Raw genomic sequence first — 72,089 nt, 5'->3', positions numbered from 1 at the left:
TTGATATTGGTTTATCAGTTTCTTGTGTGCAGCTCCTGTTCCTTCTAACAGACACTGCTGAAGGGTAGGATCCTTAGTTAACATGAAAATACACACTAACAATAAAAATTGACCACACTTTGGCAGCTCACTCAGCAAAGGTTCCCAGCATACCATTTTGCTGCGATGCACTAGTGGGTAAACACAGCTAAATGTGTTCTAGTAAAGCCGTCCAACTGGACACTATGTGATCATGAAAATGATGGAAACAATTTGAACAATGTGGAGAATGTAAATTCCATGTATAGTATTTATAGTAAAGATAGGTTTGAAAGAAACTGTGAAACACTTTAATAGTGATTTTTTTTCATGTGGTAGGAAGATTAGTCTTGGCTGTAGCAGACACGGTCGGTGGCCCCCACCTCCATAGGCCCCCAGCTCTTCGGTGTGCTCTGCCGAATTTCAGTTGCCAGTGACTGCATCTTTGTGTTTGAAGTCTCTTCCCTCAGAATCAGGGAAAACAACTCTGCCGTCCCTACTGTCCATATGCCAAGGAATTGATACGTCCTGGGGGCAACTCTCAAAAGACACACTTGGGACTTGGTGTTTAACATCAACAGGAAAAAACAATACACATACAGATAGCTTTATAATAAATGAATCTTGGACTCTGTTTATATCTAAGGCTCATTAAAGTGTGCTAATCACTTCTTAGTAGCTCTGTGAAAAAAATTAAAGTGAAAAGATCCACCTTCTTACTTAAGAAGATGAAAAATTGAAAGTAAAAGTGATAGAAAAGACTAAATTGTGGATTATTTTTCCCCCAAGAGCCAACTTATTTTGTTAGAGCACTGCTATGACATAAATCTTGGACTAACCAAGAGGTTAGGACAAGGTGAATTTAAGATTTCCTTAATTTTTATATTGTTATTTCATTTATTAAAAACCTTAGTGTTCTAAACGTTTTTTGTTCATACCTGCCATTCAAGATAGGCAAGCCAGCCCCTTTCTCCATGGAAACATCATGCTTAAAAGGTTAATGGATCTTAAGCAGTACTTGATGTTCTTTCAGGAGACCTTCATCTAAACAAATTAGACAATAGCACCACTCTGTCCCATCCAATGGTTCCACATGCCTTATAAAGGAGTCTCTGAATCTCCCATATGCTTGCTTCTTGATATCAGTTTTGTCGGCCATCACATCAAATCTACCAACCATTGTAATACCCAAACACAGCAAAACAACTTAAAGTCAAAGATTCCTCTTTGGAAACTAACTGCTCAGTAGTTTTTTTTTGTTTTGCTTTTTTAAGATTTTATTTACTTATTTGACAGAGAGAGAGAGTATGAGAGAGCACAAACGGGGAGTGGCAGGGAGAGGGAGAGGGAGAGGGAGAAGCAGGCTCCCTGCTGAGCAGGGAGCCCCATGTGGGGTTCAGTCCCAGGACCTGAGCCAAAGGCAGACACTTAACTGACGGAGCCACCCACTTGTCCTCCGTAGTCTTGATAATAAGTCTTGGCAAACCAAGCCACGCTAAAAAAAATAAAAAAATAAAAAAAAAGTCCCCACATACTCGCATACTCACACATGCCCATACAGATAAAAGAAGTGTGCATTTAATCTAAGACAAAACCCTTTTAATCCATTCAACGTAAAATATTCACTACATTGTGAATACCAAAAGAAAAAAAATTCCTCCACAGTTTAATATTTCAATTAAAAGAAATTCTAATCAAAATATTTCTCTGACATTTAGAAAATGATTCTCAAATTTAGCTGTAAGAGAGAACATAGTAGAATAACGGCTATCTTTTGATTAACATAACAATAAAAATTAAAAAAAAAAGAATAACGGCTATCTTTCTTTTTAAAGGGACATGGGATTCACTGTGCCTTGTGGAAGAGACCCCAGTACTTTAGAACGTGGGTGGCTTCTTACCTTCCATACTCAAACCATTTGAGGACTTCTTTCAGTTCTTGCAATGAGGCATGTCCAGCCCACCCCTGCACCTTTGAATAAGGTCTTGTTTCTTCTGTAAAATTATTTTTCTCCCCACATCTCCCTGAAATGTTTCTACTTAATCTTTACCCAGTCCCCAAACTGAGGCTGCTCTCCAGGGTTTTCTATAAATGTTTTAGTGAGAATTTGTTTAATACTTGTTTCTCTTACTGAAATGTAAGCTCTGTGAGAAAACTAATTTTGTCCATTTTTTTTTCTCTTTATTCTGCTCTCGGTGCCTGGCTTTGGGGATGTCCAATAAAGAATCTAAATTTAGAACAAAAATGATGAAAATCAATAATTTATAATTGGATAATGAATTGTCTAAAAAAATTACATAGGGCACTCTACCTTACACAACTCCAAAGTTAATGCCAAATGTCCTAAATATTTAAACATAAATGATGAAATTACAAAATATTTTAACAATCTATCTATAATTTGGGTGGTTGGAGAGAAATTTTCAAAACATAAAACCAAATTGAAGCCATGAGGAAAATATTAATAGATTTTTGCATAAAACTTAAAAGTTTGAATAACAAAAAAAGTTTAAAAGTATTAAAAAATCAATGCTGAGAAATATGTGTAAATCTGCTCCTGTCAATAAATAAGAAAAATAAAACATCCCATTATTTTATTGTTTTATTTTATCATTTATTTTATTTTATTATTTATTTATTTATTTATTTTAAGTAGGCTCCACTCCAATGTGGGGCTCAAACTCATGACCCTTAAATCAAGAGTAGCATGTTCCACTGACTGAGCTAGCCAGGCACCCCATAGAGAGCTGATTTTAAAAAAGAAAAGAGTTCATATGATTTGTGGTTTATAAATGGATAAAAACACTGAATATTATTTGAAAATAAAGAAAAGTAAATTGTACAACATTGAGATACCACCTTTTTCTTGTCAGATAAAATAATGTCATAGAAATAATGTTTTCAAGAGTGTGCAGAAGTAGGCACTCATCTATACTTCAGTACACAAGTGAAAACAAATTTATAATACAATGATTTGAAATATGCCTACTTATTGGTGTGTGTGTGTTATCATATTATTTGTAATAATACACTGGAAAGAAATTAAGTGTCCAATAATGAGGCTTTTAAAAATGTATTATAGTGCATCCAACAAAGGAAAAAGACACCAAGGGTGATGTCACCAAATGTTTTAATTAGTGGGGAAAGACATTTCTGTGCATGTGTGAATTTTGCCACAAATAAGAATGTTTAAAATTATTCATTGTTCAGTATGCATGGTATCTGTATAAATGCATATACATGCATATCTATTTACACTTATATACATTGAAAAGGCTGTAATTTTAGTATAAATATAGTAATGGGAGTTTTAGTTTCTTTATAAATGATTTATTTTTTTATTTTAATTTTTCTAATATTTCTTGGGTAAATGTCTTACCTTAAATAAAAATGACCTTTCATTGAGAGATATTTGGAATAACTCCCAAAATGTATTCTTGTGGGTCCAGCCCAAACCTGAGAGTCAATAAGGCTTACAACAGGAGGGAGATTGAACAAAAAACATTTTTCTAAATTTTTTCTTTCTCATTTCTCTGATTCAACCTGCTTCGGCTTTCATTTATTTTCTTGAAAATAAGAAGCAATTTATTTCAGATGCCTTAACTTTTTTCTTTTCTTTTTTTTTTATTATGAGGAAAACACAGGCTGATTTGTCCATTCTTATTGAAAGTCTAATGCTCAGAGGACTTTATATGCACTGCATTTATGCCTCTTTCTGCATGGCAATATCATTATTTATGAACATGCTTTCCTTCTACTGGGTTGTAAAATTTATGAGAACTGTGTTCTGACTAATTTATCTAATGTACCTCCCGCAGTGTTGAAACTAAACATGTGTTTGTACATAATAGATTCTTAATATATTTGAGGCAGTAAATAAACTTTTCCTTTTCTACATTTTTTTAAAATATGGGGTCCGAAATAGATGTACCTGTTCTTTACACTCAAGTCCCCTCCTTTCTCTATTTGAATCATTTTCAGATGTTTTACTATGTCTTAGGGAACACATCTTCAGTGGCTAAGATATAGAGGGGTGTATACCAAACATGGTTACATGTCTAGTTTCCATGGTATGAAGCTCATATGTTTGTAAGCTAGCCCATCTCATTACTGGACTGTCAAAACTGTTAACATTTTCTTCCTTTTCTTTTTGAAGGTTTTATTTATTTTTTCATTTATTTGAAAGAGTGAGAGAGGGTGCATGCGCATGCATGAGCTCCAGGTAGGGAGGGGCAGAGGGAGAGCATCACAAGCAGACTCCCCTGCTGAGGGCAGAGCCTGATGCAGGGCTCCATCCCAGGACCCTGAGATCATGACCTGAGTTGAAATCAAGAGTCAGATGCTTAACTGACTCAGCCATCCAGGGCACCCCTAAAATTTTCTAATAGGTGGGCTGAACATTTTGTCTATGAATCCAGCCATCGATTCTGGCTCTATGCCTTGGAGAAACAGGGAAGCGTGGCCTTTTGTCTCCATGGCAGCTTCACATTTGAAGAGAGACACTTCTCTACCAGGCTAAATGGCTCTAGGTCCTCACGTGGCAGCCTCCTGGCACTTACTCCAGGCACTTGTAATGGCTCTTCCTGAATGTTCTGTTAGTTAACCATGGCCTTCCCAGGAGAGACCATGGTGTTCTAGATTCAATCAGCCCCTTACAGAACATAGTGAGACAATGGTCACCTTTGTGTATTCCCATTATAGTCACTTGATTGCTTTGCCTTCAGTTTTTAGCAAGTATGAGCCACTGCCACATTACACAGATCTTGTGGTTCTTTGCTCCACTTTCTTGATGCCCGTTTATATCTCCTGTGTTCTCCGGACCTGCAAATAAGTGCCACTGACTACAGAGTTAACAATTCCAAGGTTTTTATTTTTTGCAGTTATTTGATTTATTTTTTTACCCAAGCTATTATTATAAACGAGATTTGGTAAAACACCTTGAAAGTTAATTTTCTTTTCTATACTAATTTCTCCCACCCTGGCCCTTTTCAATTATAGTCAACATCAGGACAAAGCCAGCATGATTTCTAGGGCACAGAGAACATTGCTATAAGAAGTTCATACACAAGGGATGCCTGGGTGGCTCAGGAGGTTAAGCCTCTGCCTTCCACTCAGGTCATGATCCTGGGAATCGAGTCCTGCATCGGGCTCCTTGCTCTCTTGCTCTCTTCCTCTCTGACAAATAAATGAATAAAATCTTAAAAAAAAAAAAAGAAGTTCATACACAAGTCTTAGGGATGGACACTGGCAGAAATCAGAGAACCAAATGCCAAATTTACAAATAGCACTCACAAAATATTACTTGTCAGAAAGAAGGGTCAATGCTGGTCAGAGGCACCAACGTGAGGTAGAACTGTATGTGGCTACAAAATTAACATTTGTTGAGTTCATATTGCAGTTGTTTGGAAAATTATTTAGTTTCCTCAATCACTTTGTAAGGAAATTTCTTTGGTTTCTTAATTTTACATTTCAGGAAAATAAGTTTTGGAAAACTTGACTGAAAGATGCTCTCAAGTTCTGGCAAAGGGACATCTTTTCTCTTTTCTATGCATTTCTTGCTGAATCCTTGGGGAAAGAAACACAAAGAAACTTTGCTGCCCTGTTATTTGCTCTCTTAACCATCTCACCCAAAGAAAGGAAGAACTAATCCAAATGGGCAAATTCTGAGATACTGGGCCACATGCTAGTCTGTAGATGAATCTTGTAAGAGAACCACACGGTAAAGGCTGACCTTCACGTTCATTTTTTGCCTTCTGTGTTTCCCCCCTTGTGTTCCTTGGCTCCAGGAGAAAAGCAAATCCATGGAGTTTGTCTGTGGAAAGCCCAGCTAAATGTGCAATTCTGCTCTATCCCCTTGATGTGCTACAAACAAGGTGTCCGAGTAGCCTGTCCTGGTGCCATTTATCTGGACGATGGTTCCATACATCTAGCTCTTGTAGATTTGAGGGGAAGAAAAGAAGGAAGCCTCACATATATTCCTGAGGCTCAGCTTGGAGAGCTGCTGGGAAAAGATCTCCTGGAGTCGTCCTGGTTTCACAATCATGCTTTGACCGAGCTACTAAGAGAAAATGGTTTTGTGTGTTTATTGGTTTGGTTTTTCAATGTCCATGCGACTACTGTGCTTGTGTCTATGCAAATACAATTTCCTCCCTCTGAAACTGGAAAGAAGGAGTGAGTAGTAGAATTCCTGCAGCAAAAATCCTGCTTTATAATCTTAATATTAACGTTATATTAATATTAATTCTTAATATTAATCCCGACTCCTACCTGTCCTGGACTTGGAGGCACAAGGGCAACCAGCTGATTCATGTGGGAAGAAACATCAGGTACCCTCTTAGAAACTTTCTTAGCTGGAAATAACCAGAAGTACAATCTTCTCAGGTGGTAAAGACCTTCTTCGTCTTTTTTAGGACACAGATACACAGCTTAAGTGCCGTCCAGGTGCCCCCCCGCCACACCCCAAACTTGTTTTGCTTCCCACTGTCATGTACCATGCCTTTCTTCCTCTTCCTGTGATTCTTCAGAAGAGATGCACTCTATCTGGCTGAAACATGAAGAGACCCAGACTGGAGCAGATCACTTTAAATCGAGTCCTGAAAGATGAGCAGTTACTAAGAGAAAAAACAAGGCTGGGGGTGAGGGACAAGAACCCCTCACGCACTGCAGATGAAGCAGTGGCAATGCAGTCTTCCTAGTGAGAGCACAGGTAAACTCAGGAGACTGGGAATGTTGAGAGCAGGTGGAGAGGAGGGTGGCGTCTACTCCATGACTCCACAAAGTATAGCCTTTACTGTCTATCTATCATCTATCTATCTATCTATCTATCTATCTATCTATCTATCTATCATCATCATCATCTATCTATCATCTATCTATCCATCCATCCACCCACCTGTCCATCCATCAATCCATCTATCTCTGTGCTCTCATTTTCTTTAGGATTTTTTTTTTTTTTGAGAGAGAGAGAGAGAGAGAGCACAGAGGGAGAGGGAGAAGCAGACTTCCCATGGAGCTGAGAGCCCAACCCGGGACATGATCCCAGGACCCCGAGATCATGACCTGAGCTGAAAGCAAACGCTCAACTGACTGAGCCACACAGGCGCCCTAAAGATTTTTTTAAAAAGATTTTATTTATTTATTTGACAGAGAAAGAGCACAAGCAGGGGGAGTGGCAGGCACAGGGAGAGGGAGAAGCAGGCTCCCTGTGGAGCAGGGAGTCCAATGCGGGACTCAATCCCAGGACCCTGGGATCATGACCTGAGCTGAAGGCAGACACTCATCCATCTGAGTCACCCAGGCACCCCTGTGCTCTCATCTAATGAACAAATGAATGAAGAACAAAGTAGACATTTCAAGGCTATCTCCCTAATGTTACATAAATATGTATGAATAATAGCTGTTGAAATCACTAGGAAAAAAAAAAAGAACATTACTGTTTAAGTGTCATTATTCCTTAAGTGCCTGTGTGTATGTTTGCTTAATTACTTTAAGTAAAAGCATATTTTAAAATTGCTGTGACTTCTACAGAATAAATGAACTGCAGGAGAGACTCAAACCATGGACCACAAATTGCCTTTCATCACATGAAGTTATCAATATCAGTCCTTGTTTATTGACTATTTGAGGAATTTATTTCCATTTGGGACATTTTACCACAGGTATTTTAGTCCATGCTAAAAGCTATGGGAAGGCACACTTGTACAGCCTCTGTGATGTGACATCCTGTTCTTGAATGAAACTGCTTGTTCTGTGGACTCACAGTCATCCAGAAGATTCTAGAAAAGTAAAAAACTATTGGAAGGAGCAAAATGAGGCTGGAAACAGGGCAGAGAAGAAGTGCAATAGAGCAACAACAGCTGAGGAGTGCTTGAGTGTGTTTGCCACTGAGTGGATCAAAGTGTTATCTGCATTGAATCAAATATTCAAAATTCAACAACAACAACAAAAATATGGGGGCACCTGCTCTGTTCTTAGTCCTGGACTAAACAAAGATGCATTTAGATATGAATAAATCTATATATGTATATTTCCTGGGATTGTAGATCTGTACTATGTACTTTCTTAAATTGCTATTAATCATCTTTTCAGAACACCATAATGACTCCCAGGAAGAAAAACATATATTTCGGCAGAAATAAAATGAACATTGGGCGAATGGGGGAGGAAACAGAATCCTGTGAAGAGCTGGAATAAATGTTAATGGCCAACTCAGTGAAAAGACTATGAGTTCTGTAGTTAACTTTTGTTGTTTAATTCTAGGCCAGTAACTTAACCCCTTACAAACTAGAAAGAATGATGTAAGGAAATAATATACAATGGGGAAAAGATAGGTTTTTCAATAAGTGGTGTTGGGAAACTGGATAGTTACATGCAAAAGAATGAAACGGGACCACTTTCTTACACTATTACAAAAATAATTGTGAAATGGACTAACGAACTAAATATAAGACTAAGAGAAAGCATAGGCAGTAAACTTTTGTACATCAGTCTTAACACTAGGTTTTTGGACTATTGTCTCAGACAAGGGCAACAAAATAAAAAATAAACAATTGGGGCTATACCAAACTAAAAAGCTTTCACCCAGCAAAGTAAAAAAAAAAAAAATGAACAAAATGAAAAGGCAACCTAGAGAATGGTAAAAGATATTTGCAAATGACATATCTGATAGGGAATTGATATTCAAATTATATAAAGAACTCACACTACTCAATACAAATACACACACACACACAAGCCAGTTAAAAATTGAGCAGAGGACCCAAATAGACATTTTTCCAAAGAAGATGTACAGATAGTCAACAGGTACGTGAAACAATGTTCAACATCACTAATCATTAGGGAAATGCAAATCAAGACCATATTGCAATATCATTTCATACCTGTCAGAATGGCTAGTATCAAAAAGAGTAGAAATAATAAGTGTTGGTGAGGATATGGAGAAAAGAGAACCCTTGTGCTCTGTTGATGGGAATGCAAATTGGTACAGCCACTTTGGAAAATAATATGGAATTTTCTCAAACTATTGAAAGTAGAAATACCATATGATACAGCAACTTCACCTCTGGGTATTGATCTGAAAAAAACAATGAAACACTAATTCAAAAAGATATATGCACTTCTATGTTCACTGCAGAATTATTTACAATAGCCAAAATACAGAAGCAACCTAACTGTTCATTGATAGATGAATGGATAAGAAAGAAGTGACTGTATATATCTGTATCTATGTCATTATATATATACCTGTATATACATATGTATGTATATATATATATGTATATATACACAATGGAATATTACTCAGCCATAAAAAAGAATGAAATCTTGCCATTTGCAACAACATAGATGGACCTAGAAGGTATTATGCTAAGTGAAATAAGTGAACCAGAGAAAGACAAATATTGTGTGATTTCACTTATTAAAAAAAACAACAAGCAAGCAAAACAAAACAGAAATGGACTCATAAATACAGAAAACAAACTGGTAGTCACCAGAGGGGAGGAGGATGGGATGGTGGGCAAAATAGGTGGACATTACAAGGTACAAACTTCCAGTTATAAAATAAGTAAGTCATGGGAATATAAGGTACAGCATAGAAAATATGGTCAATAATATTATAATAATTTGGTATGGTGACAGATGGTAACTAGACTAATCATGGTAATCGTTTTATAATGTATATAAATGTTGAATCACTATGTTGTGCACCAGAAACCAATATAATATTGTATGTCAGCTATACTTCAATAAAAAAAGAATAAGGAGAATGATACATAATTTTCATGACTACTGTTAAGATTCGGTTATGCAGGCAAACTGATAGGTGATTTGTAATTATTGCTATTTCAACTAATGTAGCTGTTATTACTATTGTTATTATATATATATATTTTTAATTGTATCCTTTGCTGTCAATGAACGGAGAGAAAACAGAGTTCTTATAAAAGATCACGTAGTAGTTAATGGGAGACGTAGAGTCAGTTCTTCTGACCCATAATCAAATTCTCTTTCTATGACATCACATGACATGCTTAGTTCTTTTGAAAACTTTGTTGCCCTACTATGTGCTCAGTATGTCCTCTTAGGCTCCCTCCACTTGCTGCTCTCCACTTACATGCCTGGGTGCAAGAAGAAAGCTCCCCACCCCTTAGTGGGATGATTTGAGGGGTCCAGAAGAGGCAGTGCCTCAGTAAAACATGTCCCCCATTTCCCCAGTGATGACTGAAACCTCACCACTGGGAGTTTAGTACTCTGAATTCAGAATTGCCTTTTTCCTCTGTTTGTTTTCAGTTATATCCAGCCATGCAATAGGAGCAGCAGTGACTTCATTGAAGATTCTTGAATTCATTCAAGTGACTACACCATCGGGAATTCTTCTGCTTTTGGGGGAATGCTTTGATATTTTCATAGGCTCACATTAAAGGAAGTAAATAAACCAGACACCATCCTTTCTAGGTCTTAGTGTGAAAAAAAGCCTCAATAAAAGAGACAACATGGAAATAACCTGTCCCAAATTTTGCACATGTGGCTCTAGCTCAGACAATTGGGAGACTGATTTTATTCATCAAACCCCTCCCTTCCAGGACAGGTGTGACAGGGATAGCTAATGCTCTCTCTGGAATTAGAGTAAAAGGGGAGGTGTTGGTCCATGGTAGTGTTTATTGAGAAAATATCAGTAACAGATGTTGCTTCAATAACTCAGAGTTAGTGAGTCAGATCTGGGGTTAAGGGCATAAACTTTTGTTCAAGTGCTAGTACAGCATGTTGCAAAAGTGACTTACTTCTCAGGGTTTCTCAGTTTCTTTATCTGTGAAATGGAAATAATAAGATCTGCCTCTTGGGTTGCTGGGAGAATTAAATTATATAAGAAGTCCTCCATTTTGTCTTTTATAGAGTAGCCTTTTAGAAGATGCTAGCAATTTTTAAAAGAACTTTATACAAAACAGTTTTATTTCTACATCTTATGAAACACATTTTATTGCCCAGGTAGAGTGGCTCATAGATCTCCTCTCCTATGTAGGATGTCTCAACACTTTCACTGACCTATGATTCTTGAAGAAGCCCAGTGTTTCAGCTACACTAGGGGATGCAGGCCAAGAGCCATGTTTTATTTGCATTGAATTTCATTAAACTAAAATCACTCCAAAACATTTTAAAATAATGAGATTTCCTATTAAAAACCAAACTTATATACATCTATTGAAAAAGTGAAAACTCAAGTAAGCGAGACTTCATTCCAGTGAGGTGATGATGAGCCACTCAACTGGGTCATGGCTGCCCCTTCAGAAAGAGCTGTCTCAGCTCCCACTCTGCTCCCCATGCACATATCTGGCCTGTCTGGTTGACCCCTCAGCTTAACCTCAGAAGTTTAATAGTCCTGCAAAGTGGTCTGTCTTCATTTGCTGACATTTCAAGTAACTTTTTTTTTCTTGAAGATTGAATAGTTGTTATTTGATGCAGATTTTCACTCAGTCTCAGAGCTACCATATATCTTTTATCCTGTATCCTGAGAATTCTGTTTCATCATCAAGAGTGATGACTAGATGGGAATATCCAGTGGTTTAACGTTCACTGTTAGCAAAGGGAGGAAGGGAGGTGGTGATGTCGGGTTTGAGAAGGATCATAAGGTCACAGAGGTGAACTCCCACTGAAGCCCAGATAATGAAGACAGATGAACCAATGTGTCCTCTAAATCTCCCTCCAGAAGGTGGTTTCATGCCTGTCCAAGTAGAGGCCTGGCTGAAGTTTTATACTTTGTTGTCCTGACTGGACAGAAAAACCCAGACTCAGGATGCAGCCTGTGTAGCATAGTTGGAAGAATGCAGGGCCAGACTGGTCCAGAAATTCTCTAAAACTGTAGTCCCAGGCCTAGGGCTGGTGCAAGGTGGGAGTATGCAGAGTGATGAGGTCAGGATCCTGGGAACAGGTCTGTATTACAGCTAGAGAACTATCTCAGAACCAAGGCAGACAAGAGGCAGCTATATGAACACAGGATCCCAAGCCAGGGGAAATAGTGAGTCAATCTATAAGTAGCAATTTACTTTAAACTATTTCATCTCAGACCATGCGTTATAAATGTGTATATCAGTGAGTTTCCATAGCATGCCTGGGTTGGTCAGTTGCCACAATCATGCCAGGGAGATCTGCTAGCTTTAAATCAGGCCCACACCTCAGGAGTGTCTACTTAAAAGCATTCTATTTGTTTTCTCACCAAATCTAGTGTCCACTTAACCACATACCCTTTAGAGATAACATGGATGGTTTGATTCATAAATGAGCTTGTGTCTAGACGAGAATTGGTCATAGCATTCCAAGAGAGGATTCGTTGAAATACACACTTTGAATATTATATCATTTCTTTTCTTTTTAAAAAAGATTTTATTTATTTATTTGACAGAGAGATACACAGCAAAAGAGGGAACACAAGCAGGGGGAGTGGGAGAGGGAGAAGCATGTTTCCCTCTGAGCAAGGAGCCAGATGCAGGGCTCGATCCCAGGACCATGGGATTATGACTGGAGCTGAAGGCAGACGCTTAATGACTGAGCAACCCATGCACCCCTGTATCATTTCTTTTCAAAGAATCTTCCATGCAAGTCATATTCAGAGTCTCAAAATAGAACAGTGGGATTTCATCGGGGATGCACTCTTACTTGTTAATGTTTGTACGTGTGGCAGAATTGGCCTGGGACTTGATTTTGTAATTTCCTGGTACCTACATTATGAGGGAGTGCTAAATTTCACTTATATCCAATTACTGGGCTGTGCTAGTGTGATCCTCAAAAAGCACCTAGGAATTGTGCATAACCACCATGCCTAGGAACTGTGTAGATAGACACACAAGCACAAGGATGACCCAAGGATTAAAAAGACGGAGCACAGATACCAGGGGACTTCCATGGCTCAGCAAAAGTATCTGTGCTCTGGTGGGGCCAGCACAGGGCTTGGATGTAGCTGTACCTGCTGGGGGGACAGGTATCTTGGTGAGTGGAAAAACTGAGACAAGATTTGGGAGGCTTGGTTTAGTGTCAGTCCTACCTGGCCTTGTGAACTTGTGTAAGACCGCTTTCCATCTGGGCTTTGGCTTCCTGATACATCAAATGAAGTGTTGGAGGAGATATGATCTTAGCTGGACTAGCACAGTGCAGTGAAGGAAGCAAGACTTCAGAGCTTGTGGTCATGGCTAGAATCCCAGGCTTCACCACTGATTAGCTCAGACTCCTGGTTCAAGTTATTTAACACACTTAAGCTTTCATGTTCTTATCCATGAAACACAGGCAATGCAATTTCATAGAGACTGGCTTTGAACTAAGTGAAATGAGAAATGTGAAGTGCTGAAATATGGCATGCCACATGAATGGTGCTCAACAGTGGTGAACCAACCCCTCTTCTCTTTCCTTTAGGCTCAAACACTCTATACGTCTATGCTTAAGAGTTAATGAAGGCCAGAGGGGCGGAGCAAGATGGCAGAGGAGTAGGAGACCTGGATTTTGTCTGGTCCCAGGAATTCAGCTGGATAGGGATCAAACCATTTTGAACACCTATGAACTTAACAGGAGATCGAAGAAAAGAATAGCATCAACTCTCTGAACACAAAAGCGACCACTTTCTGGAAGGTAGGACGTGCGGAGAAGTGAACCTGAGGTGATATTTAGGAGGATAGACGGCGGGGGAGGGGGCCTCTGTTAGCTGCTTCTGGCAAGTGATAGAGCAGCAGAGCACAAAATCGGAACTTATAGAAGTTGGCTCTACTGAGGGACGTCGCTCCAGTGGCTAAGTGGGAGATGGAACCCTCACGGGAGAGTTTGGTGTCACGACCCTCGGGGTCACAGAAAGACCAGGGGTGCCTGAAAGGGGCAGAGCTTCCAGGTATTGGAGCGGGGAAGCTGGCTGCAGAGATGGAGCTGAGTTGCGGGCTCTCAGCTCGGGGTTGCCATAAACCGTGATCCGCGGCACAGTCGGGCCACTGCTGCTCCAGAAGGGACACAACAAGCGGCAGATCCGGGGAGACTCCCCTTCCTCCCCCAGGAGGAGCGGTGCGGGAGCGCACCACAGGGATCTGCTGGGTTTGGAGACTCCACACTGAGTCGGGTGCCAGAGATAGAAACGCTCAGTCACAGGCCGGGTAAGCATGGAGTGTGGCCGGAGACTGGGGAGATGGGAGTAACCTGACTGCTTTTCTCTGGGGCACACTGAGGAGTGGGGCATGGAAGTTATTAGAGAAACCCTCTCTGGAGAAATAAAAGAACTAAAACCTAATCAAGTCAAATTCAAAAAGGCTATTAAAGAGGTGCAATAAAAAAAGGGGGCACTAACTGCTAGGATAAATGAGGCAGAAGAGAAAATCAGTGATATAGAAGGCCAAATGATGGCAAAATAAAGAAGCTGAGAAAAAGAGAGATAAACTACTGGATCATGAGGACAGAATTCGAGAGATAAGTGATACCATAAGACGAAACAACATTAGAAGAATTGGGATCCCAGAAGAAGAAAGAGAGAGGGGGGCAGAAGGTACATTGGAGCAAATTATAGCTGAGAACTTCCCTAATTTGGGGGAGGAAACAGGCATGAAAATCCAGGAGGCACGGACAACCCCTCTCAAAATCAAAAATAGGTCAACACCGCAACATCTAATAGTAAAACTTACGAGTCTCAGAGACAAAGAGAAAATCCTGGAAGCAGCTCAGGAGAAGAGATATATAACCTAAAATGGTAGAAAGATTAGATTGGCAACAGACCTATCCACAGAGACCTGGCAGGCCAGAAAGGACTGGCATGATATCTTCAGAGCACTAACGAGAAAAATATGCAGCCAAGATTACTATATCCAGCTAGGCTGTCATTGAAAATAGAAGGAGAGATAAAAAGCTTCCAGGACAAACAAAAACTAAAGGAATTTGCAAACACCAAACCAGCCCTACAAGAAATACTGAATGGGGCCGTCCCTCTAAGCAAAGAGAGAGACTAAAAGCAACATAGACCAGAAAGGAACACAGACAATATACAGTAACAGTCACTTTACAGGCAATACAATGGCACTAAACTCATGTCTTTCAATAGTTACCCTGGATGGACATGGAATAAATGGCCCAATTAAAAGACACAGGCTATCCGCTTGGATTAAAACACAAGACCCATCAATAAGCTGTCTGCAAGAGACTCATTTTATACCCAAAGACACCCCCAGATTGAAAGGGAGGGGGTAGAAAACCATTTACCACGCTAATGGACACCAAAAGAAAGCTGGGGTGGCAATTCTTATATCAGACAAATTAGATTTTAAACCAAAAACTGTAATAAGAGATGAGGAAGGAAAGTATATGCTTCTAAAAGGGTCTATCCAACAAGAAGATCTAACAAGTGTAAATATCTATGCCCCTAACATGGGAGCAGCCAATTACATAAGGCAATTAATAACAAAAGCAAAGAAACACATTGACAACAATACAATAGTGAGGGACTTTAACACCCCCCTCACTGAAATGGACAGATCATCTAAGCAAAAGATCCACAAGGAAATAAAGACTTTAAATGACACACTGGACCAAATGGACTTCACAGACATATTCAGAACATTCCATTCCAAAGCAACAGAATACACATTCTTCTCGAGTGCCCATGGAACATTCTCCAGAATAGATCACATCCTAGGTCACAAATCAGGTCTCAACTGGTACCAAAAGATTGGGATCATTCCCTGTATATTTTCAGACCACAATGCTTTGAAACTAGAACTCAATCACAAGAGGAATGTTGGAAAGAACTCAAATACATGGAGGCTAAAGAACATCTACTAAAGAATGAATGGGTCAACCAGGAAATTAAAGAATTAAAAAAATTCATGGAAACCAATGAAAATGAAAACACAACTGTTCAAAATCTTTGGGATGCAGCAAAGGCAGTCTTAAGAGGAAAGTGTATAGCAATACAAGCCTTTCTCAAGAAACAAGAATCGTCTCAATACACAACCTAACCCTACACCTGAAGGAGCTGGAGAGAGAACAGCAAATAAAGCCTAAACCCAGCAAGAGAAGAGAAATAATAAAGATTAGAGCAGAAATCAATGAACTAGAAACCAAAAGAACAGTAGAAGAGATCGATGAAACTAGGAGCTGGTTCTTTGAAAGAATTAACAAGATTGATAAACCCCTGGTCAGATTTATCAAAAACAAAAGAGAAATGACCCAAACCAATAAAATCATGAATGAAAGAGGAGAGATCACAACCAACACCAACGAAATACAAACAATTATAAGAACATATTATGAGCAACTGTATGCCAGCAAATTAGATAATCTGGAAGAAATGGATGCATTCCTAGGGATGTATCAACTCTGAAACTGAACCAGGAAGAAATAGAAAACCTGAACAGACCTATAACCACTAAGGAAATTGAAGCAGTCATCAAAAATCTCCCAGCAAACAAAAGACCAGGGCCACATGGCTTGCCAGGGGAATTCTACCAAACATTTAAAGAAGAATTAATACCTATTCTCCTGAAACTGTTCCAAAAAAATAGAAATGGAAGGAAACTTCCAAACTTCATTTTATGAGGCCACCATTATCTTGATCCCCAAACCAGACAAAGACCCCATCAAAAAAGAGAATTACAGACTAATATCCTTGATGAACATGGATGCAAAAATTCTCACCAAAATACTAGCCAATAGGATCCAACAGTACATTAAAAGGATTATTCACCACGACCAAGTGGGATTTATCCTTGGGCTGCAAGCTTGGTTCAACATCCGCAAATCAATCAACGTGATACAATACATTAATAAAAGAAAGAACAAGAATCCTATGATCCTCTCAATAGACGCAGAAAAAGCGTTTGACAAAGTACAGCATCCTTTCTTGATCAAAACTCTTCAGAGTATAGGCAGAGAGGGTACATACCTCAATATCACAAAAGCCATCTATGAATATCATTCTCAATGGGGAAAGTTTGAGAGCTTTCCCCCTAAGGTCAGGAATGCGGCAGGAATGTCCTCTCTCTCCACTGCTATTCAACATAGTATTAGAAGTCCTAGTCAAAGCAATCAGACAACAAAAAGAAATCAAAGGCATCCAAATCGGCAAAGAGGAAGTCAAACTCTCACTCTTTGCAGATGATATGATACTTTATGTGGAAAACCCAAAAGACTGCACCCCAAAACTGCTAAAACTCATATAGGAATTCAGTCAAGTGGCAGGAGATAAAATCAATGCACAGAAATCAGTGGCATTCCCATACACCAAGACAGAAGAAAGAGAAATGAAGGAGTCGATCCCATTTACAATTGCACCCAAAACCATAAGATACTTAGGAATAAATCTAACCAAAGAGGGAAAATATCTGTACTCAGAAAACTATAAAATACTCATGAAAGGAATTGAGGAAGACACAAAGAGATGGAAAAACGTTCCATGCTCATGGATCGGAAGAACAAATATTCTGAAGATGTCAATGCTACCTAGAGCCTTCTACACATTCAATGCAATCCCCATCAAAATAACATCCACTTTTTTCAAAGAAATGGAACAAATAATCCTAAAATTTTTATGGAACCAAAAGAGATCCCGGATAGCCAGAGGAATGTTGAAAAAGAAAAGCAAAGCTGGTGACATCACAATTCCGGACTTCCAGCTCTATTACAAAGCTGTCATCCTCAAGACAGTATGGTACTGGCATAAAAACAGACACATAGATCAATGGAACAGAATCGAGAGCCCAGAAATGGACCCTCAACTCTATGGTCAACTCATCTTTGACAAAGCAGGAAAGAATGTCCAATGGAAAAAAGACAGTCTCTTCAACAAGTGGTGTTGGGAAAATTGGACAGCCACATGCAGAAGAATGAAACTGGACCATTTCCTTACACCACACACAAAAATAGACTCAGAATGGTTGAAAGACCTAAATGTGAGACAGGAGTCCATCAAAATCCTAACAGAGAACACAGGCAGCAACCTCTTCGACCTCAGCTGCAGCAAATTCTTCCTAGAAACATCACCAAAGGCAAGGGAAGCCAGGGCAAAATGAACTATTGGGACCTCATCAAGATAAAAAGCTTTGCACAGCAAAGGAACAGTCAACAAAACCAAAAGATAACTGACAGAATTGCAGAAGATATTTGCAATGACATATCAGATAAAGGGCTAGTATCCAAAATCTATAAAGAACTTCTTAAACTCAACACCCAAGGAACAAATAATCCAATCAAGAAATGGGCAGAAGACATGAACAGACATCTTTCCAAAGAAGACATCCAAATGGACAACAGACACATGAAAAAGTGCTCAACATCGCTCGGCATCAGGGAATTGCAAATCCAAACCTCAATGAGATACCGCCTCACACCAGTCAAAATGGCTAAAATTAACAAGTCAGGAAACGATAAATGTTGGCAGGGATGCGGAGAAAGGGGAACCCTCGTACACTGTTGGTGGGAATGCAAGCTGGTGCAGCCACTCTGGAAAACAGTGTGGAGGTTCCTCAAAAAGTTGAAAATAGAGCTACCATACGATCCAGCAATTGCACTACTGGGTATTTACCCCAAAGATACAAACGTAGGGATCGAAAAGGGTACTTGCACCCCGATATTTATAGCAGAAATGTCCACAATAGCCAAACTGTGGAAGGAGCCAAGATGTCCATCTACAGATGAATGGATAAAGAAGATGTGGTGTGTATATATATACATGGAATATTATGCAGCCATCGCAAGGAATGAAATCTTGCCATTTGCAACGACATGGATGGAACTGGTGGGTGTTATGCTGAGCGAAATAAGTCAATCAGAGAAAGACATGTATCATATGACCTCACTGATATGAGGAATTCTTAATCTCAGGAAACAAACTGAGGGTTGCTGGAGAGGGGGGTGGTTGGAGGGATGGGGTGCCTGAGTGATAGACATTGGGGAGGGTAAGTGCTTTGGTGAGTGCTGTGAATTGTGCAAAACTGTTGAATCACAGATCTCTACCTCTGAAATAAAAAATGCAATATATGCTAAGAAAAAAAAATAAGAAGAAGATAGCAGGAGGGGAAGAATCAAGGGTGGAAATCGGAGGGGGAGGCGAACCATGAGAGATGATGGACTCTGAGAAACAAACTGAGGGTTCTAGAGGGGAGGGGGGTGGGGGGATGGTTTAGCCTGGTGATGGGTATTAAAGAGGGCACGTTCTGCATGGAGCACTGGGTGTTATAAGCAAATAATGAATCATGGAACACTACATCAAAAACTAATGATGTAATGTCCGGTGATTAAAAAAAAAAGAGTTAATGAAGGCCAATAATGACCCAGGCAAAGCGATCTTTGGAATAGTGATGTTATGTCCTCAGTATTGGGTTTGAGATGATGGTAAGTGACGACAGTAATATCTCTTACTTTCAATGTTAACTGGTTAATGTGCTAATGAAGGAATACATGCTTAAACTAATAAATGAGAGGCCCATTTTTAGGTTGGATTCTTCCTCACAGAAAGAACAACAGACAGCATGCCACAAACTAGGAAAGCTCTGAAGAGAATCTAGAGCACAGAAACTATTCCTTTAGCACCACTGACCAAGAATACCACTAGGGAGGAAGAATCTCTCCTCCTCCTCCATACATACACACATAGACACACATACACATTGTATACATACATATATGTATACATATATGTATTCAAGTAGAATTAAAAATTATAGAATTATGATTTTAGTCATCATCAATTCCTTCTGTCTTCTTTAAGCCATTAATTAATGACTTTTATAAAAATTCAGATTGCTTGGTTCCTTATATGACATTTCATTTAAACAATATTTTACTTGTATTTAAAAATTAAGCAAAACATCGGGGCACCTGGGTGACTCAGTCAGTTAACGTCTGACTCTTGATCTCAGCTCAGGTCTTAATCTCAGAGTCGTGAGTTCAAGCCCCACGTTGGCTCCACACTAGGCATGATGCCTACTTAAAAAAAAAAATTAAGCAAAACAGAAAGTAGAAGCAAAAACTTAAAAAGCAAAAAGGAAGCCTGATTCAATAAAAAAGAATTAATCACTGTTATTATTTGATGAACAGGACACAGCTGTGGAGGCAGAGAATCAGAAGGTAGTTAGATAGCTAGAGACAGATATGTCTGCAGATTGGAATTGGGAGAGCTGCTATCCCCAGTTCTGGGAACATGACTCTTTAGGTGTAATTCCAGAATGAATTGGTGTGGCTCACAGGAACCTTCTTTAGGTGTTCTCTGTGTTGAGATCTCAAGATTTCTGTTTCTTCTTCCTTTTTTCCTCTTCCCAACAGTTTCTCAGCCAGAGCTAGGCTGAAGACAAAAAATCGCACTTGGGAGTGTTTCCTTCTTCATCTCCACCTATTTTAAAATGGAGTGTGCATACAAATGACCAACATACACATGAAAAAATGCTCAACATCACTCAGCATCAGGGAAATACAAATCAAAACCTCAGTGAGATACCACCTCACACCAGTCAGAATGGCTAAAATTAACAAGTCAGGAAATGACAGATGTTGGTGAGGATGCGGAGAAAGGGGAACACTCCTACACTGTTGGTGGGAATGCAAGATTGTGCAGCCACTCTGGAAAACAGTATGGAGGTTCCTCAAAAAGTTGAAAATAGAACTACCCTAAAACCCAGCAATTGCACTATTGGGAATTTACCCCAAAGATACAAATGTAGTGATCTGAACGGGTACATGCACCCCAATGTTTATAGGAGCGATGTCCACAATAGCCAGAGTATGGAAAAAGCCCAGATGTCTATTGACAGATGAATGGATAAAGAAGATGTGGGATATATATACAATGGAATACTACTCAGCCATCAAAAAGATGAAATCTTACATTTGCAACAACGTGGCTGGAATTAGAGGCTATTATGCTAAGCAAAATAAGTCAATCAGAGAAACATAATTATCATATGATACCACTAATATGTGGAATTCAAGAAACAAGGCAGAGGATCATAGGGAAATACAGGAAAAAATAAAACAAGATGAAACAAGAGAAAGAGACAAACCATAAGGGACTCTTAATCATAGGAGACAAACTAAGGGTTGCTGGAGGGGAGGGGGGTGAGGGGATGGGGTAATGGACGTTAAGGAGGGCACGTGATATAATGAGCACTGGGCATTATATAAGACTGAAGAATCGCTGACCTCTACCTCTGAAACCAATAATACATTATATGTTAATTAATTGAATTTAAACTAAACAAAATAAAATGGGGTCTGCATGTGGACATTCCCTACTTTTTCTTTGCACCCCTCATTCCTTCCTGCATTGTTGCATGGCCATTTGAACCCCAGTAGTCTCCATTTTAGGGAGATCTGAATCTTGAAGGTCTGAGTTGGCACTTTGAACCTTCTACCTCATTTTGTTCCCAGTATCATTATATTTGGAAAATGATCTTCAAAGAATAACATTTGGAGTTGGATATATGTCCATGTTGTGGTGAAGATGGAACTTTCATTGATTTTTTCGGTTGTTTTTGTACATTTTAGCATGTTTCCAATAGTATAAGAAGTGAAATAGAAATGGCTTTATTAAACCTCTTTAGCCAGAAGTCCCATACTTGTGAGGATTCTGGAGACAAGATTTAATACAATCAAGTAAGTGTCTCTTAAAAGTTGATGTCTTAGTGAGCTTTTTAGTTTCATTTTTGGGTGTGTTGTATTTTATTTCAGTACTACCTATTGAAAAAACAACTACACAGATAACAATGAGGAAAAAATATCCCGAGGGCCAAGGTGAACATCTTTTTTAATATTTAATATTTAATGTATTCAAGACCTACAAGTTTTTAAGGGGGAGTTCCAAATGAAAGAAACATGAAACAAAGTTAGAGATGAGAAGGAAAAATGTCCCTACATTGCTAAGTGTGTGATGTCTTATTTCTGCACTATTTGAGGTAATGTGCAGGTCGCATTTAGGCTCCATGAGGTCTCCCTTACCATGAATCCCTCTCCACCATCGCTGGTACAGGATGCTATTTATTATTCTCTTTGGCTTTTCTTCAGGAGTTCTTTATCCCTGCATTTTGGATATATATTTGGCCCTGCATGGTAGACCCAAAGCACTAGAACTGAGACATTAAAACCTTTTGAATCAAATAGCGTTAGGAGATTATTTTCACAGGAACCCTTAAAAATAGATGTATCAAATTACTGTAATTCTAATTTTTCAAATGTTAGTACTTTTGACAAGTTGCAGCTCTGTTTACCCATTCCTATAGGAGCCTCATGATTTCCCCCAAAAGAGCAGCATGAGGCTAGAATTTTCAGTTTATCAAAGAAAATTGCATGCATTTTCTAAAGGCAAATTGCAGACCAAAGGCATTTGTAGATGAATAGAAACCTTTGTGAAAGGAAACACTCCGCTGTGTTTGCCCACTTGTAACTTCAACCACTTCAACCCAAATTACCTTTCGAAGCACTATTTGGAAATCTAATTTCAAAAGTCACCACTAATAGGTGTGTTGAAAATAGAACCCAACTTCCTCCAAACCCAGGGCTTCAGTATTCAACACCTTAACCTCAGCTGAATCTTTCTCTTAAGTTTCTTTAAGTATGTTTAAGTTCATGAAATTCACAGGTCCAAAATACACGAGAGTTTACACTGTACTTTCTCAGCACTTTGAGATTCATGATTAGAAAGTCCTGGATTTAAACCATGTCCTGCCCTGAAGAAGCATGACTTATTGCAAACTTTATCACATAGATCCAAACAAACCTTTTATTAAAAAAATAGTAAGTAAAAATATTATTATGAATTGAAGCTCAGGGGATTTAAGGCACCAGGGGAGGCTTGGTCCTTGAACTCTGATCTCACCTTGTCTTTCAGCAGAAAAACATTGCTCTAAATGGAAGTTATGTTTTCTCTCTAATATTTAATTAGATGAAGGCTTCACTCCCTGTGGTATGGGCTGCTCAACACTTACCGTCCATTCGCATTCTCTAGCTTACGCTCTCCTGTTCTGTGTCTCCTGGAGGTTGCTGGCCAAGGAGGGTATCAAGTGGGATCCTTTACTCTTTAGCTTCAGCTCTGCTAGGCTGATGGAAAGCATGGAAAAAGAAAGAGGGTGGGAAACGGAAGACCAGAACGCTTATTCCTCCTACTAGGTCTCAGCTTCAGCTCAGGTCTGGCAACATGGGAGCATTGGGACTCTAGCCATGAAGGCAGCTCCTGCTTCATACCCAGCTCTTGACCAAGCTCCACCTCCTCCCTTCACTCCATTAGGTCTAAGGGTGAAACAGCTTCCCACTATTGCTGGTCTAGGTGTCTACTTATCCCCGTGAGTTCCCTCACTCTGCCCACATCTTGGTAAATTGTCCCTTCATTAAGAAGTTTCTTTAGGAGATCCCAAATGAAGATGTGTTTAACGCTGCAGTCTTGACATGTTAAGAACACTTCATGTGTTTAGTAAAAAACATAAGTATGTGTCAGGCACCTGGGTGGTTCAGGTGGTTACTTGTCTGCTTTCAGCTCAGGTCCAGTCCTGCATTGGGCTTCCTGCTCAGTGGAGAGCCTACTTGCCCCCCTCTCTCTCTGCCCTGCTCATTCTCTCTTTCTCTCTCAAATAAATAAAATCTTTAAATTAAAAAAAAAGTGTATATCACTTCCTGCTCCTGCCCACAACTGTGGTGTCTAACTTGTAGTTACAGAACAGATAAGCAGCCTTTCCGTCACTAAAAGGCAGATAAGCACTGAAATGCTCGGATTCAAAAGCTGCTACCGAAACAATTTCTAGAGTGGGCTAGAGAGATGAGTCTGCATATGCACCCATGTTACTATCTTAGCAGGAGCTTCTCATCATGTGGGTGGCTCGCTGTACCTCCCTGCTGTAGTTTCTGTGGCTCGTTCAGGGGTCTTGATCTCATCAGTCTTCCTATCCCCTACAGAGCCTTTCCAGGCATGGCAGTGTGTTAGGGAAGGACGGCTTGCTAAGCAGAGAGCATACAGTTCTGTTTCATGTGAGAAGGCGGGGCGGGGGGATGGCAAGGGACTGGGAGATGGCAGAGTTCTGATATCCAGAAGAGGAAATCATTATTTATTTTTGCTTTTGTAATATGCTTGGCATTTATTAATTAACATGCCTGTGACATACCCTGAGAACTCTGAAAATGACCTTTCTTAAGAAGTGTAAGTTTAGAGTGCCTGGGTGGCTCAGTTGGTTAAGCCACTGCCTTCGGTCAGGTCATGATCCTGGAGTCCCAGGATCGAGTCCCATATCAGGCTCCCTGCTCAGCGGGGAGTCTGCTTCTCCCTCTGACCCTCTTCCCTCTCGTGCTCTCTATCTCTCATTCTCTCTCTCTCAAATAAATAAATAAAAATCTTAAAAAAAAAAGAAGTGTAAGTTTAATTTCCTCACCGTATGCAACTTTCTTTGCTTCCCAACCTAACTTTATTGAATTATTCTACTCTATTTTGAAAATGGCCAGCTTCAAGCTGAATGCAAAGCTCACATCAAAATTTACTTCTTTCTCTCTCTGTCTCTCTCAACTTTATTTCTACCACTAGTCATTTTATATTATTTCATTTTGTTAATCTTCCTGGTCCATTATGTCAAAGTATTAATTTACTGTTTTACTTTAAAAGGCTTTCCATTGCCACTCAAGCTGTGTTCCATAGAATGTGTGAGAGAGAAGAAATTTTTAAAGAAAAATAAACAATCATAGTCTGATTGAATTTGAGTTTATTAATAGTAAACGATCAATTAAACTATTTGTTGGGGAGTTTTCAATATGTAAATTCCTCTACAATGCTCGAAATAAGAACAACAACAACAAAAACTTGGAATGAGAACATGTAAAAAAAAGGTCAATAAACATCCTAACTATAAATATTCAGTTGGGGTAATTGATAATTGCCTGTACTCATATGCTTTGCCATCTATCAATTATTCACTTATTCAACAAATATTTTCTACAGCTCTTTTAATATATGAAGCATTTTGGAGTGGCATTAAACAGAATATATTCCCTACCACAAAAAGAGCTTAAAATTTATTTTAGAAGAAAACACAGGCATTCTTAAATGGAATACAAAGCTAGTAGCAAATAAATATTCCAAGCAGAATGAGGCGGTGGCAGTGAAGCCGCTACCTTGGGGGCGGAAACTGGGGATTCTAGTCTCAGCCACCAATCAATAAGAAATATCACTGACAGGAACCATGAGGTCTATACAACTGGATAATTACAAACAGTTCTAATTATTGATGTGAACCTCCAAAAAGGTGTGTTAAATATGTGTTAATTGAATAATGGATTGTGTGTGCATAAATGTGTGTGTGTAGGATAGAATATACTAGTAATTTGCTCTATGAAGATAGGTTAAAAATACCTCCATCCCTTCCTTCGGTGTAAAAAAAACCATAGAGACAGTAGAGAAATGGGTAAATTGACCTGTTAACCAACTTTCAGGATTCATTTCCTGGGTTTGATGAATTAGGGTGAGGCTTAAAATCTAAGGGAAATAGTGTACAACCAACAAAAGAAAATTCTACTTTATCTATCAGTTGCTAAACTGCTTCTAACAGGTAGTTAGTATTTCAGCAGGTAGTGCATTCAGGTAGGCTGAAATGCAAGTAGGTTGAAGAATCACCTAGAGGGGCGCCTGGGTGGCTCATTCGTTAAGCGTCTGCCTTCGGCTCAGGTCATGGTCCCAGGGTCCTCGGATAGAGCCCTGCATCGGGCTCTCTCCTCGATAGAAACCTACCTCTCCCTCTCCCACTCCACCTGCTTGTGTTCCCTCTCTCGCTGTGTCTCTCTCTGTCAAATAAATAAAATCTTAAAAAAAAAAAAAAAGAATTACCTAGAAAAAAGTGCTGTATGAAAGCTCTAGCATGGATTAAGGAAATAAAAGTTTCTTCGGGCATTCCCCTATTCATTTTACAACTGTGTGATGGAATGCAGCAAGGCTTTTCCTTAACTTTTATGTGCCTTTAACAGAGTCAATGTCTATGAGGCTGGATCAAGACAGATCCAGGAAAGCATCACCTGAGTCTTCCTGCCTCTTTGTGTTGGTCAAAACAGGCTAAAAAATGGCCACTGAAGAGAAATAACAAGTGTTAAGAAGGGTAGAATATGGGCTGCCAGTATATGACATTACAGCAGGGAAATCAGAAATGCCAGAATCCTGTCCCAAAACATAACTGCCCCCTTTTCCAGGTGAAGCATCTATAGAAGACAGACCGAGGAACCACACATGTTGATCTAGGGTAAGCTGAACAAAGCACGTGGGAAGTCCAGAGACCTACTGGGCCTTCTCCCACCTGTATCTGTATGTCCAAGCTTACTAACTTACCATGAGCCCCACTGCCAAACTGCGGTAGTTAAATAGCTTTTGTCATAGAATGTACTGTGTGAGTGTGTGTGTGTGTGTGTGTGTGTGTGTGTGTGTGTGTGAGAGAGAGAGACAGAGAGAGAGACAGAGAGAGAGACAGAGAGAGAGACAGAGAGAAATAAGCAATAGAAAACAGTTGGGCTTGCTTTAAGATTAGGGTTGCCAGATAAAATACAAGACTCTCAGTTAAATTTTGCTTGAGTATGACTTCATATATGATCCAATAACAGATCTGGCATTTATCGCATCAAGGAGATATTCAATCTCGTGAAGTATTTGTTAGAGTGGGTACAAGGAAAGACTTTTTCCCCTCTTACCTTCTTCTGTATTGTTCTCTTTTCACTTTTTGGTTCCCAAAGCACGTCTGTGGTACGCCCGGTTGTGGGCCGCCCCTCAGGGCAGCCATCTTGCAGTATGGGAGAAAATGCACCAACCCCCTCATATGGCCATTTCTTCTTTCCTTTCTTGACACAGGGAAATGCTTACAGCAATCCCATGAGAATTCCTCCTGGAAACTACTCTCAGTAGTCTGTAACCGTCAACCATGAGAAATTTCTGTCTGCATATTGGGAAATTTGATTAGCAGTCCTATTTTCAGGGTTAAAAAAAGCACAACTGTACCTCTCATCAGTTTAAATGACTTCATCAAAGGAAATGTATTTATGTCAGCTGCTTTCCACATACCCTCTCCTTTGTCCCTTCCTACGTGCATTTGTGTACCCACATACACACACACACACACACGCACACACACACACTCTCATGCACACACACAGCAGGTGTTACACGTGTGAACTGATGAATATCACTTGCATTTTAGATATATAATTGGTGCCAAAGGGGTACATTTATGGCAACTATTTTTTCACGTGGAAATTCTGACCAAATCTCATTTTATTTTCTCAGTACTCAAAATACTATGTTTTCTCTTTGTGCTTCCCTAGAGGTCATTTGTCCTTTAGAGTCTATTTCAAGTGTCTGTTCTCTTCTTGCCCTATTCAGAAATGATCACCCCCACCCCTCTCCATCTTGCCCCAGAAGACAGGCCAAATAATTATAGATCACATGCTCAGTCAGTAGTCTCACTAGGTAAAGAACTAATCTCTTGTGCCAGCAAGTAAGGAAAGAAAAAAAAGGAAAAGAAAAAGAAAAGCTACTAATATTTCTATTAGTCTGAAGGAGAAATGCACTATTTGAATGGTAGCTTTTAATTGTCATTTTCTGGAACAGCTACTTCATTTAAACTTCTCCCTTATTTAAAATAAACACCCTAATGCTCACATTCTTGCCTGGGACATTTTTAGCAATAACTGCTGGTTGTCAATGACAACAATCATATTTAATTGTTCATCCTGACATGCTCCAGCACTCTATTAGACACAGATTACTTTAGATTGAATAAATGAATAGCAAAGATGCTAGCCAAGAGGTCTGAACACATCGGTGGAAATAGTGAGTTATGTCAGCTCTCTTGGAATGCAGGAAGAGTCAGCACAGGTCAAGAGCCTGTTAGAATTTCGGGTTGTCCATTTCTGCCTGAATGTTAAAAAACCAAGTATATTGTTAATTATATCCGGCAAAGGGGAAGAAGATGAAGATCAGTTTCCATGATTGGGTGTTGCTTCACTATTTTACTGTATCTCCCCAAGTTAAAATTCAGGCAAAGAATAAAATATATCTTGTTCTTTGTATGAATTTTTAGAAGCTACAGAGTAGATAGTCTTATAACTGAATTATAGTTCAATTTTTCTTTCATTTCAATATTTTTATTATTATTTTATCAAGAAAGGTAACTAAATAATACCTTTGCATCAGATATCAGAGCACTGTTGTAATATAAATGGGATTACCGCAATGAATGCCTGAGGATAAAATTACAGAATCTCCTTTTCACCCACATAGAGTTTTATAAACACACCTTTCCATTGTTTCAATCCTATCTTGAACTTTTCTGAAAATTCTAGAAAGAATACTTTTCTGATCATCTTTAAGTCATTGACAGGTCATATATAGTTGTTTTTCTTTTAAATGATAAAGATGAAAAGTGTGGGTTGTTTAATTAGTCATGTCACTGAACCAGATGTATGGGGATCATTTTTGTGCCCCACTTAGGGCTTCATACCAGATCAGGAGTCTGGATGTCATGCTCTGGTATTGAGCTAAACACTGATTACAAAATCATTAAATAGTAATTATACTACCATTATTATTTTACACGTAGGTGTTAACATTGAGAATGTATCAATAAAAAATCCTCTCCTTTTGGAAAACTTGTGTCATAAATATTTTCTCCACATATAATATATGCAAACAAAAGTCTCTATTTGCTACAGAATTGTCCATTCACTGACAGTACCCTCTTGAATTATTTATTCAAAAATTATTTTGTTACTTCATGTTCACAGGTTTACTGTTTTACAATTGTTTATATAAGCACTCCTGTATGTCTCTATGCACAGGAAAAGCAGAGAATGGACATTTTTGGACTTTAAAGAGATATTTCTAAATTGTCCTTCAGAAAGATTGGAACAATATACAGGCCTAATAATGGACATTTTTCCATTGAGTGCATTGAACATTTTCTGTCTTTTATTTTTATTTTTTTTAAGATTTTATTTGACAGAGAGAGACAGAGCGAGAGAGGGAACACAAGCAGGTGGAGTGGGAGAGGGAGAAGCAGGCTTCCTGCAGAGCAGAGAGCCCGATGCCGGGCTCAATCCCGGGACCCTGGGACCATGACCTGAGCCGAAGGCAGATGCTTAATGACTGAGCCACCCAGGCACCCTGAACATCTGTTTTCTTTTAATGTTTGACAAAATTATAAGAAATATGATATCTGATTATTTAATTTTTTTAAACAAATGAGATTAACAAATTAGGGGGAAGGGCAGAGGGAGACGGAGAGAGAATCTTAAGCAGGCTCCGTGCTGAGCGCAGAGTGTGACCTGGGACTTTATCTCTTGACCCTGAGATCACGACTGGAGCTGAAACCAAGAGTTGGATGCTTAACTGACTGAGACACCCAGGATCCCTCGCAGGTCTTTCTATAGGTGTATTGACTACTTGTAGTTCTTTTGTAAATTTCTTAGCATTCTTAACCCTAACTGGATTTGTGTGCTGTTCATTTCTGTTAAATATATTTCAGCTTATCAGTTTCCTTTTTTAAAAATTATATTCGATTTAAAAATTCAATATAATTATTATGGTGATAAAAAAGTCTCTTTGTCATCAGAATAACAATGCATTCAAATAAAGAATAAATGGTTAGATGGGTGATGGGTATTAAGGAAGGCACTTGTGCTGAGCCCTGTGTGTTGTATGTAAATGATGCACTGCTGAATTCTACACCTGAAACCAATATTGAACTGTATGTTAACTAAGTAAAATTTAAATAAATAAAATGACAATACTTAAAAAAAAATAAACACTGTGGTGCAATTTTATAGTCCATACACTGAATGGGAACTCAGTGGAAATCTGTCCTTACAATGCAGTGAAATGACTTTGTGAAGGCTCTTCCCTTCAGCCCAGCTTTACTAGATCTGCATTTTTGAGGGTGTCAGAAATTTTATCTCAAGATAAATGGCCATTGTTCTATGGTGCTAATTATTTTAGTTATCTTGGATTACAAAGAGAGTTTGTTGAAAGTTAAGGAATGAGAGTTGGTTTCCTTCCATTTTGCTAGATGGTGGTTTTGTTTCTGTACTACATATATGGTCTATAATCCTGCATCATGACCAATTGACAAGGGTGAGCCAAACATGCTGAAGTATCAGCCTGGGAATTTTAAATGTAGATCTAATAGAAAATAAGAGCAAGCTTGTCTTGCTAATACCAACAGCCCAGGAGGACACCTGCATTTTCATAAAGCTAATGAAATGTTTTTTGTTGAGTTATCCTTTCTTATTATCAGATACTCAATGAGTATTCTTTATCAAGCCCTGTCTTCAGAACTGGTGGATTAAAGATTATCTATCTATCTATCATCAATCATATATCTCTCTATCATCTATCTAGATATTGATATATACATATAGATATAGTTTTTATCTTCAGGAAAACCAGAATTAAACAAGGATCTCAATTAAGGGCAACGAGGGGTGAAAAGTGGAGAATCTAATTCAAATGAGTGATTCAGGGAAGGCCTCCTGGAAAAGGGAGTCATTACACTGAAACTCAAAATGCCAGGGCATTATGTGGGTAAATAACCAGACGAGGGCTGTAAAAGACTATGGAGGAAGAGGCAAGCTTTAACATGGTTATTTAAAAATTGTTTTATAAAAATAAAGGATAAGTAACAGGAAATTACCCTAAGTCATTGTTTCTTAAGCCTGTCCATAAGAAGGAATAATTCTTGGGAATTTAAAAGGCTCAGATGCATGGAAACTATCCCAGGCCTACTAATAAGAATTTTAAAAGGCCAGAGCAGAAATTTTAAATAATGGCGACCTTGAAAACCACAAATAAAGAGAAAGACCAAAGGGGTCAGTGTAAATAATCATCATTCCAAGCACAGAGAAATAAGATAACCGTCATTCCTAAGTATGGAAACCAAATTTCTAACTAATGCACAGAAATATAGAAACCCAAGGCAATATTTGAAATGAAGAAATGAAAAAGATAACACATCTATATACCTACAAGTTAATTTCAAGAAAATAAAACTTGCTTTTACCGGTAACTTTTGGAGAAAAATGTTGGGAGTTAGGCAAATAAAGGGGAGGAAGAAAGTTAAACTCAGTTAGTGACTGATTAGAAATATTAGGTTTCTTGACTTAATCATTTTATTTCCTTTGCTAAGTTACTATAAAGCTCTGAAAACAACAAAGTCTCACAAAATTCTTACCCACACTCATTGAGAATGGAATGACTCTCCCAAATACAAGAATCTTACTTTCTCATACACACATATATATACCAACGTAGGTATATAGACACCAGTAGATTTTAAACACAAAATCAATAAATATGCCATCCAGGTATTAGCTATTCCAACGTTTAACATAAAAAATACCATGATCGATAAATATGCTAGATGTAAGAAATTTTAACCTTTTGCAGTATTTGCTCCATATTTCTGAAGCCATCAAGGAGCTCTGGTGGAGGTGTCTTCTGTATTGTCATTCTTGATCTGACTTTTCTCATTTCCTCTCCTTGTAGAGGTTAACATCTTACTGAGCATTAAACATTTAGATTGAAGTCATCCCATTTAAACACTGTATGGTATGAGCCCATCATAATTGTTTTACCTATTCCTCTATTTATGGACATTTAAATTTATTTCTAACTTTAAATATTACAAAATGTTGCAATAAATATCAGTATCTTTATCTCTTTATGCACATGTAACAGAGTTGCCCATCAGAGTCCACAGAAGTGGGAAGTCCGAGTTGCATCAACATTACTAAATCTCCAACCTTTTCATATATTTTTGACTTCTCCTTCCTGGCCCTACTTCTACCTAATCACACTCACCCAAAGGGCAATAGGCATTGTTGGGTGTACTCACCTAGCACTCTGTGATGGACTGAGTGGGTATACTCGCCTAGCACTCTGTGATGGCCTGAGATGCATATTCCTTTCAACAACAGCATGAAGTATATAGACTTAGTCCCATTTTAGAGTCTAGGAGGATAAAGTGAAGATGGACAGAATACATTTCTTAGATCTCAGCTAGCAAATGGCATATCCAGCATTGGAACTCAAAAGCCTGAGCTGTTTTAATTGAACTCTAAAGCCAGGAGAAAAGATGAATTTGGAAGAAAGCTGCTAGAGAGTATATGCAACTGTCTGTGTCTATGTCCTCGTGTGTATATGTATAAAGATATACTCCATAGCCTAGAATCCAAATGGATCAACCTCCCACTTACTACATATGTGTGCAGTGCACACACAGATATATACACAAAGCACACACATACAGTATAAGAGTTGTTTCTGGGACCCCTGCGGTTAAGCATCTGCCTTTGGCTCAGGTCATAATTCCAGAGTCCTGGGATCGAGTCCCGAATTGAGCTCCCTGCTCAGCAGAGAGCCTGCTTCTCCCTCTGTCTGCCGTCCCCCCTGCTTCTGCTCTCTCTCTCTCTGACAAATAAATAAAATCCTAAAAAAAAAAAGTTATTTCCAAAACACGTGACAATATCAGATTATAGGTACTGCCTTTAGCAACATAGTCTGGGAGGCTGCTTTACAGGGAATCTCCAGTAAGGATTAATTTGAAGGATATAGTTGAAATATCTCCCTGCTGTCAAAATATTCCCCTTGTACACTTTAACAATGCCTGATAGTTCAACACACTGGTAGTTCATTCACTTGTTGCCAGGCATGGGGATTTCCAAAGATTCTTCTTTTAAAATAATATTTTAAAAAATTATAGAAAACCATATTATGTCACTAAACTTAGAATGAATGAGTAGAGTAGGTATTTCTAAAGCATTTATAGCCACTTTCCTTTCACATTCTGGGAGAAATGAGATGGTGAGGAATACAAAGAACCCTAGCATGGGTATGTCCCAATCGAGAAGAGTAGGCAGGAAGTATGGCACAAGGCACGGCCTGGAAGGGCACAGCAGAAGAACCGGAGGCCAAAAGCAGAAAAAGTATCGCTGCAGGGACAGATAGGCAAATGCCAATGATTACTTTAAAATTTGACCTAGCCTGGCCCCAAAGTGTGAAAGCACTGAGTGTGTTCCAAATCTGGGTTGCCCGTTGTGGTAGGTGCTAGGATTTCAAAGGCTCTAAGACATGACCCATTCCCCAGGAGATCACAAAGCATGGAAATGATAGGTGACTAACTTTAACTCAAACAGAGCTGGCCTGATACTTTGTAGTCCATTCCCTGCTTGCCATGGAACTAAAAGGAACAGCAGTCTGCCTCAAGAAGTGTTGAAATGTAGAGCTCTACAATGTGTTTTTGTAAAGAGGAAGCACGGAGACTACCCACAGTATCTCATTCAGAAACCTTCTCTAAATGTCCTCTTTGAACACCACTTCCCTTCCCTAATGCAGCTGCCAAACTCTCACTGTATCTCCCCCACCCCAGGGCTCTCAATGTCAGGCTTCTCCCCCTTCCTCATTCTTCCTTTTCCTGCCCTTAAGTGCTGGGCTCCTCCCTGCCATCACACCCTCAGCCTCAGCAATTTGGTCTTTCTGGACTGTTTTCTGCTCTGCTTATGGGTGTCTCTCTTCATTCTTTCAATTCTTCAAGATTTAACAACCTTGGCACTATTGACAGTTTGGGCTGCATAATTCTCTTTTGAGGGGGTTGTCTTGTGCATTAAAGGATGCATAACAGCATCCTGGGCCTTTACCCATTGGGTGCCAATAGTACACCTCTAGTTGTGACAACCACAAATGGTCTCCAGAATTGCCACATGTCCCCTGGAGGACAAATGATTGAGAACCACTCTTCTCTTGGATACATTCTCTCTCTTGCTACCTTAAAAACTGCAATATACAGTAGGAAAAGATGTCATGAGGGTGTATTGAGGTACACTGGCAGTCTCTAAGCCAAGGGTAGGTGGTAGTCCAGTGAGACAAAGAAAAGACCCAAAGACAGCGATGGAGACATAAATTTATTGGGGGAACTTATGTACAGAGAGTCCAGTCCAGGAGTGGCCAACTGGACAAAGCATCCGCTGCTGGGGTCTACACGCAGCAAGCTCTTATAGCATAGCAACTAGACTTACAACTCTCTGTAGCTCATCCCCTCCTTGCGTGGCAGTGTTCCAAGGAGATTAAGGGCTGCCAACCAGACATCTTTCTTTACAAAGGAGATGCTCTGGGTTGGCCATTCCTGAAGTCCCTGATGTTGATGCTAAACAACATGCTCTTCTATACATTCTGCCTGATGGGAATATAGAGGGAGGATGGGATCCCTACATTCTCAAGATAGTGATTAACAGGGGTATTCAGGGTGTGCTTGCACAAACCAGCCTTCCAGCATGCACCACACAGAGGGGTTTTGAGAACGCACTTAACACAAACTGGAGAATTCAGAGAGTGCTACCTTTAAGAAATGTAAGAAACACACATAAGAGGAAGAGTTTTCCAGATTAAAATAAAACCAAGTATGAAGCCTGCTAGTGAATGAAAATGAAAATTAAGGGTATCAGCAGGAGAATGGTGAAAGATATAGCCGGGGAGGTGAGCCGGAGGGAGAGGATGCAGAGGCTTGTGTGATTTGATGAACAATTCAAACTTCTCCTGAGGTCAAGAGGGGACCATGGAAGTTCTGTAAGCATACAAATAGTTTTATTTTAGAAAAATGATTCTGGTAGCCTTATGGGAGTAAATTAGAGACAAGAAGAATAGAGAAAATTAAGAATGCCTCTTAAAGAATAGTCATGTAATGTTTAGGATGGCAGGGTCACTGAGTGATACTCAAATCTAGTGTCCTTCTTCTGTAGCAAGATTCCAAAACAACTGTGAGTTTTGGCTATTTAAAAAGGAAATCTCATTTTCACATTCATGAGTCTCTGGAAAGAAGAAAAAAATGTATCCATGGGTTCTTAATCACAATTTTTATTATAATTTATTAGAACTTAATTTCTGTCATTTCCTCAATCTCCAAAATCTGAAGTTCACTAAGGCTTCACATTTGGACTTTTCTTTCTTTACACCCTTCAGAGGTCTGATTTAGTCTCCAGGCTATAAATGTAACCTATATTCTAATAAGTCCAATATACATCTCCAGCAAGGATCTCCCCCCACTTAATTCTAAACTCAACAACTGTTCAACATACTCACTTAGATTCTACTAGGCACCACTCACACAATCTTTCAGCAAATTCTGAAAGCCCTACCACTGATATATATTTTACATATATCTATAATGCACACAACACACAACTTATAGTCATTTAGAGTTTCAAATATTATTCCTTTTTTCCCCCAAACTGGTTGCAAAGTGAGTTCCTATTTTTTATAATCAGTCTTTACTCAGCTAATGTCAGCTCTTGTGCTATATACAGTTGAATATTAGTTATGAAGTTTGCCCTTATGGCTTACTATTACGAGAACCGATGTTTCATTTGACACTCTGTGCCTCAAAGCTGCTTATTATTAAATTGTGGCAGCACTATTACTTCCCAAATGGGTTGGCCTTAACCTAATCTCCAAATCCTTGAAGGCACATGTCTGTGGGCATGTTATTAACTGAGAGTACATACTCATACAGTCTTCCCAATGTGAAGAAATAGGAAATCTGGTGGAAAAAAAAACCCCATGTAATATTAATGGTCCATATTCTATTACAAATCCTTCTATACCAAAGAAACTAATGTAAAAGTGATGATATATACAGCCCCCTTACTCTTGTGTAATGACATATCGTGAAATGGCATATCTAATTTCCTGGTCTAACTAGTTATTTCAGATATTATTTGGTAAAAATTACATGCATATGAAAACCATCTCACATTTGTTGATATGTATTTGAGATGTAAACCACACCACATAATTTCTGTAATTTGTGTATGACTCTTTAGTAGCAAATAATGTAGTACAACCTAAGCTAGCAAAATAAAAAGAGAGAACTTACCATGGGATAGAGAATCACCAAAGATAGCCAAAGGTAGAGATCAACAAGTCTCAGAAACAAACCCGAAGCAAGTACTGGATCCAAAGTAGTATCTTTTGACTTCACTCTGCTTTGCTGTGCTCTGCAAGTCTGTTTCATTCCTCTCCCTTGTCCCAGTCTGCTTTCTTCTGATTCATTGGTTTGTGAGGTTGAGTTTGGCCCATAATAATTCTGGAAAGAAGAATTATTGGACACAGGCTTGCATGTCACTCTTTCCATCATAAGACAGAATAACTTTCTCTCATTCCCAAAGTCAGATTCCTGGGGAAAGCATCTTATTAATCTTGCCAAAGAGTTGAGGTTCTGCTCCACTGAAAAATTATTTGTCCTCAGTTGCAGATTGAGGAAGTAGGCACTTAATGGAAATGATTATAAGAAATTTCAAAATTGTCTGATACACTACATTTAACAATTTAAATCATATTATGTCATTTGCTCTTTGTTCAAAACACAACAAACAAAGCAAAAATCATGTCCTTGACATTTGATGCCTTGAATTTAGGAAGGATTAAAATAAAAAGGGAGTAAAGAGGAAACTCAATCTCTTTGTCCTGTTATGCTTTGCTAAAAGAACCACACTAAATAGACTTCATTTTGCTCAAATTTGGGAGCCCTCCTTGATTCAGTTCCATTTAATTTATCCAGATATTATTCAAGACATACCTTGTTTAGAAGATATCTCAGCTTGGGCGCCTGGGTGGCTCAGTCGGTTAAGCGTCTGCCTTCAGCTCAGGTCATGATCCCGGGGTTCTGGGATCGAGTCCCGCGTCGGGCTCCCTGCTCTGTGGGGAGCCTGCTTCTTCCTCTCCTCCCCACTTGTGCTCTCTCACTATCTCTGTCTCTCTCTCTCTCAAATAAATAAAATCGAAAGAAAAATTAAAAAAAAAAAGAAGATATTTCAGCTTTCTTTATTGCTTCCCTAATATTACTCATTCCTTAAGGTTCTTCCCTATCCTGTTTTCATTAAACTTTCACTTTTTAATACACACAATTCAGGGAAGCAAAAGTTGTAAGATAAAAACATTAATTTCCATTTTCAAGGAATTTAAAGTATTTTAATAAGGGGGAGGGAGACTTCCAAAATAAATAAATAATACTCTTTAATATAGGCAAAAATATAAGTATTTGGGTATCTGGAGGGGATTCGAAGAGAGAAATGAGTAGCTATTTTGGAGAAAGGGAAAGTGGGACATGGGGAGGTGAAGTCCTGGAAGAATCCATATCACTGCAATGATCCTTCCCCTCCCTTGTGCTCCTGTTCCACCTTTAGTCGGTGTCATGGAATGTCACATCCATTGGATGCACTGTGTTCTCAGTGTACTTTGTCTCTTTAATGAGATTGTGACTTTATGTGAGGAGAGAACATGAGTTACCCATCTTCTCCATTTCACAAAGCACAGGCAAGTTCCCCATCACAGCATTGTTTTCAATAATATTTACTAATTAATTCTTCACTTTTCTAAGTTTTAATGTATTATGAAATCCAGGATTTTAACAGTCATTTTTTTTTTCAGCAATTGCAAGAAAAACAAATTACTTGATGCCTGGGAATGAAATAACTATTATCAGCCAAAGTGCTCTTTCTCTAATGCAGTAGAAAATGATGGGAAGGGCAGAGAATCCTCTCAAAAATGTGTACGAGCTGGAAGTGTGTCATTCGAATGATCAGTCTTGTATATGCTTTGCATAAAGCTAAGTTCTTCATTTGCTTCTTCCTGTAGGCAGCTGGACTGGAACTACTGCAGTCTGCGGATGAGTGCTTAATCACAAACAAGGAGATTCTTTAGACAAATGACAACAGCTTTTGTTTGAAAAGGACTTCACAGGTTAAAAAAATGCATTATCATCTTTGTATTAGTTAGCTCAGGCTGCCATCACAGGCTAATACCCACTAGGAGACTTAAATAACAGAACTTGATTTTCTCACTGATCTGGAGATCAGATCAGGGTGCCAGCACGGTCAGTCTTTGGTTAGGTCTTTTTTCCTGGCTTGTAGATGGCTGCCTTCTTATGTCTCCTTGTGAGGCCTTTCCTCTGTGCAAGCAGGAGGGAGACAGAGACACAGAGAAAATGAGAAAGAGAGAGAGAATTCTCTGGTGTCTCTTCTTATAAGGACATTAATCCTATCATATCAGAGCCTCACCCTTATGACCTCATTTAACCTTAATTACTTCTTTAGAGGCCCCATCTCTAAACACAGCCACATGGGCATTAAGGCTTCAGCATACGAATTTTGGGAGCATATGAACATTAAGTCCATAAAAATCTGCTACCAGCTATAATGCTCAGGTCAACGAAGAAGGGCAAGGCTTTATATCACCATTTGTCAATGAAGACACTGAAGAGGGTGCCTGGGTGGCTCAGATGGTTAAGCGTCTGCCTTCAGCTCAGGTCATGATCCCAGGGTCCTGGGATCGAGTCCCGCATCAGGCTCCCTGCTCCTTGGGAGCCTGCTTCTCCCTCTGCTTCTCTCTCCCTCTCCCTCTGTCTCTCCTTCTGTCTCTCATGAATAAATAAATAAAAAATATTAAAAAAATGAAGACACTGAAGATTAGGGAGCTTGGGGGTTGTTCTACATCACTGAAAGAGCGAAAGGAGGAACTGAGACCCAACTCATGTCCCAGTACTTTTTCTCCATGTTTCTGTTCATGACAGGTGTTAGTAGCAACTTTGAGCTCAATGAGGAAGTCCCATGGAATCTAAGGGTCAGGAATGCTAGACAATACGAATTTTAAAGTGAAAAGATAAATCTCCTACCCTTTTATCTTGTTTTGTTTTGTTTTGTTTTAAAGCCTTTTTCAGATGCACCTAGAACCCTAGGGAGCAAGCAGAGGGTCAGGAAAGGAAAGCAAGAAAGAATCAAATAATAACGAGACTTCAGGGTACCCGCTATCATCTTCAGATCCTAAGCTGACAACAGTGGAACAGTGCAGAAATGTTTGTGGATCTCAGTGTTTCTTAAGAGCTACTTTAAAGCAATACTCTTCTTGGCAATACTGTGGGTCATAATGGTGGGATTCTATTTACCAGATGTTAAAACTGGTTCTTTAGTTGTTAACCTTTTGTAAGGGCTCATCGGCAATGTATTTCTTTAGAGTATAAAATACAAAAAGGCCATGCTCATTATTCATAATTTTAAACAATACGATAAAGAGAGATGATATAAAGTAGAATTTTGGGGAAAATGTCTTTTACTACTTGATAAAATTTATTTGCATTCTCAAAGGGGAAAAAACCCAACAGCAATAACAACAACAGCAACAACGACAAAAATCAAGCTTTTGGATTTCTAAGTATTGTCATTAATTTTTCCTTAAATCTTTAGCCTTTTTTTCTTTTGCAAAGCACAGTGCCAGCCTTGGTGGGATGAATGACTAAGGAGATGTACACCCTTCCTTGAAGTGAGGACTGTTCTGGCTTCTCCTGGTCCTAGAGTATTTCATTTTGCCCATTGTTTGCTTCACCTGGTTCTGAAGGAGGCCACTGCCCTACTCTGTGTGCTTGCCCCTCCACCCCTCCACTCTGCACATCCAACATGGAGGCACTGTTCTCAGGGACCTGGGCTCCTACGTAAAGAGGATTTGCAACATATTTTCCTCTGGAGGAAGGACTTCTTAACAGTCTAAAGTAGTCAGTTAACTTCCTCTTGCCTGCTTAACTTACTCAGTTACTCACGAGTGCCCACAGGGTCAGGTGTGGACTCTGTAGAAACCTTCAGGAAGTTCTACTTCCCAGGCTTCTCCTCTAATCCTCCACCCTTCACCATTCATATCAAATGACAGGCTGGTTCTTGACTTTCTGTCTTTATTATTATTATTAGTAGTAGTAGTATAGTAATATTATAAAAACACATAATATAAAATTTACCATCTTCACTATTTTTAAGTGTAATGTCCAGTAATGTTAACTATACGCACACTGTTGTGCAATAGGTCTCCAGAACTTTTTTGTCTTGCAGAAATGAAATTCTATACCCATTAAACAACTCGCCAGTTCCCTCTCTTCTGAGCCCCTGGAAACCACCATTCTATTTTCTGTTTCTAAGAGTTTGACTACTTTAGCTGCTCTTATAAGTGGAATCACATAGTATTTGCCTTCTTATGCCTGGCTCATTTCACTTCATATAATGTTCTCAAGGTTCAATCATGTTGTAGCATATGACATGATTACCTCCTCTTTTAAGACTAAATAATATTCCATTATATGTATATACCACATATTGTCTATCTATTAGCCTTTTGGTGGATATATAGGTAGCTTCTACCTTTTAGTTATTGTGCATAAATGCACAGGAAGTAAGATGCTGCACAGTAAATGAATGTGCAAATGTTTCTCTCAGATCCCATTCTCAATTTGTTTGGATGTATATCCAGAAGTAGAATTGTTGTGTCATATGGCAATTAAATTTTTAATTTTTTGAGGAACTTCTATAATGTTCTCCCTAGCAGCTGCACTATGTTACACTCCCACCAATTGTGTACAAGAGTTCCATTTTTTTCACATCCTCATTAATATTTATTATCTTCTGTTTTTGTCTTTGTTTTTGAGAGTGACCATACTAATAAGCATGTGGTGATACCTCATTGTGGTTTTATTTACTTATTGTTTCCATTGTGGTTTTAATTTGCATTTCCCTGATGAATAGTGATACTGAGCATCACTGTGTATGCTAGTTGGTCATTTAGATATCTTCTTTGGAGAAATTCAAGTCCTTTGCCTATGTTTTTTATTCTGGTAATTTGAGTTTTTTGTTGTTGAATTGTAGGAGTTGCTTATTTAATCTAGGTGGTAACACCTTCTCAGTAGAAATGATATGCAAATATTTTCTTCTATTCCGTATGGTGCCTTTTCACCCTCTTAATTGTTTTCTTTGCTGTGCAGAAGTTTGGTTGTTGCTGTTGTTGTTTAAATTTGATGTAGTCCATTTTGTTTATTTTTCTTTTGGTTGCCTGTGCTTTTGGTATCGTATTAAAAAATTATTGCTAAAGTCAATGTCATGGAGCTTTTCCCATTTGTTTTCCCCTAGGAGTTTTAGTTGTAGTTTCAGATTTTATATTTATGTATTTAATCTATTTTGGATTGGTTTGTGTCTATAGTGGCAGGCAGGAGTCACAAGTCATTCTTCTGCAAATGGAGATCCAGTTTTCCTGGCACTATTTGTTGAAGAGATTCAGTTATTCTTCCTGGATAGCCTTGGTGCTCTTGTTGAAGTTGATATGACCATATAGGTGAGGGATTATTTCTGAGATTTGTATCCTGTTCCATTGGTTTATCTGTCTGTCTTTAGTCCATACCATACTGATTTGATTACCACAGCTTCAGCTTTGTAACATATTTTGAAATCAGGAAGTATGATGCCTCCAGCTTTGTGTTTCTTTCTCAAGACTGTTTTGGCTAATCATATTATTCAACCATAGGAGTATTTCAAAATTTACTTGAACTTTTTCTAATGTGGAATCATTAATATTTTCTTTTTTGCTAGTATCAGTGACAGAGCAGTAAATACCTTTGAACTGAGAAGGGTTCTAGTCTAGTGACTAAAAACATGGGAATAAATTAAGATCTTCCACTTACCAGCTGGGTGTCTGTGGACAATTTTCTTAATGTCCTGATCTGGCACCTCACCTAGCAAATAGAGTATACAACTCATAAAGCTATTGTGAGACATAAATGAATTGATACTCATAAAGCAATTAGAATAGTGCCTTATATTGTAAGAGCTTGGTAAATGTTGACTATAGCCACTACTATTACAGCTACAGCTACTGTTATATTTTGAGAGAATTGTTAAACTAGCTTTTCCAGTTGAAAAATAATCGACATATGTCACTGTATAAGTTTAAGGCATTTGATTTGAGGATCTGATTTACATGTTTGGTGAAATGATTACTACAGTAAGTTCAGATAATATCCATCTTCTCATATAGATACAAAAAAAAAAGAAAAAATAAAGAAAAACGTTCTTGTGATGAGAAGTCCTAGGATTTATTCTCTTAGTAAGCTTCCTATATATTATTGAAACTGTTAGCTATGGTCATCATGCTATGCACTTTGGAATGTGAGGAAAATGAATAATCTCCCATATATATCTTATCAACACCACTGGTGGGCATTCTGCTGAAACTAACTTTGCTTTTTCCTTTCTGTTTTGAACATACAAAGATAAATTCTAAAAGTGAGTGTCTATGATATGTGAAAAATGTGGACAGGCAGAGTCAGGATAAATGTAGTGAAAAAGAGTGAAAGATCCTTGTTTGTGATTGAAGCACATTTAACTTATTAATTTTTCAATCAGTAATCTCTGTATATTTGGAACATTAATCTTTTTTCATTTTTTTTATTCTTCCATGCCAATAAAGAATTGTAGGATGTTGCTAAGGAGTAACGTATAAAAGTCAAATGGAATCAAAGAGACAGAACCACTGTATTGTGAATAACATTTTCATTATAGGGATAAGAACTTACACAATTGTGGGTGAAGCTAGGGAGGTAAGGAATTGGAGGGGAAATTGAAGAATCAGTGAAGTATTACTAATGTGCCCTTCTGAAAAACTGGCATGAGTGCAAAAGTCAGACCCCAGAGGAAAACTGGGACAACCAGGCATTTGCACCTGCCAGAGTTGGACCACAAAAAGGAATCAATGAAAAATCTAGGGAAAATTGCTCTCTCTGCTTGGTTATTTCTTCTTTAATTTGTCTGGCAAGTATCTTATTGTAGCCCTGGGGCTGCCATTGGTTAGCAGGGCTGACAGTCTGGAAGAAAATCTGAATGCACTGCCAGTAGAGAGAGAATACAAGCTAGAACCCTTTAGAAACTCTGCATCTAACTATCTATCTATCTATCTATCTATCTATCTATCTATCTATCTATCTATCTATCTATCATCTATCTATCATCATCTATCTATCATCTATCTATCTATTATTATTATCTATCTATCTATCTATCTATCTATCTATCTATCTATCTATCTATCATCTATCTATCTATCTTCCTGCCTCTGATGAGAAGGGCCTTCATATTCATCTTCCAAAAGTCTCTTAAGTTTCTTGTTAGACCAATTCCAACTCAGAACCACATGAAATTGGTATCAGCATAACCAAGTTGATGCAGTGCAATCCACAACACATCATAATGAGAAGTTGGGGGTTGCATAGGTGTGGTTCAATGTGCAGAAGATAATTACACACCTAGGCTTATTGGTGTGTAATGATGGTGCAGAACTTCAAAATATGAAAACTTCAAAAATAATGAAAGACTTCTTAAAAGGCTCACAGGTGAAAATATCATATGTAAGAGGAAGAAGAATGTGACTGATATTTTATCAGGAAAAAATAACAGAAAACATTCAAATATTGTTCTCAAAGTTCTGAGGAAAAAATTGCTCAGCCAATAATTTTATATCCACCTAAACTACATTAAACAGTGTGCATATAATAAGGATGTTTTCAGAAATACAAATAAGAGAGAGTTTACTAATCAGGCCCCTTCATAATAGACCGACTAAAGAGACATTTCTGCCAGAAGTAAATGGAACTCTCAAGGAAGGAAGAAGGATGCAAGAAAAAACGGTGTCAAAACTGTTGTTAAATTAACATCTATTTTTACTGTAAATGATAATGACAATATTAATGGTGATCATGATTATCACGCAGAATAACTTAGGGAAGTACAAAGGTCAGAGAGAACTAAAATACTAAAAATAAAATAATAAAGATGAAGCGGGTATCACAAAGCAGTCTATGCTCATTGTAGGATTTGGAAGGACATTTTGTAATGAAATGCACTACTTCCCTTTTCATTCCTTTGTGGATATTCTATAGCCACTTTTTGAGATTATCCTGGGGATTGCATTTAATGTCATAATGTTATAACACTTTAATTTATACCAGCATAATGTTAATAACACTTAAAAACTCTGATCTTCTACACCTCCACCCCCACTCATTTCAGTTACTGAATTTAAAAACTCACATACAGTGACACATACATGCAGTGTGTATTCCAGTTCAGCCTAATAATTGTTTTTATAATGCATTAGTATCTTAAATCATTTAGAAAATAAAAAATGGAATTACAAGCCAAAGTTAAAATAAAACTAACTTTTATAATTGCCGATGCATTTACCTTTACCAGAGATCTGTATTTCTTTAAATGGCTTTGAGTTACTGTCTAGAGTCCTTCCATTTCAATCTGAAGGACTTTCTTTAGGATTTCTTATAGTGCAAGTCTAAGAGGTAAGAAATTTTCTGGATTTTGTTTATCTGGGCATGTCTTAATTTCACCCTCATTTTTCAAGAACAATCTTGTCAGAATTCATAGTTGACAGTTTCCTTTCTTCAGCACTTTGAATATATCAATCTACTAACTTCTAGCTTGCAAAATTTCTGATGAGAAATTTAATAGTTACTGGGGACCCCCTTGAATGTGACAAGTCACTTCTCTCTTACTGCTTTCCAGATTCTCTCTTTGTCTTTGTTTTTGAATAGCTTGATTATAATGTGCCTCTGTGTGGATCTCTGAGTTTATCCAGTTTGGAACTCATTGAGCTTCTTGAGTATTTATATTCATGTCTTTCATCAAAATTGGGAAATTTGGGGCTGCTAATTCTTTAAATAAACTCTGTCCCTTTCTCTCTCTCTTCTCCTTTTGCTAGTCTCACAGTGCCTATGCTGGTCCTTTTGATGGTGTCCCACAGGTTCTTTAAGCTCTGTTCATTTTTCTTCCATCTTTTTTCTTTTTGTTCCTCAGACTTAATAATTACAACTGCCTTATCTTTAGGCTTATTGATTTTTTTTTATTCTGCCTGTTCACATCTGCTTTTGAATCTCTGTAGTGGATTTTTATTTCAGTTATTTTACTTTTCACTTCCATCCAAATTTTCCTTTTGTTTCTTTTTTATGTTTTCTGTCCCTTTGTTTATATTTCCATCTCATTCATATATCATTTTCTTGACTTTGTCCATATCTTCTACTTTTTTTTAGTCATTGAGAGGGTGGTTTTAAAGCCTCTGTATAGTATGTGTATTGTCTGGTCTTTCTTAGGGATAGTTTCCATTGATTTATTTATTTTTTCTCCTGAGTGGACCATGTTTCTTTGTATGTCTCATGATTTTTGTTGAACATTTTTATTAAAATGTGGTAATACCGAAGACCTGATTTTCCACCTTCCCCAGGGCTTGCTGGTATTGTGGTGGTGCTGGTGGTGGAGGTGGTGGTGGTGTTTGTAGGGTGTCTCTGTGCGGGGGATCTGCTGAAGGTGTAAACTGAGGTTGTTCTCAGGTCTCTTGTGACCTTCTGTTTTTCCTCAGTCATGAATACTGTCTTCCCCATATATGTGGTTGCTTTGAAATGTCCTAAACCTTAAATGTCTGGTTCCCAAAAAGAAAAAGGAGAAAAAAGAGAGAGGGGAAGGAGCTGGGCCTTTAAATCATCTTGAAGTTACTTCATCCAGAGAGAGAAGGGTTTGCAACGATGGCCGCTCTTCTCTGTGTCTTTATCTCTGCAATCATAAATAATAGTCAGCAATCAGAATTATTAGGGAGTGGAGGACAAGGATTTGAATCCATTTACTTTTATTGTGATTGTAGCATATTTGTATTTATTCTAGACACTTACTGAATGATGTATGTGCAATAGGCTTCAATATTCATGTTTTATTTTATTTTTCTTTTTACTGTCTTTTTCTTCCTTCCTGACATTTATTAGACTGATAGCATTATGTTTTATTTCACTGTGTTTTATAATTATTCAAGTTATTTCATTCTTTTTGAAAGACTATTTTTTATAGCAGTTTTAGGTTTCTAGCATAATTGAGGGAAGGTACAGATTTCCCCTATATCTTCTGCCCCAACACATGCATAGCCTCCCCTACTATCAACATCATTCAGCAGAATGATACATTTTTTTTTAGCCAAGGATAAACTTACATCGATACATCATCATCATCATCATCGTAAATCCATAGTTTATTTTAGATTTCACTCTCAGTGTACATTGTATGGGATTAAACAAATGTACAGTGACAAATCTCTGTCATTATATTATGCAGAGTATTTTTACAAATCTAAAATTCTTCTATGCTCTGCCTGCTTACCTTGAGCTCCTCACTTCTGTCCACAACTGATATTCTTATTGTCCCCATAGTCTCGCCTTTCCACAATGCCCTATATTTGGAATCACACACTGTGTAAGTTTTTCAGATTGTCTTCTTTCATTTAGTAATATGAACTTAGGTTTCCTCTATGTATTTTCATGGCTCCATGACTCATTTCTATTTAGCACTGAATGAGATCTCATTGTCCACATGCACCACAATTTACTTATCTATTCGCCTACTGAAGGACATCTTGGTTGCATCAAGTTTGGGCAACCATGAGGAAAGCTGCTGTAAACATCTGTGTGTAAGTTTTTGTGTGGATATAATTCTCATGCTCCTTTGGGTAAATACCAAGATGTGTGATTTCTAGATTATATGTTAAGAGTATGTTTAGTTTTGGGGGGGGGCGGAGCAAGATGGTGGAGGAGTAGGAGACCTGGATTTCGTCTGGTCCCAGGAATTCAGCTGGATAGGGATCAAACCATTTTGAACACCTACGAACTCAACAGAAGACCAAAGAAAAGAATAGCAACAACTCTCTGAACAGAAAAGCGACCACTTTCTGGAAGGTAGGATGTATGGAGAAGTGAATCCGAGGTGATATTCGGGAGGATAGACGACGGGGGAGGGGCCCTCTGTCAGCCCCTTCTGGCAAGTGATAGAGCTGCGGAGCACAAAATAGGAAATTTTAGAAGTTGGCTCCGCTGAGGGACGTCGTTCCAGTGGCTAAGAGGGGGTGGGGGGGTGGGGGGCAGGGGTGGATCCCTCACGGGACAGTGTGGTCTCAGGACCCTCGGGGTCACAGAAAGACCAGGGATGCCTGAATGCGGCAGAGCTCCCAGGTATCAGAGCAGGGAAGCTGGCCGCAGAGATGGAGCCGAGGCATGGGCTCTCAGCTCGGGGTTGCCATAAACTGTGATCCGTGGCAGAGTCAGGCCCCTGCTCTTCCAGCAGGGACCCAACAAGTGGCAGATCCAGGGAGACTCCCCATCTGCCCCCGGGAGGAGCGACGTGGGAACACACCACAGGGGTCTGCTGGGTTTTGGAGACTCCCACACGGGTTGTGCGTCAGAGAGAAATGCTTGGTCACAGGCCAGGTGAGTATGGAGTGCAGCTGGAGACCAGGGAGATGGGAGCAATTGGCTGCTTTACTCTGGGGCACACTGAGGCGTGGGGCCCTGAGTTCTCGGCTCCTCTGGATGGAGATTGGGAGACCCCTATTTTTACTCTCGTCCTCCAAAGCTGTACGGAAAGCTTGCAGGGAACAAAAGCTCCCGAGAGCAAAACCGAGCAGATTACTTAGCCTGGCCCCGGCAAGGGCAGGGCAATTCCGTCTACGGCAAAGATATTTGGGAACCACGGCAACAGGCCCCTCCCCAGAAGATCAGCAAGAACAGCCAGCCAAGACCAAGTTTACCGATCAATGAGAACGGCAGGACTCCAGCGCTAGGGGAATACTGCACATAGAATGCATGGCTTTTTTACCATGATTCTTTAGGCTTACAAAGTTGATTTTTTTAACTGTCTTTTTTTTTTTTGAATTTTTCTTTTTTCCCTTTTTCAAACAACATTTTATCAATGTCCTTTAAAAACATTTTTTATTTTTTCATTTTAGAGTCATATTCTATCCCTTCATAGTAGTTACCCTTATTTTTGGCATATATATATAAGTTGTTCCCTCTTTAAAATTTTGAAATACAGTTTCTTCTAACAGATCAAAATGTACTCTAAATTTCTAGTGTATGGCTTTGTTCTAGTCTCCTGTCTGATCACATTCTCTCCCTTTTTTTTTTCTTCTTTTTTTTTTAAATCCTCTTCTTTCTTTTTTCAACCAACTTCTTATCTCATCAATTCCTCTTATAAAATCTTTTATAATTCTCATCTCTACAGTCATATTCCATCCCTTAATCGTATTAATCCTTATTTTTGTACATATATAAGATTTTCTTTCTTTAAAATTTTGGAAGGCACTTTCTTATAACAGACCAAAATACACCCAAAATCTAGTGTGTGGCACTGATCTATGCACCAGCCTGATCATATTTGATCATATTCTATTTTTTTTGTTTTGTTCTGTTTTTGTTTGTTTTTATCTTTTTCTTTTTTCTTTCTTTCCCTTTCTTTTCCCCTGGTTTCACATATTTTCTGATTTGTTTAGAGTATTTTTTTCTGAGGGCATTGTTACCCTGTTAGCATTTTGTTCTCTCATTCATCTATTCTCCCCTGGACAAAATGACAAGACAGAAAAATCACCTCAACATAAAGAACAAGGAGCAGTACTGACTGCCAGGGACCTACTCAATACAGACATCAGTACAATGTCGGAACTAGAGTTCAGAATGATGATTTTAAAGATATTAGCTGGGCTTGAAAAAAGCATGGAAGTTATTAGAGAAACGCTCTCTGGAGATATAAAATAACTAAAATCTAAGCAAGTCGAAATCAAAAAGGCTATTAATACGGTGCAATAAAAAATGGGGGCGCTAGGGGCGCCTGGGTGGCTCAGATGGTTAAGCGTCTGCCTTCGGCTCAGGTCATGATCCCAGAGTCCTGGGATTAAGCCCCACATCAGGCTCCTGACTCAGCGGGGCACTTGCTTCTCCCTCTCCCTCTGCCTCTCCCCCTGCCCTTGCTCTCTTTCTCCCTCTCTGTATCTCTGTGTCTCAAGTGAATAAATAAAATCTTAAAAAAAAAATGGGGGCGCTAACTGCTAGGATAAATAAGGCAGAAGAGAGAATTAGTGATATAGAAGACCAAATGATGGAAAATAAAGAAGCTGAGAAAAAGAGAGATAAACAACTACTGGATCACGAGGGCAGAATTCAAGAGATAAGTGATAGCATAAGATGAAACAACATTAGAAAAATTGGGATCCCAGAAAAAGAAGAAAGAGAGAGAGGGGCAGAAGGTATATTGGAGCAAATTATAGCAGAGAACTTCCCTAATTTGGGGAAGGAAAAAGGCATCAAAATCCAGGAGGCACAGAGAACATCTCTCAAAATCAATAAAAATAGGTCAACACCACGACATCTAATAGTAAAACTTACGAGTCTCAGAGACAAAGAGAAAATCCTGAAAGTAGCTCAGGAGAAGAGATATGTAACCTACAATGGTAGAAACATTAGATTGGCAGCAAAACTATCCACAGAGACCTGGCAGGCCAGGAAGGACATGATATATTAAGAGTTCTAAATGAGAAAAATATGCAGCCAAGAATACTATATCCAGCTAGGCTGTCATTGAAAATAGAAGGAGAGATAAAAAGCTTCCAGGACAAACAAAAACTAAAGGAATTTGCAAACACAAAAGCAGCCCTACCAGAAATATTGAAAGGGGTCCTCTAAGCAAACAGAGAGCCAAAAAGCAACATCGACCAGAAAGGAATATACAGACAATATACAGTAACAGTCACCTTACAGGAAATACAGTGGCTAAATTCATATCTTTCAATAGTTACCCTGAATGTAAATGGGCTAAATGCCCCAATCAAAAGACACAGGCTATCAGATTGGATAAAAAAAAAAAAGACCTATCGATATGCTGTCTGCAAGAGACTCATTTTAGACCCAAACGTACCCCTAGATTGAAAGTGAAGGGGTGGAAAACCATTTGCCATGCTGATGGACACCGAAAGAAAGCTGGGGTGGCAATCCTTATATAAGACAAATTAGATTTTAAACCAAAAACTGTAATAAGAGATGAGGAAGGACACTATATCCTACTTAACGGGTCTATCCAACAAGAAGATCTAACAATGGTAAATATCTATGCCCCTAACATGGGAACAGCCACTTATATAAGCCAATTAATAACAAAAGCAAAGAAACACATTGACAACAATACAATAATAGTGGGGGAAATTAACATCCCCCTCACTGAAATGGACAGATCATCTAAGCAAAAGATCCACAAGGAAATAAAGACTTCAAATGACACACTGGACCAAATGGACTTCACAGACATATTCAGAACATTCCATCCCAAAGCAACAGAATACACATTCTTCTCTAGTGCCCATGGAACATTCTCCAGAATAGATCACATCCTAGGTCACCAATCAGGTCTCAACTGGTACCAAAAGATTGGGATCATTCCCTGCATATTTTCAAACCACAGTGCTTGAAACTAGAACTCAATCACAAGAGGAAAGTCGGAAAGAACTCAAATACATGGAGGTTAAAGAGCATCCTACTAAAGAATGAATGGGTCAACCAGGGAATTAAAAAAGAATTAAAAAAAATCATGGAAACAACTGTTCAGAATCTTTGGGATGTGGCAAAAGCAGTCCTAAGAGGAAAGTATATAGCAATTCAAACCTTTCTCAAGAAACAAGAAAGGTCTCAACCTAACCCTACACCTAAAGGAGCTGGAGAGAGAACAGCAAATAAAGCCTAAACCCAGCAGGAGAAGAGAAATAATAAAGATCAGAGCAGAAATCAATGAAATAGAAGCCAAAAAAAAAAAAACAGTAGAACAGATCAACGAGGTTGATCTATGGAGATTCTTCAAAATGTTGAAAATAGAGCTACCATATGATACAGCAGTTGCACTACTGGGTATTTACACCAAAGATACAAATGTAGGGATTCCAAGGGGTACATGCACCCCGATGTTTATAGCAGCAATGTCCACAATAGCCAAACTGAGGAAAGAGCCAAGATGTCCATCAACCGATGAATGGATAGAGAAGTTGTGGTATATATATACAATGGAATATTAAGCAGCCATCAAAAGGAATGAGTTCTTGCCATTTGCAATGATGTGGATGGAACTGGAGGGTATTACGCTGAGTGAAATAAGTCAATCAGAGAAAGAAATGTATCATATGACCTCACTGATATAAGGAATTCTTAATCTCAGGAAAAAACTGAGGGTTGCTGGAGTGCTGGGGGGTGGGAAGGAGGGGGTGGCTGGGTGACAGACATTGGGGAATGTATGTGCTATGGTGAGCGCTGTGAAATGTGCAAGACTGTTGAATCATGGATCTGTATCTCTGAAGCAAATAATACATTATATGTTTAAAAAAAATAAAAAGAAGAAGAAGAAGAAGACGATAGCAGGAGGGGAAGAATGAAGGGGGAGAATTTGGAGGGGGAGACGAACCATGAGAGACTATGGACTCTGAGAAACAAACTGAGGGTTCTAGAGGGGAGGGGGTGGGAGAATGGGATAGCCTGGTGATGGGTATTAAAGAGGGCACGTTCTGCATGGAGCACTGGGTGTTATATTCAAACAATGAATCATGGAACACTACATCAAAAACTATTGATGTAATGTATGGTGATTAACATAACATAATTAAAAAAAATCAAATTAAAAAAAAAAGAGTGTGTTTGGTTTTCTATGAAGCTGCCTGTTTCCCAAAGAGTCAGTGCCATTTTACATCCCCACCAACAATTTTTAGACTTATCCATTGCTCTGCATCCTCAGAATTGGTGCTGTTGGTGTGAATTTGGGCCATTCTAATAGGTGTGCAGTGGCATCTAATCGTTATTTTAATTTGTATTTCCCTGATGATATATGATGTGGAGCATCTTGCAATTATTTTAAAACTATGTATTACATTTATCATTTTCTACTATTTCAATTAAATTATTAACCTATACCTTTAAGCAAACATTTTTTTCTTACTTTTTAAGCCGTCTTACTTTTTTAAAAAAATTTTTATTGTTATGTTAATCACCATACATTACATCATTAGCTTTTGATGTAGTGTTCCATGATTCATTGTTTGTGCATAACACCCAGTGCTACACGCAGAATGTGCCCTCTTTAATACCCATCACCAGGCTAACCCATCCCCCCACCCCCCTCCCCTCTAGAACCCTCAGTGTGTTATTCAGAGTCCATCCTCTCTCATGGTTCGTCTCCCCATCCAACTTACTCCCCTTCATTCTTCCCTTCCTGCTATCTTCTTCTTCTTTTTTTTTTCTTAACATATATTGCATTATTTGTTTCAGAAGTACAGATCTGTGATTCAACAGTCTTGCACAATTCACAGCACTCACCATAGTACATACCCTCCCCAATGTCTATCACCCAGCCACCCCTCCCTCCCACCCCTCACCACTCCAGCAACCCTCAGTTTGTTTCCTGAGATTAAGAATTCCTCATATCAGTGAGGTCATATGATACATGTCTTTCTCTGATTGACTTATTTCACTCAGCATAACACCCTCCAGTTCCATCCACGTCGTTGCAAATGGCAAGATCTCATTCCTTTTGATGGCTGCATAATATTCCATTGTGTATATATACCACTTCTTCTTTATCCATTCATCTGTTGATGGACATCTTGACTTTCTCCACAGTTTGGCTATTGTGGACATTGCTGCTATAAACATTGGGATGCACGTACCCCTTCAGATCCCTACATTTGTATCTTTGTGGTAAATACCCAGTAGTGCAATTGCTGGATCGTATGGTAGTTCTATTTTCAACTGTTTGAGGAACCTCCATACTGTTTTCCAGAGTGGCTGCTCCAGCTTGCATTCCCACCAACAGTGTAGGAGGGTTCCCCTTTCTCCACATCCCCATCAACATCTGTCGTTTCCTGACTTGTTAATTTTAGCCATTCTGACTGGTGTGAGGTGGTATCTCAGTGAGGTTTTGATTTGGGTTTCCCTGATGCCGAGCGATGTTGAGCACTTTTTCATGTGTCTGCTGGCCATTTGGATGTCTTCTTCGGAAAAATGTCTGTTCATGTCTTCTGCCCATTTCTTGATTGGATTATTTGTTCTTTGGGTGTTGAATTTGGTAAGTTCTTTTTAGATTTTGGATATTAGCCCTTTATCTGATATGTCATTTGCAAATATCTTCTCCCATTCTGTTGGTTGTCTTTTGGTTTTGTGGACTGTTTCTTTTGCTGTGCAAAAGCTTTTTATCTTGATGAAATTCCAATAGTTCATTTTTGCCCTAAGCCAAGTCTTACTTCTTAACCCCAGTATCTGAAGTCTACCTACAACAAAACAACCCCTCAGAATGCTCCCTACTACTCCTCTCCTCCCAACTACAACATGGAGTTTATCTGTGATTTTTAACTCCAAGTAATTACTAGTTTTTTTATCTTTTATATTTCAATAGCTATTTTGACTTATTATTTTTAGTAATATTGTTTTCACAATTTATTTGAGAGAGAGAGAGAGAGAATGTGAGTTGGGGAATGGGAAGAGGGAGAGAATCTTTAAGAAGACTCCCCAGTGAGCACAGAACCTTATTTGGGGCTGGATCTCAGCACCTGTAAGATCATGACCTGAGTCAAAAACCAAGAGTCAGACACTTATCCAACTGAGCCACACAGGTGCCCCTGTTTTCACAATTCTTTCTCTATTCTACAACTTCCTCTTTCTTAAAAATATTACATTATATATGTATATATATAATATTATGTAATTATATTTAGAAAGGGCCTCTGTAATGGCAATATTTCTAAATCTATTTATGCCTGAAAATATACTTTTGTCTTTTTTAGCTGCTTATAATTTCAATAAAGTATTTCATTCTCAAAGAAATAAAATATTTCTTTGAAATGAATGCTCCATATTTAGTGTTATTAATCAACAGGCACCAATCTTATTTTAGTTTATTTTAAATAACGTTTTTCCCATTTATTTTTTCAACAATTAAGAAATGATTTTTCTTTACCTTTTCAGTTGTAAAATTTCATCACATTATGCCTAGGAGTTTTTTTGTGTTTTGTTTGTTTTTTCTTTTCATTGATTCTACCTTGAATTTTGTTAATATCACTATTCTGCTCTAAGAATTTTCTGTCATTATTTCTTTGATTACTTCCCTTCCTTTATTCTCTCCTTTCTCTTGGTCTGGATTTACTATTAGGTGTATTTTAGAACTTTTGCTTTTACTCTTCATGGTTCTTGACCTCCACAAACCATTTTTTAGGAAGAGGGAAGTCATCTGCTCCATTCTTCAACACACTAATTCAGCTGTTTTAATTCAGTTACATAGTACAACTTGGTTCCTTGAAAAAAATTAATTTCACATTTTAAATTCCTGAATTCTTTACTTTTTATGGTGTAAAAGTCACTTTTTGGTTGTTTTTGGTTTGGATATCATGTTTGCTCTACTCTCTTTAAGAATATTTACTATAATTACTTCAGAGTGCTTTTCTTCTTTTGTCTTTGAACTGTATTTTCGTGTTTTTTTTTTTTTTACTTTTTATTATTTATTTATTTTTAAAGATTTTATTTATTTATTTGACAGATGGAGACATAGAGAGAGAGAGAGAACACAGGCAGGGGGAATGGGAAAGGGAGAATCAGGCTTCCCACCTAGCAGGAAGCCAAATGCAGGGCTCGATCCTAGGACCCTGGGACCATGACCTGAACCGAAGGTAGACGCTTAACGACTGAACCACCCAGGCACCCCAATTTTTTTTTTTTTTTTTTTACTTTTTAAATAGTGTTTGTTCCCTTTGGGTAATTTTTGAAGAAAACCAAATCCTGTGCTTGGATATATTTATTTTACCTCTCTTTAGATGTAGTTCTGATTACAGAAGATACCAGTTCAGATTACTAGAACTGATTTGAATGCACATTCTTAAGCCAATAGGTTTTCCAGGAAGCCCATTCTTTCTCTAAACCACCAGTGTGATTCTCATTCTGCAGTCTTTCTCTCCTGCTGGTTTCCCTCATAAATTAATTATCTTTCCTGAATTCCACAAATTGTTTAATTGTGTTTGTGTATGTGTATGGGTGTGCTCATGCCAAGGCTGTTATGGATTAAAATTTTTAAATATCATAATGCCTTTCATATTTATTTTAGGACCTTGAGGTAAGAGGTGATATACATATATTTATTCCCCTGTCTTGATGCATCTTTTCTTATTGAATATAAGAAATACTTAGATAAAGAAAATAGGAAGTATTGGTCTATCATTATCTGAGAAGGTTGTTTTTGGTTTGGATATAATGTTTGCTCTACTCTCTTTAAGAATATTTACTATAATACTTCAGAATGATTTTCTTCTTCTTTTGTCTTTGAACTGTATTTTCTTTTTTTTACTTTTAAAATAGTGTTTTTCCCCTTGAGTAATTTTCAAAGAAAACCAAATCCTGTGCTTGGATATATTTATTTTATCTCTCTTTAGATGTAAAGAATCTTGGAAATCAGATAAATGCAGTGAGTCTTGGAAATCAGATAGAATAACCTGAAATCCTGAGGAAATCTGGCCTATCTGGATATTGGCAGAAGGAGGTTGCATCACTCCAGAAATTCCTCTAGGTATTTAAGAAAGAGGGATTTTAATACTAGGACTTGCACACAAAGTATAAGAAGGTTTATGTTGCTATCCAAAAATCAGTAATTACATAAAGCTGCTATCATCTTTTGGGGTAGAGGAGCAGAAGGAAAAATGAAGTTACACAAAGATCATGTGAGGTTATTGACCAAGTGTTCAGGATCAGAAGTGACTCCTGAAAACCCTCTCCTACTGGTTAATGAGATTGTTTTTTCCTCAGAATTAATAGAGCCAGAACAAGCAAAATTTCAGAGAGTTATTGACAACTACACTAAGGCTAATGTATTTTTATCCTGTACTCTGGTTATAAGAATTTTCATTATATTTTTCATGGATCTAATTTCCATTTTCACTTATTTGCATATTTTATTAGAAATGTTGGAATTACAAATATTGAGCCTGATGAATGTGTTCCACTGACTATAAAATATAACTCAATATGCAACATCTTTGCACGGCAAGGAGTTGGTGTTTATTTGGGGTCAACATGGAAGACAATATTAGGAAATCTCATTGTAAATAGTTCAGGCAATGTGTAAAAGGTATTTAGATGACTAAAAGGAAGAATTAATGTTGCCAGAAAACAAATTGAACAACTAGATCTACACTATACATCAATTAAAGTACAGGAAACTAAAAAAGGACTAGTTGGAGCTAATATTTCCAACTTCTGTAAATTTTGTAACTATTCAGTCATTATTGATATTTTAGGATGATTGGAGAACACTTTATGTTTTTCAAATTAAGCCCTCACTATATAAAGATAACAAACTACACAAAGAGTCAGAATTGAAAATACATTTTATGCCTTAATATTTAAACTTGTCAGGCACAAGAGAAAATTAATAGAGAAATATGTTTTCCCTGAGAAAATATCAGACACAGCTGTGTCCCAGCATGTGTGGACAACACAGAGAGAAAATTTTCTCTAGGGGAACAAAACTCTAGAAAGCCTCCTAAATTTATTTTTTGATGCCTTCAACACTAGCATGCTTGCACTTTTTGCCTGGAGCAGCTCCCATATAGTCCAACTTTTATCACAGGCTAGAGGATCATGTCAGAGCAGGGTCAAGCTTGGAAGGCCATGAGAGTGATTCCCAACAGGTTCCATCTGCTGCCTATCTCAGTAATGCCACCTCCTGCAGCCCTGGGAGTTGAGTAAGTTCAACCAAGGGAAAGCAGCTCTTAGTAAAGTGCAGCCCTTCTGGTGAGACACTGGAGGGTACCCTAAGAGGTGTGAATAACAGATAGCACAATAATATAAAATGAACAAAGTAAATGTCCTTAAAAAATGAGGGAAGATATTATCCACATTAATACTGAACACAGTCTTGAGAAATAACAAGTCGTGCATACTGTATTTGTCAGCTATTGCCTAATAATGCTGCTACAAATAGATACCTCACTCAGTGGCTTGCCATGACAATTTTAATGTTTTATTAGTTGCATGTCTGTGGTTCAACTGGAATTGGTCCCTGGCCTTGGATGTCTTTAAGTCTCCTTTACATCTCTCTGTATTTTCTTTGGAACTGTAGCTTCCCTGGGCATGGTGTTAAGGATCATTGAAGTACAAGGGACAACCCAAATGTGCACACACATATAACACTTTGATCATGTCACATCCACTAACATTCCACTGTGAAAGCAACTCAAGGGATGGAGAAGACAAATCTGTTCACCATGAAGCCATGCCAAAAGCCTGATTCTAATTCTTTTATTTGTTTTTTTTTTAATTATGATCGTATAATGTATTATTTGTTTCAGGGGTACAGGTCTGAGATTCATCAGTCTTACACAATACACAGTGATCACCAGAACACATACCCTTTCCAATGTCCATCACCCAGCCACCCCATTCCCCTACCTGCCTCCCTTCCAGCAACCCTGTTTGTTTCCTGAGATTAAGAGTCTCTTATGGTTTGTCTCCATCTCTGGTTATAATTCTTTTAAAGGAAGAAGTAAAGAATTGAGGGATGGATTCAATTTACCATTATCTACCCACTTGATCAAAATTATGTATTAACTTCATCTTTTCCATAAAGCACCCCAAAGCCTATTTGTTCATGGCATCAGGCCTGAAGCCCAGGAGTTTGGGGTCCATATCACATCTTGATACAGCTCCTCTAGATTTGGAGATCCAGGAGCTCAAAAGCCAGTTCACCTCCTCTAACCAGTCAACTTTACCCACACTAAAACCACAACACATAGGATGTAATAGAAACTGGGTAATTGTACCATTAGGTAGGGAGATATGGTAGCTGAAGCAGTGAACTCCGTGGATGGGTAGAAGAACAACATGGATAAATCCAAGGATAGTGAGCCTGAATATGACATTGTAGAGCTCCCTTCAAGGCACCAGGAAGGGATAGAGAGATGAAAATAAAGACAGAATCATGGAGATAAGTAGTATAGAATTAGAAGTCTCAACATCAGTATAATAGGATTTTTAAGTGCTGAGAAAAAAATAAATGGAGGGGAGGAAGTATTTAAAAAATCTAATCACAGAGAATTTTAGAATTGTTTAAAAATAGAGAACTTCATTTGATAGAGATTATAAAGAGCCAAACAGGTAAGTAAGAGCTGATATTCATACCTGACACATTATATTTAAATTTTGAAAGGTTAAATACTAAGGAAAATTCTAATATACCCTATGAATGGAAGCAGATTGTTTATAAGGAATACAATTCAACTGAGTTAACCTTAGAGTTCTCAAAAGAATTACCAAACGCAAAAAGAAAATAAATACTTTCAGAAAGATGGGATGAGGACTTCAAATCTGGAATTTCAGATCAAACTAAATTATTGTTTTAAAGTGAAAGATACTAAGGTTATAGACACTTGAGAAAAGTTTATTACAAAATAATTTACTTTGAAAGCTCTCATAGAAGAAGCAATCCAGGAACAAGAAGGATAAAGTAAAATCTAGGAGAAACAAATTGAGATGGTAAGTAACTTATTAAATTTATTGTATATATTTTTAAAATGGAACTTTTTTCAAGGTGTATACATATATATACACATTAAAACATCAAATGGTACAATTTAAATATGTGTAGTTTATAGTATGTCATTTACAATCCAATAAAGTTGTAAAAAAAACAAGCATAATAATGTAAGAGTAAATTGTGGTTGAAGATCACATGACAATGAGATTAGGTGAAGAAATCAAGAGGGAGATAACAGTATAGGAAAGACATAAATAACACAGAAGTCAATAAGATTATGAAAGGAAAAATAAGGTGTTGATTTGATTAATTAGTAAAAACAACAGAAAAATTAAAATAAAACAATTTTCAAAACAGAAGAAAATTTGGTATATATACTAGGATATAGGATGAGAGAAAAAAGAAAAGAAAAATACTAAAGTAAAATAAAGTGTAAACACATTGAAGTGGGAAATTAAATCTAGATACTTACAATAAGTATAAATGACAGAGATTAAATAGGATCCAGCAGAAGGACTATGGACTGAGACTTGTCTCCTAGAGCTCCGTGACTAACTGCTGCCATTGAGCATTTAAGGCAATGGGTCCTGGTGGAGTGTTTAGGTGGTAGATCGGGCAGTCTGTCTGTCCTACAGCTGCATTCAGGAGGCATCCATTGTCTCTGATCACACCTTTGAGGTGCTGGGTGCATACACAACCGATAGTGGTGGCAGGCAGAGGCCGGGTGGCTGGCACAGCACACTACAGCAATCCTAGCCTTCCCCTCGAGCCTGGGCTGTGTTCTGCTGGGCTTCTGTACCACTGCACATGCAGATCTAATGGACGATCCATACATGCTGCTGTTTCTGTCTCTGAAATTCCAAAGAATGTATTTTGAGATCTGGTCATTACACGGTGCTTGTCTCAAAGGCATTTCTAATAGAAACCCGTAAAGATAAAATAAAGGGATAGAAAAAAGGAGATTTGCCTTTCAGTAAGATGATGAACTAGGGATTCTGAATGGTCTTCTATTCACTGAAAAACCTATATATGCTGGATAAATAACAGCAACATGGTTTTAAGTGCCTTGATAGCCTTATAGGAAGGAATGAAACATCTCTAAGGGTTTGAGGGGAAAATAATGAGGAGTAAACTGACACTTAGCAGGCAGGTGAACATGAATCAGAGGAAAACGCTGCCCTGGGGACCTCCTGTGGCAGCTGAACCAGATTGTCTGTTAGAGGGATCAAGATCATAAACAGATATAAGAAATAATCCAAGCACAGGAGAAAAAAATCTAGGAGAAAATTCAGGTGGTAAGCAATTAAGTATTTTTATTATTATTGTTCCATCCACACTGGACCAATATAGTTATACTCTTTCACCTCTGCCATCTCCATGCGGAGAACATGGCTCAGCTAGCCCACTGTTCCAAAGAGGATGAGGGATACGTGGAACAATTCTGATTTGATCTGCGGATTGAAGTCAATCTCAGCAGACCCAGCCTACATTACTTTCTCTCTTGGTTCAATCCTGCCTCCCTTGTTCTTCTTCAGACGTAGGGAAATCATGGCCCTGATAGATTGTTTGCATCTAATTCTCTGAAAATTTAGGTCAGCCAACCTGAAGACACATGATTGTTGCTTTAAGCTACTGAGTTTTGGAGTAGTTCATTATATAGGATATTGTAGCATTTGCTCACCAGTGCATGCCTTTAACACATTCTGTAGTTGCAGTTTCCCTGGTAGAAAATGAGTATCCAGGATTTGATTTAAGAATTGTCAGCCTGTTTGCTCAAAATCAGAGAGCTTGCTTTTTCTGTCATCTGGTGCAAGAACCAAGGAAAGACCATTTGAATATACAATGAGAAAGAGGCAAGGATGAGAGCTCTTGACAGAAACTGAATGTCTAGAACCTTGATCTTAAATTTCTGGCCTCCAGACCTTTAAGAAAATACATTCTATTGATTTAGCCACATGGTGTGTGGTATTTTGGTATAGCAGCCCCCCAAAGATTAATATAATGGGCCTCCACCCAGGTTCTCTATTAAGCTCCAACACACCTATCCCCACAGCTACTGGAAATATTGCTGCTGAGGGTTCACAGACTCTCACTAGAAATGACTTTCTGCCATAGGGAATTGCCTCACGCAGGAGTGTGCCTTCTTCCACTGCCAAGGACCAACAAATATGGAGAATCAAGACCCCAGGCCCTTACCTCAATTTGGGACAACTCTGAGGATCATCCCAGCTCTAGAGCTCACTGTAAGATCAGTGGAGCATTGCAAGTGTATCTGTAGTTCAACTTTTCTCTCTACCCAATTTTGTCATCCTCATTTTTCTACAAATTTATCTCACAAGAACATTTCTCCATAAATTTCTGTACCCACTTCTCTGTCTGAGAGTCAGTCTACAGATAACCCAATTAAAGGCAGTGTTTATAGGTTATTTTCTGTGTCATACCTCCATTTTGATATTCTTGGTGTACCTTCTCATTAAATCTTATAGGAAGCAGATTACCAAGCTATCCAAAGGCAAGGGCTCATCTGATGATTAGCTTATACTTGTATAAAGGAAAATATTTGAGTCTTGGCAAAACTGGTGCTTTGGAAAAAATGAGGGAGACACTTGAAACAGTAAGTGATAGCAAGGATAGTTTTATGAGACATGGGACGATGTACCAGGCAACCCAGTTGCCTGGGGAAATTAACATGGTAAACTACAAGGACTCTTTCAATAACAGTAGATGAGCACTTAGACAATTGTAATTTGGTGTAAAAGAAATGATGAGTTGAAAGGCCAATGAATTATGGCACATATAGGATAACTTTATTTACATACATAGGTTAGCAAAATTGGGATTATTCTCCACATAAAATTTTATGTACTGTTTTATTTCAGTTTTTAAAATTTTTTAGGTCATAAAATAATTTTCAACAGCAGAACTTTTGATGATTGCATAATTTTATATACTAGACGTATACCATAATTTATTTACCCACTTCTGTATTTTTGGACACATATTATTTTCTCATTTTTTTACTATTATAAATAATATTGAAATGACTATCATTGTACATAAATCTCAATGTGTATTTCTATTTATTTTCTGGAGAAAATCTGTGGAAGTGGGATTACTGAGTCAAAAGGAAGACTATTTTGAAAGCTCTTGATATATTGCAGAGCTGTGACCCTGTAAGTGTAAAATATGCACTCCTTCCAGCCTTTCAATCAGGGTATGTTTATTGAGTTGTACAATACAATGGGAATTCTTTCTAGATGTTAGGGGAAAAAAGACAGGCAGAGTATTTTTCTCAGGTTTCTTATATTCCAGGGGAAACAACAATAACTAGTAGCAAAAATAAGATAATGCCAGAGAATGATAAGTTCGTTCTATGAAGAAAAACTAAAGCAGGTGGTGGGAGATAATGAAGACATTTGTGACATGGTCAGAGAGCTCTTGGAGGAAAGGAAGTGACTTTGAAAGACCTGAATGACAGGTGGGAGCTAGCCATGCAAAGAAATAATTGTCCACTCATAGTATGACCAAGAAGTACCCATTAAAAAAAAAATCTGATTTTATAGATGGTAGTGGGATCCCATTATTATGTTTAATTTTTTCCTTTTATTATTTTACAGCACTTTCTTTTTCAATGCTTATTGATTATTTGCATTGCTGTCCTTCTGATTGTCCCATCCTATCATTTGTCAATTTATGCAGAGTGTTAGTGGTTTCCTTGCCGATCTTTAGGCATTCCTCATATATTCAATATTCATATATTCAATATTCCTCTATTCAATCTAATAATTTCTCAAAAGTCAATGTGCATGGTGGATATTTATTCCCAATTTCCATTTGCTCTTTACTTTCATTTTTAGTATTTCTTTTTTTTTTTAAAGATTTTATTTATTTATTTGAGAGACAGAGAGAATGAGAGATAGAGAGCACGAGAGGGAAGAGGGTCAGAGGGAGAAGCAGACTCCCTGCTGAGCAGGGAGCCTGATGCGGGACTCGATCCTGGGACTCCAGGATCATGACCTGAGCCGAAGGCAGTCACTTAACCAACTGAGCCACTCAGGCACCCTCATTTTTAGTATTTCTATGGAACTTTTCTTTCTCTTCAAATTTTTACATAGGCAAATCTGTTCACCTTTTCCTTTGTGATTTTCCATTTGCAACATGGCTTTCAAAATGACTTTCAAATGATCATTCTTGTAATTTAGAATCAAAAGTTCTCCTAGAATGATAGAAGTTGAATTTGAACCTAGGTATCTCTGATCCCCAAAGCCTCTTTTCTTTTCATTGTACCACACTACTTTAAAAATGAGCTGGCATGTATAAATACAGCCTGTGATTTTAGTTTTTTAACTTGTCCTTTATTGCCAGCCAGCTAGCTAAAATATTGTTACTATCTAGAACAAATGAGGTACAAGAAAAAATAAACTCCAATATCTTTGGATTGTGAGATCTGGGGCAAGATGCTGTTTGGCCCCGATTAGTACAATCCAAAAAATCAGGAGAACCCCACTAGAAGGAGGAACGTGAGTAGTCCTTGGAGCCCCCAAATGGTATCAAACTTCAAGTTCTAGGGTCAGGAGAAAAGAAAATAAAGCTATTAAACAGAGTCAGAGACATATCAAGTGGAAGTCCTGGAGCTGAAAATACAAAAAATATATATATATATACATATATGGCTTGGTGCTTGATTTCCTCTGAGCCATAGGCTTTTTTTTTAATGATTTTATTTTTATTTATTTGAGAGAAAGAGAGATTGAGAGCATGAGCAAGGGGTAGGAGCAAAGGGAGAGGAAGAAGCAGACTCCCCACTGAGGGAGTCCAACTCGGGGTTGGATGCCAGGACCCAGAGATCATGACCTGAGCCAAAGGCAGATACCTAATTGATTGAGCCCCCCAGGTGCTACTGAGCCATAGGCCTTTGATGCTGGCTAGGACCAGGGACGTGATGGTGTCTGTCTGTGTCAGGGCAGAAACAGCCTCTAGAGTGGTCTGCTGCATGTTTTTGTTCAGAGGAATTGAAGAATATGTACACAGCAATACAAAACAGCATAATATAAACACACACATATCCACATGCAATTTCATGTGTGAGTCTTCATCAGATTATCAATTGTAACGGACATTATTTCAACTGTTTTCATTTCCTCTCCCCTGGTATGCCCCAGAGGAAGCAAGTTTATGGAGAAAATGTATCCTTTTCTTGAGCAGTAAGGACAGGATGTTTCTTTTTAAAGATTTTATTTATTTATTTGAGAGAGAGAGGGAGCGAGAGAGCACAAGTAGGGGGAGGGGCAGAGGGACAAGCAGACTCCTCGCTGAGTGTGGAGCCAGACACGGGCCTTGATTCCAGGACCCCAAGATCATGACCTGAGCTGAAGTTGGATGCTTAAAGGACTGAGCCACCCAGGCGTCCCCAGGACAGTGTGCTTGATGTAAACTTTTGTTCTGCTCTGATAAGAACAGGTAAGATCTGCTGCTATTGACCTTTCTTCCCTATATCTTTTAGTTACTTTTTATTTTATATTCTGTGGCCATACTTGCTACACTCCAGCATCAGGTTATATCCAACTACATCTCAAACTTCGAATTCTTACACTTCCTCCAGAATCTTTCCACAAATCCCTTTCCCATGCTTGTAATTTATATGTACCCTCCAGGTTTTCACCTCATGAAAGAGAAAAGAAAAAAGAGACCCTTTTGTTTCTCTGGTGTAAGGAGTTGAGCTCCGGGCAGCTCTTCAGCAAGGTGGCAGTTGATGAGTGCTGGTCAGCCTGCATAAAATGACTAGCAAAAGAATCAAAGCTCTGCCTTGAATGTTGCATATAAGTCCTCTAGTTATTTTTACCCAGAAAAAGGCCCCATTGTACCAGTCATTTGCACCAGCAATGCTACTGTAACCATCCACATTAACACCCCCACTATCATTAAATGCTCTGGGTTATTCCCCTTGTGAATAAGGGCACATAGCATGATCTACTTTTACTCTAAAGCCTGGAATAACATACCCGTAGCTGACATCTGAGGAATAAAATACAAATGTCCCCCTTTTCCGATGTTCTTGTTTTCCCGGAGCAATAAATGAGGAGGCAGGAATTGAAGATGCAAGCAAAAACATCAAAGTAATTGCAATTCATGAGAAAATGTATCATTTACAGGCAGGTAGAATGTAAATGGTTTCGGTTTTGGAGACTTTGAGCCCGGAATGAAACACATAGCTCTACACTTTATCTGACCTCTCTGGGTTTCTGTTTCCTGCTCTGTAAAAAATGCACAAAGGGTTTTCATGAAATTGATTTATACTATGCATTTACCACTTCTAGAATGATGCCTAGCCTATGATAGCTGCTCATTAAAAAAGTAACAATAATAGCAAAACAACTTCAGATTTTCTGTTCAGGAAGTGAGCTTCTAAGTAAAAGTACCTACTTTGATGTTTATGGTAATTAGATTTTTTTTCCTTTAAAATAATATGAAAATAAAATTCCTAGTGTTCTAGTATATTCTTCTTGTTCCTACCCATGATTTTTTTGAACGGTGAGAGAACAATATTCTCTAGGAAGAATCTGTGTTTTGACAATTGCACATTTTGCTTGATAATCTTTCTTGAAATAAGTAGTAATGGTTTTAGCTATGTTGCAGATGTTCACTACAATGTTTTTTGCATGTGTCTATATTTTTCCAAACACAAAATAAAAGTTTAGAAAAATCACTCAATTACAGCATGTGATCCTGTTTTACTAATTATATCAAATCAAAAGTCAGTTTCAGCCTCTTTTCCTGAGACTGTAAATAAAATCCCCAACTGGGTGGCATATTTCCTGTCAAGACAAAGAGGGAGCCAATTAGTGGAAGCAAGTTCATCTGGTGAGGCCTAAAGAGACCCACACTCCAGTTTGGATTCTGTCTACTTGCATCGATACAAAAAAAATATTAAACTTTAAAAAACTCACTGTCCTCATTTGTCAAATGCAGATAATGACACTGATCTTCCCAATGCACAGGATTATTATGAGGGCCACCTGGCACAACGGTGGAAATCTGCTGTAACAAACAGATGCAAATGAAATACAGAATCAGACTTTTGTAACAGAACTTGCTGCCTACCAAGACTTGTGCTGTGAGTTGCTTTAGGTTATATAATTCAAGGTGAAGGCCCAGAATTCAAACTGTCAAACAGAGGGAATTTCTAGGAACTAAAGAATGGAGAATGGGCTGGTATAAAGGTAGTCAGGTTTCCCTAAAGAGCATGTGTGTGCAAGAGAGAGAGAGACAGAGAGACAAAGAAATATTTTAAAGAGTTGGCTGACAAGATTATGAAAGCTGGAGAGTCTGAAATCCACAGGGCAAGTTGGCAGGCTGGAAATTCATGGAAGCATTGATGTTATAGTCTTCAGTCTGACGTTTGCAGGGAAGGCCAGCAGACTGGAAACTCAGGACAGATGTGTATGTTAGTCTTGAGGTAGAATGACTTTGAGAAGCCTCAGTCTTTGCTCTGAAGGCCTCCAACTGATTGGCTAAGGACCACTCACATCATGGAGAGCAATTTGCTCTCCTTAAAGTCAACTGATTGTCAATGTTAATCACATCCAGGAATACCTTTATAGAGATATTTAGACTAGTGTTTGACCAAACAATTGGGTACCATAGCCTAACCAAGTGGACACATAAAGCTGACTATCACAGATCCTTACCTTATGGCGTGCCATGTGATAACATACATCACATTTAGCAATGGGGTTGACACAATTTCCTTTGTCAATATTTGGTTTGTGTAACTGGTAGAACTGAGGAGTTTAAAGGAAATGCATTTCAATTATATATAATTGAGCCTAAAACCTTTTCTAGTTGGCTAGATCATGTATATGTTATTATTACTTTATATTAAAGAAATTGATGTGATTTGGGTCAGTGAAACTGGAGAAAACAATGTTATGTATGGACAGAAGCATACCATTTGTGTGTGTCAGATCCAAGTTTGAATCTGAGTTATGCTCTATTTTGGATAAGCTGATCTCATCCTCAATTTCCTTGTCTGAAAAATGGATCTAATAATGTTGCTTTGTAGGGTTTTGGAAATATGTGAAGCACCTAGAACATGGAGTTTTTCAGAAAATATAGTCTAATATACAAAGATTGGTATCACTTCTTCTCTATTCCCTGTTTTCAGTTTGCTGAATAGAAGCACGTTTTCCCATCTGAGGATAACATTATAAAATTCCATAACTTTCTGTCGATTTATGATTACTAAACTCAGTCCAGGATGGTTTTTATAAATCCAACCTTATACTGAACCTAAAGCTTTTGTCTCCATCATCGGCTGCAACTGAGGGTGAAAAGGTTTTCAGGGGAGACTGGGTGTGGCTTGTTCTTTCACTTCTTGACATCTGTCTCCTGGACTTTGAGTGAAGGGCTATGATAAGCCAGTAATGGTCATAGGCATCTGTGGGGTGCTGACATGATGCAGAATTGCCCCTGGCTTTCCCCTGATGCGTGAGGCATCTGCAGACATGGTAGCACTTGTATGGAGCATATGGTTTTCCTGGAAAGGTATCCAGATGTCTTGGGCCTGTCTCCCACTTAAGATTACTTGTTTTTGAGGTATAATTGACATAAAACATTATATGAATTTCAGGTATACAGCATAGTAATTTCATATTTATATGCATTGCAAAATGATCACCAAAATAAGTCTACTTAATATCTTTTACTATGTGTCACAGAAATTTTTTCTTTGATGGGAACTTTTTTTAATTTATTTTTTTGTTTTTTTTGTTTTTCCTACTGATTGATTGATGTAGTGTTCCATGATTCATTGTTTGCGTATAACACCCAGTGCTCCATTCAATATGTGCCCGCTTTAATACCCATCACCAGGCTAACCCATCCCCCCACCCCCTTCCCCTCTAGAACCCTCAGTTTGTTTCTCAGAGTCCATAGTCTCTCATGGTTCATCTCCACCTCCGATTTCTCCCCCTTCATTTTTCCCTTCCTACTATCTTCTTCTTTTTTTAACATATAATGTATTATTTGTTTCAGAGGTACAGGTCTGTGATTCAACAGTCTTACACAATTCACAGCACTCACCATAGCACATACCCTCCTCAATGTCTATCACCCAGCCACCCCATCCCTCCCAGCCCCCACCACTCCAGCAACCCTCAGTTTGTTTCCTGAGATTAAGAATTCCTCATATCAGTGAGATAATATGATACATGTCTTTCTCTGACTTATTTCACTCAGCGTAATACCCTCCAGTTCCATCCACGTCATTGCTAATGGGAAGATTTCATTTTTTGATGGCTGCATAATATTATTCCATTGTATACACACACACACGCACACACACACACACACATGCACACACACACACACACACACACTGCATCTTCTTTATCCATTCATCTGTCGATGGACATCTTGGCTTTTTCCATAGTTTGGCTATTGTGGACACTGCTGCTATAAACATTGGGGTGCATGTACCCCTTTGGATCACTAAATTTGTATCTTTGGGGTAAATACCCAGTAGTGCAATTGCTAGATCATACGGTAGCTCTATTTTCACCTTTTTGAGAAACCTCCATACTGTTTTCCAGAGTGGCTGCGTCAGCTTGCATTCCCACCAACAGTGTAGGAAGGTTCCCCTTCCTCCACATCCTCGCCAACATCTGTCATTTCCTGACTTGTTAATTTTAACCATTCTGACTGGTGTGAGGTGGTACCTCGTTGAGGTTTTGATTTGGATTTACCTGATGCCGAGCAATGTTAAACACTTTTTCATGTGTCTGTTGGTCATTTGGATGTCTTCTTTGGAAAAATGTCTGTTCATGTCTTCTGCCCATTTCTTGATTGGATCATTTGTTCTTTGGGTGTTGAGTTTAAGAAGTTTTTATAGATCTTGGATACTAGCCCTTTATCTGATATGTCCTTTGCAAATATCTTCTCCCATTCTGTTGGTTTTCTTTTGGTTTTGTTGACTGTTTCTTTTGCTGTGCAAAACCTTTTTATCTTGATGAAGTCCCAATAGTTCATTTTTGTCCTTCCTTCCCTTGCCTTTGGCGATGTTTCTAGGAAGAAGTTGCTGCAGCTGAGGTCAAAGAGGTTGCTGCCTGTGTTCTCCTTTAGGATTCTGATGGACTCCTATCTCACATTGAGGTCTTTCAACCATTTGGAGTCTATTTTTCTGTGTGGTGTAAGGAAATGGTGCAGTTTCATTCTTCTGCATGTGGCTGTCCAATTTTCCCAACACCATTTGTTGAAGAGACTGTCTGTTTTCTATTGGACATTCTTTCCTACTTTGTTGAAGATTCGTTGACCATAGAGTTGAGGGTCCATTTCTGGGCTCTCTATTCTGTTCCATTGATCTGTGTGTCTGTTTTTGTGCCAGTACCATACTGTCTTGAGGATGACAGCTTTGTAATAGAGCTGGAAGTCCGGAATTGTGATGCTGCCAGCTTTGCTTTTCTTTTTCAGCATTCCTCTGGTTATTCGGGGTCTTTTCTGGTTCCATAAAAATGTTAGGATTATTTATTCCATTTCTTTGAAAAAACTTGATGGTTTTTTGAGGGGGATTGCTTTGAATGCGTAGATTGCTCTAGGTAGCATTGACATTGTCACAATATTTGTTCTTCCAATCCATGAGCATGGAACGTTTTTCCATTTCTCTGTGTCTTCCTCAATTTCTTTCATGAGTATTTTATAGTTTTCTGAGTACAGATTCTTTACCTATTTGGTTAGATTTATTCCTAGGTATCTTACGGTTTTGGGTGTAATTGTAAATGGGATCGACTCCTTAATTTCTCTTTCTTCTGTCTTGTTGTTGGGGTATAGGAATGCCACTGAATTCTGTGCATTGATTTTATATCCTGCCACTTGATTGAATTCCTGTATGAGTTCTAGCAGTTTTGGGGTAGAGTCTTTTGGGTTTCCCACATAAAGTACCATATCATCTGCAAAGAGTGAGAGTTTGACTTCCTCTTTGCTGATTTGGATGCCTTTGATTTCTTTTTGTTGTCTGATGGCAGTGGCTAGGACTTCTAATACTATGTTGAATAGCAGTGGTGAGAGTGGACATCCCTGCCACGTTCCTGCCCTTAGGGGGAAAGCTCTCAGTTTTTCCCCATTGAGAATGATATTTGCTGTAGGTTTTACATGGATGGCTCTTATGATATTGAGGTATGTACCCTCTATCCCTATACTCTGAAGAGTTTTGATCAAGAAAGGATGCTGTACTTTGTCAAATGTTTTTTCTGCATCTATTGAGAGGATCATATGATTCTTGTTCTTTCTTTTATTAATGTATTGTATCACGTTGATAGATTTGCAGATGTTGAACCAACCTTGCAGCCCAGGGATAAATCCCACTTGGTCAGGGTGAATAATCCTTTTAATGTACTGTTGGATGCTATTAGCTAGTATTTTGGTGAGAATTTTTGCATCCATGTTCATCAAGGATATTGGTCTGTAATTCTCCTTTTTGATGGGGTCTTTGTCTGGTTTTGGGATCAAGATAATGGTGGCCTCACAAAATGAGTTTGGAGGTTTTCCTTCCATTTCTATTTTTGGGAACAGTTTCAGGAGAATAGGTATTAATTCTTCTTTAAATGTTTGGTAGAATTCCCCTGGGAAGCCATCTGGCCCTGGGCTTTTGTTTGTTAGGAAATTTTTGATGACTGCTTCAATTTCCTTAGTGGTTATAGGTCTGTTCAGGTTTTCTATTTCTTCCTGGTTCAATTTTGGTAGTTGATACATCTCTAGGAATGCACCCATTTCTTCCAGGTTATCTAATTTGCTGGCATAGAGTTGCTCATAATATGTTCTTATAATTGTATTTCTTTGGTGTTGGTTGTGATCTCTCCTCTTTCACTCATGATTTTGTTGATTTGGGTCATTTCTCTTTTCTTTTGGATAAGTCTGGCCAGGGGTTATCAATCTTGTTAATTCTTTCAAAGAACCAGCTCCTAGTTTCATTGATCTGTTCTACTGTTCTTTTGGTTTCTAGTTCATTGATTTCTACTCTGATCTTTATTATTTCTCTTCTCCTGCTGGGTTTACACTTTATTTGCTGTTTTTTCTCTAGCTCCTTTAGGTGTAGGGTTAGGTTGTGTATTTGAGACCTTTCTTGTTTCTTGAGAAATGCTTGTATTGCTATATACTTTCCTCTTAGGACTGCCTTTGCTGCATCCCAAAGACTTTGAACAGTTGTGTTTTCATTTTCATTTGTTTCCATGAATTTTTTAAATGCTTCTTTAATTTCCTCGTTGACCCATTCATTCTTTAGTAGGGTGCTCTTTAGCCTCCATGTATTTGAGTTCTTTCCGACTTTCCCCTTGTGATTAAGTTCTAGTTTCAAAGCATTGTGGTCTGAAAAAATGCAGGGAATAATCCCAAACTTTTGGTACCAGTTGAGACCTGATTTGTGACCTAGGATGTGATCAATTCTGGAGAATGTTCCATGGGCACTAGAGAAGAATGTGTATTCCGTTGCTTTGGGATGGAATATTCTGAATGTCTGTGAAGTCCATTTGGTCCAGTGTGTCATTTAAAGTCTTTATTTCCTTGTGGAACTTTTGCTTAGATCATCTGTCCATTTTAGTCAGGGGGATGTGAAAGTCCCCCACTATTATTGTATTGTTATCAATGTGTTTCTTTGCTTTTGTTATTAATTGGCTTATATAATTGGCTGCTCCCATGTTAGGGGCATAGATATTTACAATTGTTAGATCTTCTTGTTGGATAGACCCTTTAAGGAGGATATAGTGTCCTTTCTCATCCCTTATTACAGTCTTTGTGTTAAAATCTAATTTGTCTGATCGAAGGATTGCCACCCTGGCTTTCTTTTGGTGTCCATTAGCATGATAAATGGTTTTTCACCCCTTCACTCTCAATGTGGGTCTAAAATGAGTCTCTTGCAGACAGCATATGGATGGGTCTTGTTTTTTAATCCAATCTGATAGCCCGTGTCTTTTGATTGGGGCATTTAGCCCATTTACATTCAGAGTAATTATTGAAAGGTATGAATTTAGTGCCATTGTATTGCCTGTAAGGTGACTGTTACTGTATATTGTCTGTGTTCTTCTCTGCTCTCTGCTGCTTTTAGGCTCTCTATTTGCTTAGAGGACCCCTTTCAATATTTCTGGTAGGGCTGCTTTTGTGTTTGCAAATTCCTTTAGTGTTTGTTTGTCCTGGAAGCTTTTTATCTCTCATTCTATTTTCAATGACAGCCTAGCTGGATATAGTATTCTTGGCTGCATATTTTTCTCGTTTAGTGCTCTGAAGATATCATGCCAAGCCTTCCTGGCTGCCAGGTCTCTGTGGATAGGTCTGTTGCCAATCTAATGTTTCTACCATAATAGGTTACATATCTCTTCTCCTGAGCTGCTTTCAAGATTTTCTCTTTGTCTCTGAGACTCAAAAGTTTTACTATTAGATGTCGGGGTCTTGACCTATTTTTATTGATTTTGAGAGGGGTTCTCTGTGCCACCTGGATTTTGATGCCTGTTTCCTTCCCCACATTAGGGAAGTTCTCTGCTATAATTTGCTCCAATATACCTTCTGCCCCTCTCTCTTTCTTCTTCTTCTGGGATCCCAATTCTTCTAATGTTGTTTCATCGTATCGTATCGCTTATCTCCTGATTTCTGCCCTCGTGATCCAGTAGTTGTTTATCTCTCTTTTTCTCAGCTTCTTTATTTTCCATCATTTGGTCTTCTATATCACTGATTCTTTCTTCTGCCTCATTTATCCTAGCATTTAGTGCCCCCATTTTTGATTGCACCTCATTAATAGCCTTTTTAATTTCGATTTGGTTAGATTTTAGTTCTTTTATTTCTCCAGGAAGGGTTTCTCTAATAACTTCCATGC

This window comes from Zalophus californianus, chromosome 3, assembly GCF_009762305.2.
Source record: "Zalophus californianus isolate mZalCal1 chromosome 3, mZalCal1.pri.v2, whole genome shotgun sequence".
Classification (NCBI taxonomy): domain Eukaryota; kingdom Metazoa; phylum Chordata; class Mammalia; order Carnivora; family Otariidae; genus Zalophus; species Zalophus californianus.
This window is presented reverse-complemented; position numbering follows the sequence as displayed.